The following is a 72,089-nucleotide window of genomic DNA, read 5'->3' on the forward strand; positions in this document are numbered from 1 at the left end:
CCCTACTGCACGACCAGGACGTTCTTCACGAGGCCGGGCAGCACGTTCCTCGCGCTTTCCTCTCGTGCACTGCAGCCGGTCTTTCGTCCTGTCCCGCAGCTGCGCAAGACGACCTCCACAAGGTAAACCACAAAGAAACCTTTTTGCTCTGGCCTATCAATCTCTTCACAACCTTCTGTGATGCTGAACTCATCTGCCCAAGGGCAATAGCGAGCGATCTATTCGGTGTCAGGCTTTAGCTTTTGCTCTGTCTCAAGCGATACGAGGGGTCTTCGGTCTGCAGCTTCCGCGGCTCGAAAGTGACCAACTTTCTACCATTAGTCACGGACTAAGGCTACAAATGATAAAATGCCAGTAATGCTGTGTTTCGCGGCCTTCTTGTAGGCAAAATTTTCTACGACGGAGCTCTTCCGTGTGGTTAGGTGCGACCCGAAGCGGTGACATTTGTCAGTTTCAGATGAGCACACTCAGCTGTACAGGCCTTTAAATTACAGTAACTCTTGGGCAAAGCGGTCAGAAGAAAATTTTCGATACTTTGATCCTTTCGAGTGATAACAGAAGTGGTTGCTCCCCCTCTTGCCCATCAACTCGCAGTTTTTGATAAACTCCGTATACCACAAATAAGAAATCACTCAATGGCCTTTTTGATCGCAGTAGCTTATCCTTAACTATTTATGAAACTAAGGGCATATTCTTTCTATTGTCCACTGTTCGCTGTCTATCCCCGTTTCACAGAACGTGGTCATTTTTCATGCACTCGCCCTGCACAAGGACCTGTGACCCGTGCGTTGCCTAAAATTATGTCCTCTTTGAGCTACTCTATTTTCTAGTAATTTACTATGTGTATTTCAGAGAGCAATTTAAAAGAAGTAAATTTCACAGTGCTTTGCGCACTATTTTTTCTTGCATAAATGTTTTGTTGAAATAGTCAGCCTTAAGATGAGCACATATGCCTCAACTTTTTTCACCACTTTGCATCATCGACGCAACTGTACACGACTTCGTACGTTATGACACTAATGAGTGTGAACACGCCTTCTCGTAACTTCTATAAGATCCTGCTCCATGTGTCAAGATCCCAGTGTAGTCGTATGGAGGCCAGTGCCCGTCACGGAGCGGCCCAGAGTGAAGAGTGACACAAAATTCACCGTATATCAGGGGTCAAGCAAATTGATATACGTGCTGAGTTTGTTAGATATCTGATGACCTTTATCACCGCCAACATTCATTATTACATTTGTGGTATACTCCAAGTGAACAGCTGCAATTTTTTCAAACGACTGCTTGTTTATTCACTCATCCGTCTAATACATTACAGGTCCTGGTACTTAAAAGAGCGTCATCCCGTCCGAGCCACCATCACTCCCTCGTTCTTCGCCAGCAGGTAAAAATCCCAACATCGTCTCTTACGAACTGCTTTCCCTGTTCAGTCTCTCCTACATTCTCCCCTCCCTCTGATCAATCATTCTACTCGCATCTATTCCACAAGTTAGGTATACTATCTAAAAAGTATTCTTAAAGTGTCTATGTGCCTCTAACCTATCAGAACATATTCTCAATTCGCTCCTTTGCGCACACCAAGAACAAGAAGTGTCTGCATTGCTCAACTTGAACCTGCAGTATTTTTCCTTAAAACATCCGGCCTTTTATCCTGAAAGTAAGGAGCCTTATTGTCTCCTTACTTTATATTAAGTAGATTAATTTTCAAATTTCCTCAACTATGCCGCAGAGCTAAATACCTTTGTGTATTGAACTCTTTCTTTTTCTAGTCTATTACCTTTTAATCACGTTTCCTTCATTCTAATCAACAAACAGGACCACAGCTCTCTTCAAGATCAAGGCGCTGCTCTCAACCTCCGATGGCCCTCTGCCTGGCAAAGCCGATTCAACGGCGGTTCACCATGCCTGACGCCACCAACGTTGACGGCGGTGGAGGACAGCAGCCGAGCCTTGATGTCAACGGCGAACCAAGAAATGCGCGGCCTACGTCGATCGAGTCCGTAGCTCCGTGCAGCCACCGCCAGCTTCAAGACGAGCACGTCGTGCTGATCTGTCCCAACCCAAGGCCCAACACTGTCGAAGTCACGACGCAGGTAGGTGAAGCATGGATTGGGCCTCCCTTATTCCCAATTCCGGCGTACTGTAGCATCGTTACCACAACATATTTAAATCTTGCCATTTCTTATACAACATTCAAATACATTTTTAGAAGGATGGGTCCGGGCACAGGTCATAATACGTAACTTTTCAATATTTAGCGAATGAAGTCAAACGACTCTACATAAACTCGCACATATCTCACATACACAAAAGGTGACTAAACACTCTGAAAATTGTAGCATTGCGGTTATAGACTGCACTGGCGCTGATAATATACGTCCGTAACGTCGAATAAGCGCAGCATAGGACAATGAACCACATCTACGTAAGCTGTGCACCACCAAACAGTGTATAACGTGCATGAGCTCGAGCTTGTTCTTTGTTATTCTCTCTCCCAGCGCTCTGCCTCCTCGTCTTCACGTCCCCAGTAATATATAACACAACTTAGGCAATTCTTTAGAGACAACTATCAATACTAGCAACTCAACATTATTCCTTTGAGGACAGATGTGGAGCGCAGACGTGCACACCTGTCTGAGGAACGCAGGCAACCTAAAGAATGGTCATCCGGAAACTAAGCATAAGCAAACATCAGATATTCGTGCTACAACACAAGGAAGGCAAGGTCATTATGAATGTGAGTAAGGAAGTTCATTCGACGAAGAATTCTGCACAAATATATGAATCCCCGAAATGATTAGCACTATTATGACGGAGAAAAGATAGTGATGTGCAGGGATACCCCGGAACTATAATGTTACCATGATCTGATATTCTATTAGAAATGAGCGAGTTAGAGCTGAAGCCATTCCACAGTACTTTCTTGTAATGCGGCTGTGTAATTTTAAGCTGCAAGGCTCAAAGAGATGAGTGGAGGCCGTTTAGCTGTTGAAAACTACTCACAAATTATCCGAAATGACGATACGCCTCCAGTAGAGAATGGACCCACGAACGCGAGTTTTACATGTCCAAAGTATAAAATTTTTCATCTCTGCTGGCCACGTTCAGTGCTCCTTGGCCAAAATCGCCTGTAGCTATATATACTTCGTGCAACGCAGAATTAGATAACAATCCTCATTTCATCGCCATGCTGGCACCCAGCCGTATAGATATGCGCATTTTGTTAGGGAGTGTTCGAGTTATAAAGTGCACCTATAAATTTCAAGAACTTCACCCTAGATGCCAAGAAAATAAGTTTTTCGCTATAGTTCTGTATATTACCCACTTTAACGAGCCCCTCGTTCCATTCCCTTGTCTGCCTACCTTAACAGAGTTAACCAGCGCCAGTCTTAATATGGTGAATCGGAATGGAGTCTGGTCGCTGTCAGAAGTCTCTGTCCCGGTATCTTGAAGTCTTTGCAGTGACCGTACCATTAATGCAAGCGCAGGTCGCTGGGACCGTATGTGCGGCCGTCGAGCCTTCCCCGCGCTCCGCCGCAGAGGAAGACGCAGTCACCGCCGACGCCCAGCAGTGCACCGTCAGTCACCAGCAGCTGCTCTCAATTTACCACCACACCGAGTCGCGCAGGGAGCAAGTCAGCAAACAGCTCAGTGCCGATCCGCCCTGCCGGTGAGTGAACTTTCCCCCGTATGAACCACGAAATAGACAGAACGTAAGACGAAAGAGGCTCAGTGAATGCGCAGTTAATGCTGTGCTGGCCAGAAGTGCCTTAAGTGCATATGTGTATGTGTGTATATTCATCTATATGCTTAACTTAAGTGCAAACGGACATGTATACGCACTTCGGTTCATGTGAATGTAAAAATTATCACAGTAAACAGCAGGCGATGGCTCAACTTTGGGTTTACCCCATTTCTCGTTTTGGCGTTGTAAGAGTATCTACTACGTACCACCATCATTCTGAATACTGCATCTATGGTGAGCCACAATCTCTTTGCACAGCAGCAATGGCACGAAGAGAGAACGCACAGATACGCAGTAACGAGAGCTTTTATGCCGGGTAATTCGGCTCGTTTCCACCACCGGCTCATACGTCCAAATTTATGGCTGCCACAGGAATGTTTTCATCAGCACCTATCTAGGCAGCGTTTGTTTCTATTACAATATAATTGGGTGCGATCAAAGACTGAAAAATTTCGGCTTACGGTCTCAAGAGATGTGTAAATAAAATGCAACTTTTAGCCTTTATACACGTTTTTCTTGATTTCCACAAAAGGTGCAAATAACTCGGGGTGTTGCGGCCGTGTACGGCGAGTGAGCTTGGTGACAAATATTCCGTTTTGTTTTCTTCATCACAAAGAATGAGTTGTCTGTCGAAGTTCAACATTTAGAAGGATATTCGCTTGAAATCCTGGATTTGATGGAAACAAGTTTCATCCGTGTCTGTTGGGCAGCTCTGCTGGTTAACTTTGAGATATCCACTGTCGTGGTTCAGATATACTGTAAACATAAAGAAGTAAAAGGGGGGTAAGCTGACTTCTGACGCTCAAGGAAGTGTGCCAATTTTGACGAATAAACGGGAAAAAATAACATCAGTTAATTACCAAATCAGTAGCATTTACAGGTAATGCTGCCCTGGCCAAGACGAGTGTATTCGCACACGTCGGTTACTCTACTCTGTTAATCCAGGTTCACCATGGATCTGGAATATAAGTATTCAAGCAATATATTCATTTCGGTTTGCAAAAATGCTATGGTAAGCTGCCAGTCCCTTGGCCGCCACAGTTTTCTCATTGCAGGTAATCATAACAGAATCTATGCATAAAAGAAAGGAGGGGGTAACGGGAGCATGCCTGGCTTTCGCTAATTAGCTGCACACTTTATCTGCATACGCAACATTTCTGAGGAAGCAACGTGCATCCCTCCTGCACTATCAATATTCTTCTGTCATAGGACATATGTGTGGACGGTTGCAATATTATTTCTAATAATCGCGCACTTAACTGTCCTTCACAGTGCGACAATGTAATTCCCTGTGATATCGACGCTCTGTTCCAGGACAAAGCCAAACTTCCAAAAGTCATCTATTCGAAACCTGGACGATTATTTTTTCAGCAACGGCTTAGTTTTCGCTGCCACTTTCGTGAACTACTTGTTCACGTGGTTCACTTCTTCTAAGGCCGCTGTGTTCGTTTCACCTGACTTCTATGGAGCTGCAAAAAGCACGTGTTTCGCTCAGATTCGACATTGTACATAGTCATCTTGACAAGGCCAGCATACTTTTTGAAAGCACCTAATTTGCTGATTGGAAACATGAACACATTTTTAATCTTTAACTTTGGCACAAAACTATCAACATTAGACATTGTCGATAAAGGCTCATTTAACCAAGTGTCGTCAAAGTAACATCAGCAGAGTTCCTTTCGGAGTCCTAAATAAATTCCGCTAGAGTACGATTCTGTCATTTGACTACGCGCTTGCACGTCGAGATGCCAGCCCCTTCAAAAGTGGCCCAATGGAAGGAACCCAGTTACACAACTCCGCCGTGAAAAATCAGGCCATGGCTCACAGTGACGATTCCCCGATACGCGGGAGAACTTGGTGTTGTTGCAAACGGGCTGCTCCAGCAAGAGCTTCAAAGCGCCGTCGTCATAGCATAAATGAACATCTTTTCGTCCAACGAAGTCGCACCAATCCTTCAGCATCATGATTCAAGAGAAACTAAGTGTCCACTCTGATCACCTTGCTGTCGCCGTGAACAGTGACCTCTTTATTCACTGCGGCTTTCTTAACCGAGTTACTCGCATGAGGGTGTGTTTGAGGGGGCTAACACCGCGACACTGGAGCGCATAGTCAAGTGACAGTTGTCTAATCTGGCAGGATTTATTTTAAACGAATAAAGAAACTCTGCTGAAGCTTTTTTCATAGAGCCAGTTTAAATAGAAATTCCTCAACATGTTCTACAACTCTGACGCTCAAAATTGCATGCAAATTTTTACTTATAAACGCTAAATTAAATAACACTCCTTAATTACGTATTCACGAGCTTATAAAAGTAATGCTGCCCTGGCCAAGACGAGTGACTACAGTTCTGTAATAGTGAAATCCTAACATAGCGCCAGATAACTTTTTTAAAGCTAGGCAAATGTCAGCTTAGATACCCTGTATTGAGTTTGAGCGTGTTATCAAGGCTCGTCAAAATTCACTCCTCATGTGCCTTGCGATGCATTATTGTAGTGCAAGCCTGAAGGCAGTGACGTTCCTTAGTATTGCTTGCGTTTGCTTTTAGTTCAGTTCGACCGGCCTGTGCACGTAACGCATGCACATGATTTTTAACACCCCGTCCTTCTTTCTGAATGGCTGCCGCTCGTTCCGTTTTACGTCCTCCGCAGCCTCTCGCAAAGCATGTTGGCTTCCGAAGCCACATTTCTTCTCCCATTAAGACTTCGCAGTGTATCAGCAGATGCCACGTTCTAAACGCGCCATTTATTCCCCAGCTTTCATTACGTGATCGTATCGCGCTTTGCTGAAAGTACCTTCTCATATTCCTGTCGAATATTTACTTAGTTTGCGTTAGGAGTTTTTGGGAAGTGTGTGCAAAGGGAGGGGTTGGGGAAGGGTTGGGTGGGGGGGGGAGTGTTTTCAAATGTGTAGACAAATATCTCCCAGTCGTTGTGGCAGCCCTAGATTTCAACCTTAAAATTAAAGAACATGGAATCGTATCAGAGCGACCTTAGCTAGCAACTACACTCGCGTTCACAAGCACAGCTTTGTCATGCTACGCAGTTATTACCACATCTGGGCTGGCCACCTCGAATCCCAGCTCCGTGGCTGCGAGTCCGAGGAGCTGCCCAGTGCCGGAAGTGACATCATCGCTGACACAATGAAAAACAACAGGGCCGCCAGCACAGTCCTCGGCGAGTGGCACACGATCCACCTTCTGAATCGCGAGGCCCGCGGCCATAGTTCGGTGCTGCAACACCAATAGGCGGCCGCTTAGGGGTTGGGGCTGCTGTGTTTCGATACGAGATCACGGACGGCCAGCCCAACCCCGAGAAGCGGGCTCGAGCGCGCGTCGCTGCTCTGACACCGGAGCACGTCGGACAGCGACAGTTCGAACAGGCGCGCTGCCTGGAGATTTTTTCATCATCGATCTCCGTCTGGACTGAGTTCTCCCAGCACTTCTGGCGAAGCCGGAGTGCTTCCTATTTACCTGATCGCAGAGCATAACTGCGATATTCTTGTTTGTTTATCTTGCGTAGCAAACGAGAAATCGTCCAAACTTAATAATCGATTAATTGTTATTATTTATAACAAAAAAATTATTTTGTGGCCGTGTTCAAGAGCACGATCGTATCAACTGTGCATCGACACTTTGGGAACTGTGCCATCGGCAAGATGGTGTGTACGGGGCTACGGATAACGCCAAGGAACCCACTGCCGCTTGGAAGGGGCATGCACCTCTTCAACTGGACCTCATGGCCCGCCACTCTCAGCATGCTATTTATAGCAACCCCGAGGGCGGTGTCTCGTAATACCAGTGGTGTTGACACTTTCTGAACGGGGAGAATTTTTCTTTATTTATAGCCGTGCTCCTCGCGAATGCAGTCGAATGAGCTTGTAATCGAGAAGCAGTTTCACCGGTTGACTCCTATGTGGCACTGGGATGCTTCCAAGCGGGTTCTGCGAGACCCCACTGCTGACGATTCATAGGGTTTGCGCAACACATCCTAACAAGCGCGAGTGCGAAAACCACCGTGAGGCGGAGAGCAGTAAGGCAATGATTTTTTGGGGAACTGACATTGCGGCTATTTCCGCCGGGTCGAAACAAACTACCTGGTTCGCACACAGTAAATGTGAAGCTGCCATGGCCGTTTGTTGTGCCTCTCGACGTCGCTGCTTCTTGATCGCGGACTCTGGGCATATTGCATTCTATCTCGCGGTTGAGCCACAAGTACCACGACTTCAACCGGACAGTGGCAGCCCGCTGTGGAGTCGAGTAATAAACTGCGTGCGAGTAGCGTGCCTGCATTGTACTCTAATGTGTCGCACAATGCCCTTAGAATAAGGCTGCGCGTTATCAATTGCTTCCAGTTACGGCTCTCGAAATATAAAAACTAGTTCTGTGTTGTGTGATGTCAGAGCACGTCTGGGACACAGGAGAGGCCTTACGCTTCCCATGCACTTTCAAAAACTGTTGTGGCCAGTTTTCTCAGGAACTACATTACATAGCCTATTCAGCATTGCTTTTCCTTTCCATTCCGTTCTCTTTTAACATTAGTAGAATTCTGGCTTTTTTTTTTGCAAATATGCACAGCTTTGTAACTTTATGCTTCCTTGCTTTTTTCTTAGGTTAAATGATTTCTGGATAATGAATGCCTACTCAGTAGATGTCTACCGTTGTATTTCAGCATTTTTCCAACTCTCTGCAGATAAAAATGCGATTAAAACAGCTTTAATTTTTTATTTTTCTAATCGATAAAAATAGAAACAATTTCAGGTATTTAAGGCTGAAAACAAAAACATTAATTTCATTTTTAAAGCAATAGGCATTGATGCATGTACTCCGCAAAACCGCAAACTACGGAGCCATCTATTCAATACAACTGTTAATTTACTTCTCTTTGCATGTCTGTTAGCTTGTGTGGCCCCTTTTCAGAACTCTGTAACACCTCTTCCAATGCAGTATTTTAGAAAGCCCTCCATCCACCTTATTCAATTATTTTTATCTCTACTGACTTGTTATGTTACCGCGGCTGCCACAGGACTACGACTCGGGCCATATGCTCTCATCATTAGGTGTGAGACGACAGCTCAGAAATGAGCATTCTAAGCAGGGCAGTGAAATTCGTGTGTGCTCGCTTACGCCGTTGTTCTCTAAATTCCTGCACTTTTTACTGGTATTATTCTGAAATAGTTTCTCTCGTGTGTTGACAAAAGCCATCTATTTCCTATCTTGCCAACCAGGCAACGAATACAAATCATATCAATCGCAGCCAGTGAGTAAAACCTCGCACGCAGCAGCCATCGCCTGAATATGCATGTGAGGCCAAGCTCAACGTTAGAGCTTTCACTGTCTTCTTCTGTCTTGTTCTTGAAGTTGCGAGTACATAGGCTGTACATGGTATTGTTGGTAAGTACACAACCAGGCACCACGCCCCATAGCACTACACCCTCGCTCATGCCCAATACCAGGCCATTGATATAACCTTGCTGTATCAAGTTATGTCGACATCAGAACAGCTGATAAACGTTTTGCAGGCCAGAGGCCAAGAAATAAAAATGACATATCAGGCCAACTTTGTACAGCGACAGCTGTTCAGCGCCCGTTCCTGGGATTTCATTCTTCGTAGTATCCTCCAACCGGAGGATGGCTACCCTGGAAGGAAAACGATATGGCGAGAGCATAAGAAGGCGAAACTTGTAGGCGGTTGCCACAGAAACCACCACCGGGAGGGTAGTTCCTTGGAAAAATTAGCATGGTTTCCATGGTACGATGCATTATGGCAGTATCGTAGGAAACCGTAACCACTGGAAGGTTACATTGATAACCATCCGGAAGGTGCTTATTCGTGGAAGGAGGAGGGTGTGGCTAGAGTGGAGATACACCGGAGATAATTGACCATTGTTTTATCCTGTGCATTGATGCTATGTTCTTCTGGGACATATTAGAAAGAACGAGAAGGGCATTGACATCACATCCTACAGTATTCGTTTTTTGCCTGTGGAGAAAAAATTTGTTGTGCCATATGATCTTTAATAATAATAATAATATTAATAATAATAATAATAATAATAATAATAATTTATGTTGCTAGGATTATTTAGTCTCCGGAAGAGCCGCATGATGGACCACCCCGCCGAATCACCCCGGTCGTCGAAATTCTGTTTCGTGAGCAATGCGCTTTGGTGCGGGGAGTATATGCTGGCCTGGAAGTGCCACCTAGCTGGCTCCCCTATTTGGGTGCATGTGTGTGTCTCCCAGATTTTTGATGTTTTGGGAAGGCAGGGCTGTGCAGGGTTATGGTAGCCTGGTGTTTTGTGGCGTAAGCATGCTTAGATTTTTCTTTTCGGCACTATTTTCATGCAATAAAGAAAAAAAGTAGTGAAAACCCCAAAAGAAGAATGATTGCACCGTGGAAGGAGGAGGGTATGGCGAGAGCTTGAAAAGGTGTGACTTGTACGTGGTGCCCATTGGGAACCAACTGGAGAGTAGTTAACCTAGAAGGAGTAGGAGCCTCTCCGTGAAAGCACGGTGCGGCGAGAGGAGGATGTTGTGGTGAGAGTGTAAGGAGGTGCCACGGTGACCGTCCGAAACGCGTTTTCAGGAGGAGTATGTAGAGAGCGGAGGAACGTAGCACAGTCCATCTGCGGCAGCTGCCGGGAAAGAGGGTCATCGGTGGCGCTGCGCTTCCAGAGCGGCGGACTGGAGAACAGATCTAGAGGAAAAACGGCTATTTGTTGGAAACTAAAACGAGCGCCCTGGAACTACACCGATGCGAGGTCGCTCGCTTATCTTCTACCACAGCATATTTTAAAGCACAAACACTTTAACCGCTATTGTTGAATATCGCGTTGACCAGTGGTACTTGTCCTGTACATTTTTTGAAACGTCTGCCAGCCACGCCAGCTGGTGTTATCTGCGGTCCATCGGCAACTCTTACTCCTATACACGTTGCTCCGAACAAATCATAAGAGAATAAAGTTTTCCTCTTCTCACTTGTCAGCTTATATACGATTACTACTCCTTTTCCCCTTTTAAACGCTCCTGTTTACAGCAATTCGCCGCATGTGTCTTGTCGAATCCCCGTAGTGAGTGTGTGCCATCTTTCCTTGAGGCGCACCAAACAACCACTTGTGCAGAACTAGGTCCATGTTTTTTTATTCTTTTTATTTAAAGAGTGGTATAGCTCCAGCGTAAGCTTATCTTGCCCAGACAGAGACTATCTTTTTAGCCGTAGTCTGGGTTCGCCGGCCGGTACATAAATAACGTCATTCAAACTCAACTGCTTGTACTGACTATTTTGTCAGTCTTAGCTAGCCTTCTTTTTTTACAACAAACATTTACCAGAAATATGGCCACCCCTGCGCAAAAGTAAACAAACCACACGAACTGACAGAACTACGCGTCAGCGCTTTCTCGCTGTGTAGTGCCTGTTTTCAAGATAGGCGTAGTGTGTCTGGCGGAATATGTTAGCCTATCTGCCCACACACTTCAATCAGCCACACCTTTACACGCAGAAAAATCGCTTTTGCAGGTTTCTTCAATCCCTGCATAACAAAGCGACGCAGTAGTAGCAGCCATGTTTTATACTAGCTATTGTCATGTTCGACTGTATGTTTTCTTCGGCTGCACTCTGCAGGTACCTTTCATAATGTCATCACTCCGAAAGCCTTTGGCAGGCAAACATTTTGGAGATCTTTGCGTGACGGGCGCCGCCAATCGCGACAATGGTGACGATTGCGCTAATAACCTCGGCAGTTATTACAAGATAATACTAATAATTTATGCTCTCCATCCTTAGTTGCATTTCCCTCTGCGTAATATGATAATTTCCTGCTCCGTAATCTCCGGAAAATTCACTACAAAACACCAAACGACTCAAACTCTCATCTCGCCAATTTTCAAACGACATTTTCCTACACTCATTCCCGTGCATGCCGCCAACAGCAGCTGTATCAAAGCATGATTTTCCAAGGTAATGAGCGAAGCACATAATTACTTTTTGTTTACAGGCAGGTTTGTTTCCTTACTAGAGTTCCCTCTGCGACCAAAATGAATCTAGGAAACAGAAGAAAAAAGCGTCAAGCACCCGACTTCACTAACTACCTCAATAAAACATTTAACCGCTGCCCTTTTTCTAGCCAATCATTCCCTGAAAAAGCGGGACCGACCTTCAATATAATGCCCGATAAAGAATCCTTTCATAATCAGCATCATGATCGTCATCACCATTATTGACCTAGTGCACGACCAGCACGTTCTTCACGTGGCCGGGCAGCACGTTCCTCGCGCCTTCTTCTCGTGCACGGTAGCCGGTCTTTCGTCCTGTCCCGCATCTGTGCAAGGCGACCTCCACAAGGTAACTGAAGCGTTTTTTCTCTCTGCCCTATCAGTCTCTTCACAACCTTCTCTGATGCAGAACTCCTCTGTCCAAGGGCAGCAGCGGGTGATCTGCTCGGTGTCAGGCTTAGTTTTCGCTCTTTCTGAAGGGTCTTGGGCTGCGCGCCAGTGCGATCAGCTTCCGTGGCTCTAAAGTGACCGACATTCCAGCATAAGTCAGTCCTCAGGCTAGAAACGATAAAATACAAGTAATGTTGTCGTTGGCGCCCCACTTGTAGGAAAAATTGCCTATGGTGGAGCTCTTCCGTACGATTAGGTGGAACCGGAAGCAGTGAACTCTGTCCGTTTGCGATGAGCACATCGAGGCCTACAAACCTTTTAATGACAGCAATTCTTGTGCAAATCGACGAGAAAAAAGTGTTCACGATTTTGATTGTTTCGAGTTACAGCGGAAGCTTATGTTCCTCCCTCATGCGTAACAGGAAATTCCTCGCAGTTCTGATTAAACTGCGAAGAGAACAAATCAGCAACCACTGAATGCTCTTTCTTAGCGCAGTGGTTCGTGTTTAACTAATTTTTGCAACTAAGCGACATGTGCCTTCCACTGTTTGCTGCCGTTTGCATATACACAGATCGAAGTCATGTGCTATATCCTCGCCTAGCAGAAAGACGTGAGCATGGCTCCAAAATCTGTCCTGTTTGTGCTGCTTCAGTGTTCTCGTTATCGTTTACCACGTGTATTTCAGAGAGCACTTCCTGCAAAGTGAATTTCAGATTTTTCTGCGCAGTTAATTCATCTTGCATAACTGTCTCGTTGAAATGGTCAGCCTTAAGATAAACACATATGCCTCAACTTCGCTCACCGCTATGCAATATCTGCGCACTACTTCGTATGTTTTGCCATACTGAGCTTAAGGATGCCTCGCGACGCTTCTGTTAGATCCTGCTACGTGCGTTAAGACCCCAGTGTTGGCGTACGTAGGCTAGTGCCCACCACGCAATGGCACGGAAAGAAGGTTGACACAAAATTCAGCGTACGTCTGGGGCCAAGCAAATTGATATACGTGCTGGGTTGGTTAGATATCCAATGAACTTAACCACCAGCAGCAGACATGAGCGCATCTGCACGATACCCGAAGTGAGCAAGTGCAATGCTTTCCAACGAGTGCAGGTTCATTGTCATCTGCCTAATACCTTACAGCTCCTGGTACTTCAACAAGCGTCGTCCTGTCCGAGCTACTATCTCTCCCTCGTTCCTCGCCAGCAGGTAAAGACCCCAACATCGTCACTTACGAACTGCTTTATCTGTTCAGTGTTCCCTGCCTTCTCTACTTCCCTCCGTCAGTTATCCTCCTTGCAGTAATTCCAGACTGAGTTATACTATCTACGCTTTATTCTTAAAACTTCGAAGTGCTTTACACATCCGTGATTCTCTTTTTTTTATTAAAGGTTGATGGTAATGCACTCTATCAGAACATGCTGTCAGTTCACTCCTTTGCAGAGAGCAAGAACAAATAGTGTCTGCTGTGCTTAACTTTAGCATCAAGTGTTTCCCAGTCAAACATCCGGCCCTTTACCCTGAGATTAGGGATATTTAGAAAAGACTTATTTTGTAATTTCTTCATCTATGTCATGGAGTTGAAAACCTTGGAGTATCAAACTTCATTCTAGTCCATTTCCTCTGAATGACGTTTTCTTCATTTTCATCAACGAATACCACCACAGGCCCTAGTTAAGGCGCTGCCATTAGCCTGCCCTGGCTCACCGTCTGGCAAGGTCGATTCAACGGCCGTTCAGCATGCCTGACGCAACCAACGATGACAACGGCGGAGCACGCCAACCCAACTCTGAGATCACCGGCGAGCCAAGATATGCGCTGCCTACAACGGTCGGATCTGTAGCTTCATGCAGCTACCGCCAGCTTCAAGACGCGCACGTCACGCTGCTCCGTCCCAGCTCACGGCCCAACACTGACGACATCACGACGCAGGTAGGTGAAACACGGGACTGGGCATACCATTTACTCGATGGCAGTGTACTGGTAGCATCGTTACCAGCACATAATTAACGCTTGGTATTTCTAGTGCCATATTCAAATATTGTCTGCAGGTAACAGGTCAAAACACACTTTTTGGCTACTTAGCTAATAAAATCAACGACTGCACATTAATTCTCACATATCTCACTTATGGAAACGCTGACTGAAAATTGTCTGCGTAGTTGGAAAGAAAAATATTGGCATCGTTGTCGTAGGCGTAAGAGTGCGTTGGCGTTGATAGTATACGTCTTCTCTAACGTTGAATTCGAGAGAGTAGGGGACAATGAACCACACCGATCTAAGCTACATGCGACCACACTGGGCCGAATGTGCAGGAGCTCGAGCGTGCTCTTTGTTGTTTTCTCTTTTACATCTCTGCCTCGTCGCTAGCACGTCTGCAAATAATATTCTGCACCATTTATGGATCCCTTGAGAGACGTGTTTATTCGCGACCAAGTATTAGTGCTTCGAGGACAGGTTTGCAGCGCAGGCGTGCGCCCTGATCTGAAGCACGCAGTTAGCCTAAAAACAGTAGTGCGGAAACTAAGCAAAAGCAAACATCAGATGTACGCGCTAAGTGACCAGAAAGGCAATGTCAATATGAATGCCAGTAAGATGAATGAAGTAGCCGAACAATTCTGCACAAATCTCTACAGTACCCCCAACGGTTTGGACTCTAATGACAGACATTCATCTTGAGGAATTCGACACCCTGCCGGTAACTATTATGTTTCCATGATCTAATACTCCTATTAGTATTCCGTGAATTAGAAGTGAAGTCATTGCACTTTATTTCATTGTAATGCAGCTGTATAATTTTTAGCGGCATGGTTCAAGGTGAGGTGTGGAGGTAGTTTTGCAGTTGGAGTACACATAAATTTTGCGAAATGGCTGTACGCCTTCAGCAGAGAACGAACCTACGGACGCGTAAGTTTTACGCGCCCAAATTAGGATTTCAAACCTCTGGTGTACTAATGCGGTACTCCTACGAACTGGCCTAGCTTGACGACAATCCTTTGTAGCTATGTTGACTTACTGACAAAATTTTATGGAACGCGATATTATCAAAGAAAACTGATTGCATTGCTTTATTGGTACGCAGCCTGGAACACACATGAGCAGATTATTACGGGGTGTGCGAGTTACACAGTGCCCTACAAAGTTTCAAGCAATACATCCCAGATACCAATATATTAAATTTTTTCGTTGAAGTCACCTTCCAATATTGCCCTCCTTAAGATAGTTAACCAGCGCCACTTCGAATGGGGTAAAATGAAATGGAGCGGTATCGCGTCAGAAGTTTCTTTTCTAGTAATTTCACACCTTGGGAGTGATCGCATCATCAATTTAAACGCAGCTCACTGGGATCATAAGCGCAGCCACCGAGCCTTCCGCGCACTCCGCCGGAGAGGAAGATGGAGTCAGCGCCAACGCTCAGCTGTGCACCGTCAGCGACGAGCTGCTCTCAATTTACCACCACAGCGAGTCGCGCAGAGAGCAAGTCAGCAAACAGCTCAGTGCTGATCTATGTTCCTGGTGAGTGAATTTTCCTGCATGCGATTCACGAAAGTGGTAGAGGTTAAGAAGAAGCAAGTTCAGTGAATGTGTTAAGTAGGAAATGCCGTGTTCATCCAAACTACCTTAAATGTGTTCACATGTGTGTATGCATGCACATATTTAACTTGCGTGTACACTTATATCTGTACGCACTTTGCTGCTTGTCTGTGTAAAAATTATCTCAGTGCACAGGAAGTAATGGCTCAGCTTGAAACCATTGTTCGGGTTGGCGTTGTAAGAGTACCTCCTACATATCATGAGCATTCTGCGTACTGCATCTGTGGTCAGCCAGAATCTCCCTGCACAGAAGCAATGTCGCGCTGAGAAAACGCACACAGACACAATAACGGGAGCTTTTTTACAAATAATTTGGCTCCCGTTCACCTCCGGCATTTCTATACAAATATATGGGGGCCACAAAAAAGTTTCCAATAGCCTTGCATCGATATAAGTAAGGTTTCTCGTTTAGAAGATTAAGGCGATAGTAAATGCTCAAAAATTTGTCTTTGGGTGTTGACATTCATATAAAAAAACACACACTAAGGATTTTGACAAATTATTATTGACTTTCAGGACCGGTGCAGACAGCACACGTTATTGCGACCATGTAGAACACGAGTTCAAACGTGATGCTTATTATCTAGTTTTGCTACTTCGTCACAAAGAATAACAATATGTTGTAAATCGATCTTCAGATAGTAAAAAAATATTGATTTCAAATCCCTCTTTTGAATAACAGAATTTCGATCGATGTCTGCCATCAACTTTGCTGGATAACATTGATATGCTTAGAAACACTAGGGTTCTCGGTATTTGTACACGTCAGTTTGCAGTATTCGTACACGTCAGTATTTTTAAAGTCAATTGCACTTCATAATTCCTTCCAGGCTCACCATGCGTCTAGGATATAAAGAGTGGAAGACCGGTATTTCGCTCCATTTCACAGAAATGTTATTTTCATAAACTGACATCCCGTTGGCCGATACATTTACCTCGTTCAATGAACACTAGCAGCATCTATGCATGCATTGAGAGGAGGGCGGGAGAGGGGGGTGGGGTGGGGTACGTGTGGCTCGCGCTTAACGGCACGCTCTACTTTTTCCACCGTTCCGAAGCCTCGTTCTTTGCTTCAGCTGCACGAGGTTTTCATGGTAGGAGACATAGATGGCTGTTATTTGAGATAATCGCACACTTAAAGTTCAGAGCCCGACAATGCAATTGGAAGTGAGAGTGACATCGAGTTTATGCGACGCTGTCGAGTCACAATTTCAAACTTGCGAACAGTCTATTCGAGAAACGAATAATTTTTGGCCCTATCCTACGCAATGGTCAAGCTTTCGCTGCCACTTCGGCTTGGAATTACTCGTTCGCACTGCTTACTGCTCCTAGGATCATAATGTTCGTTTCACCTCGCTTGTATCGAGACAAAAAGAAACACAATGCACTCATCCGACTAGTTCAGTGTTACACGTAGTCATATTGACCAGTTCAGCATAATATTTGAGCCTGATTTGCTACTTAACCGTTGTACATTAGCTACTTTTTTGTTATTTATATCCGCGCTAAACTTTCTATAATTTATAGAGCTAGTGGAAGCAAACTTTTCTGATTATAGTTTGTAGAGGTAGTGGGAAAAGGCTCATTTTAGCTGGTTTCTACAAGGTAACTTTCAACGTCAAGGCAGGTAACTTGTAGTTCCTTTTGAAGCCTCAAATAAATCCCCTGATATTTGAAAATTGTCGCTTGACTATGCTCTCCCGCATCGCAATGTTATTCCTTTGAAACGCGCCTCGAAGGAGAAACACTGCTACGCAATTCCACGACGAATAATCAGACACCGAACGCCACTTGTTGGCTGCAAGAAAGGAGTGGTGTACGAGTTCCCGCTTACATGCGGGAAGGTGTACGCTGGACAGACCGGCTGGTGTCTTAATGAGCGCCTGCTTGAACACAAGAATTCATTGAATAAGAAAGGAGCCCATCTTCCAGACCATTGCCAAGCATGCTCGAAAGAGAAACGTATAGTCTGCAAGCCCCGACTGCGTGAATATAAAGTGCTACTGAAAAGCCGAGATAAGACCGAACGTGAGCTCGTGGAAGCCTTTTATATCAAGAAACGAGGTGGCAATTGCATCAGTGATACCTCGGTTATTATCCGGCACAGTGAAATGATGTTTTTTGAGGCATATCTGTGAAAGGTAGATGTTTGTCAAATTGAGATTAAGAGCATGGATAAGGTCAGAGGCTATATATACGCTATTCCCTGAATAAACCCTGTTGAAAGTGTAGCGCTCGTCCTGTTCCCTTCCTCGTCCGTGTTGCCAGTTTGCGCTCTTATGCCTTTCACGAATCAGAACCCCGCCCACTCCGACGATCTCTCGATATGAGCAAGGAATACCTTTGGTTGAATAGTGATGCTGCAGCAGGCGCGTGAAAACTCTGCCGCCGCTTGATGTGATAGCATGGATAATTTCCTGCTATCCAATGGGGTCGCGCGTATGCTTGAGCATCATGATTCTAAAGAAATGGATCGATTTACCATCGCTGTGGCCGGTGGCCTCTTTATTCGCTGCGGCTTTCCGTAACCGAGTTATTTACATCGGGGTGTGTTTCGGGGCACTTAGGCCGCGACACTGGCGCGCATGATCAACTGACTGTTGTTAAATCTCGTGTAACTTATTTTAGGCCAAAAACAGAAACTGTGCTGAAGTTAATGCAACACGTTAAGGAGTTGGTGTTTCATTGTTTATAGAAAGGTAACTGATCGTTACTTATTTCAGAGCAGCAAACACACATACATGACCCGACGGGCGCTGACATGACATGAAAGGCAGGGCTTGTCTTGTCATGTATGTGTGTGTTCGTTCGAAATAAGTAGTTCTCAATTACTCTCCTATAAACAGCGGTAAAGTTGCTTTAACGAAACTAGTTTAAACGGGAATTTCTCAGCGTGGTCTACTGCGCCTGTTTTATCGATTACATGCTAACTAATCTTCTAAGTTAATAAATCAGGCGCAAACGGAAATAATGACGACCTCTTCAAGACGACTGCCTACAACCCTGCACTAGTCGAATTCTAAAACGACGCATGATCATAGTTTTAACGTTAGCTGACACACCCTGTATGAACGTTGAGACTAATTACGAGGCTCATCAAAATTCCCTTCTGGTTTGACATGCAATGCAAAATTAGAATGCTTGCCCCAAGACAGTAGCTTTGCCTAATACTGCCTGCGTTGGCTCTGTTTTTCTGAAGAAGTGGTCGTCAGCTACGAGTTCGTAACGTATGTGATTTTTAACACGTTACACATCTTTTTCAATGGGTTCCGCGTGGCGTGCTTTATCTCTATAGCGATATCACTTAATAGCAAAGCATGCTGGCTTCTAATCACCCCCCCCCCCCCACGCTCCTTCTTCTACCAATATAACTTCTCAAAGCATTATCAGATGTCAGGTTTATAATTGTATATTTATTGTCCTGCATAAATTACGCGCCAACTTGGCGCTTTGCTGAAAGAACCTTTGTTTCATGTGCTTTAAGAGTTATAGGGGAGTGTGTACAAGGGGAAGGGGGCGGGGGGTAGGAGATCAAGCGGGATGCCTGAGACGATAGGTTTAGATTTATCTGTTCACAGTACCGGGGGGCCCTGTTTGCAACCACGCTTCTCTGCTATTTTTCCTTCAATGCGGTAGTCAAATGACATCTTCCTAGGCGTTGTGGGACCCATCTGTTTCGCCCATAAAATTCAATAGCTCAGAAATTGTGCATGAAATCGTGAAAAGCGTGTCCGTGTTAAACACGCTCGTGTTCACAAGCGCACCTTTCCCGTTTTACGCAGGTATGACCACATCCGGGCTGGCCGCTGCCTCCGCCTTGAGTGCGAGTTCCGTGGGTGCGAGTGCGAGCAGCTGTCTACCGGAAGTGACGTAGTCGCCGACACGATGAAAAACAACCGCTCGACCTGCTCGGCCCTTGGCGAGTGGCGCACGCTCTACCATCTGGAGCGCGAAGTGCGCACCCAGGGCTCGACACTGCTGAGCCGATAGGCGGCCGCTTCGGGGTTCGGGCCGCTGTGTTTCGATACGAGATCACGGACGGCCGGCCCAACCCCGAGAAGCGGGCTAGCGCGCGCGTCGCTTCTCCGACACCGGAGCTCGTCGGACAGCGGCAGTTCAAACCAGCGTGCTGCCCGGACATTTTTATTATGACAATCTCCGTCTGGACTGAGTTCTAGCACTTCTGGCGAAGCCGGAGTGCTTCCTAATTACCCGATTGCGGATAGAAACCGAAACTTAACTTGTTCGTTATTGTCGGTAGCAAACGGCGCAGCATACAAACATTATTTATAAAAAAAATCATGCGAAAACCGGGCCATGTTCACGAGCGCGATCGTGTGAACAGCGCATCGACAGTTCGTGAACCGTGTCATCAGCAAATTGGTGTCTACAGATTTACGGATAATGCCAAAGGACGCGCTGCCGCTTGGAACAGACTTCCACCTCTCCGAGTGGGACTCGTGGCCCCGCCACCAGCTCCATCCTATTTACAGCATCCTCGTAGTGCCCCAACACACCGGACACGCGATACGAGTGATGTGCTGGAACTTTATGAACTGTTTAAGGACATGCTCCGCGCAAATGCAGTCCAATGAGCCTGATCCAAGAAGCAGTCGTATTTTTCCCTTGCTCTCGACAACTCCTGCGGTACATAACGCATGCTATCAAGCAGTTCTTAACAGGCCCGACAGCTGACTGCCTCGCCACACAGAGTTCGCGCAAAGAATCCTACCTAGTGAGAGTGCGGCAGTCGCTCAAAGGCGGGGTGCGATAGTGGGAGAACCTTTGTGACCAGTGACATTGGGATCATCACGTCGACGAAATGGACCATGTCCTCTCGTTTGGCTGCAGTAGATGTGCAACCGCCGTGGCCATTTGTGCTTCCCGTCGGCGTCGACACTGCAGTGTTTGCTGGTCGCGAACTTTATGCTGGACGAGTCGCTGCAGCATGTATCCCTTCTAGTAGGAGTTGACCTGTGAGCGCTCATGAATTTACTGGGCCGCCTCACGGTAGCAGCGAACTGTCGCTGTGGAGTGGCGGTCGTGTGTAATAAACGGGTTGTGCGAGGAACGTGTCTGTATTGTGGTCGCTTTATTACAAGCTGCGAACTACGCCTTGCGAATAAGATAGCGCGTTATCGATTGTTCCCAGTTAAAGCCGTTAAAATTCATAAACGTTCTGTGCAATGTCAGCTCACATTATGGGCACAAGAGAAGCCCTACGCTGTTGTCAGCGACACAGGAGAGGCCGTACACGTTGCATGTACAGTTGCGGCCAAAACATTACGGATCATGCTTGGGCGTTTCAAATGTTTCTTACGCTATTTGTGGAGGATATAAGAGTGTCTTCTGTTCATAAGCGAACGCGTCTGTGACGTGCGCTAAGCTGTGTAAGAAGTACCTCCTAATTTGCACCGAAGCTAGATCCGTAATATTATATCCAGGACTGTACTTTCGGCACGTTTAGAGCCAGTTTATTTGTCAGTAAATACAACAATTTTGCCATATTTGAATTGAAAAACACTGGTTTACCTGTACACATTCCCAACCCTAATTTTTTGCTTAATTTCTTCGCTGTTTTAATGGGATAAGTGCCTTATAGGAAAAGACTACACATCATATGCGTACTGTTTTAGCAATGGACGTTGAAAAGGCATATGACAACATCAGTCATGCAGCCATTTTGAACTCCATTGACATGAGAGTGCGTAGTTTTGTCCAATCATTTTTGGAAGGCAGAAAATTTGCAATACGCCTCAGCGGCGAAGCGGTCGGATCATTTGTTCCTCTCTGCGGTGCGCCCCAGGGATCAGTATTGTCGCCGACGTTATATAATATTGCTTTCATCCAGCTGGCTTGGCGCTTACATGACATCCGTGACATAAAATTTCTTCAGTACGCTGACGACATCACTGTGTGGAGTACTCACCAAGATCTCCGTACACAGGAGGCTGCCCTTCAATCTGTCTTGGATGTTACCTGTAATTACGCATCATCCTTTGGACTTCAGCTATCCAGGCATAAAACATACACGTCAGTCGCCAACCGCTGGGGACGCCGTAAACTTGCTGCAAGTCCAATCCGTCTTTGTCTATCAGGCACCCCACTACAGGAAACTGCGAGTTTAAAAATCTTTGGCTTAATGATTCACCAATCAGGGTCAGCGATTGCATGGCTTTCTCAGGAAAAAAAGCAAGCTATTTATACTTTGGGTTTGATTAGAAGAATTGCCCCTAAAACTGGTGGCGCAGGCTCGTTCGTTGCACGGCAATTGTCGAGGGCAGTTATGCAGCCACGTATTGTTTATGAAGCCCAGTTTCAACATCTTACAAGAGCCCAATGGGATCGCCTTGAAGCCGTGAACCGAGAGGCTATGAGGACCATTACGTGCCTTTCAAGCATCACATCGGTCATAGCTTTACAAGGGAATGCGCAGCTCAATACCATTGATGAGCTGGTGCAGCAGCGCCGTGAAGCGCGCAGCCTTAAGGCCAGTCTATCGCACTCCACGCATGCACTGAGGACTTATTCAACGTCACACTCCATTCTTCAGCCGCCAACGCCAGTTCTTCCCCCGTGGAAGTTTGCACAGCTCAGCGACAACAAGCCAACAGATAATCGCTGGCCAACATCTGCTCATTCGGCATCGTTGCTTCGCCAGAAATTTGAGGAACAAGATGCTTGCCTGTCTGAAGGAGACATTGTTGTCTACATAGACGCAAGCACACAAGACTGCAAAGCAACAACAGCTACATGCTGCCCGCGCAGACCAGCCCTGAATCAAACCTCTTGGTTTCACCTTACGGAACCCCCTTCGTCTTTTTGTGCTGAGCTCGTCGCAGTTCAAGAAGCACTCTGCTCCGTGGCCGACATAACTATTCTCCCTGCGGCCCGCGTTGTCATCCGCATTGACGCCCTTCAAGTTGTCCGGTTGCTACGACGTGTTAGCCGCTGTCCAACGATATGTCAGGATATCCACCGGCTCGCGGCACACATCCCGCAGCCAGTAAGTATTGAGTGGGTCCCACGGGATCTGCTGACCTATCAAGCGAGTATGTTTTTGCGACCCGCCTTGCGAATACAAACTCATCACCGCTTCGACTCCTCCGGCGCCGCACACGTGCTCTCATCCCTCCGTGTGCGGTAACCCTCCCCCGCGGTCTTACACCTTGCACAGGAGGTTGCGCTTAGGAGGATTTTATTAATAATAATAATAATTGTTTTTTGGGGGAAAGGAAATGGCGCAGCACGTCTCACATCTCGGCGGACACCTGAACCGCGCCGTAAGAGAAAGGATACCTTTTGAGGGAGTAAAAGAAGAAAGAGGTGCCGTAGTGAAGGGCTCCGGAATAATTTAGACCGCCTGGGAATCTTGCACATGCACTGGTGTCGCACAGCAAACGAATGCCTTAGCGATTCGCCTCCGTCGAAATGCGGCCACCAAGGTCGGGTTCGAACCCAGGTACTCCAGATCAGTACCCGAGCGCCGTAAACACTGAGCTACCATGAGAATAAAAAAATTTTCTCTTTTTGACGGCTCGCGTCTCCCCAAGCAAGTCATCTATTACGGCGGGGAGATGTGGTGCTCCCCATACCGACCCACGAGGCAAGTCTGCTACACCTTCGGACAGCAAGGACATCGAACGGACGTCTGCCCAAGTCCAGATTCCAGATCCTGCCGACAATGCGGAGGACGGAATCTAATCGAGGTGCACGAGTGCATACCCAATTGTCTGCTGTGCGGCGGTGGCCACGTGGCAGGAACCAGGGACTGCAAGCAAAGACTGAAGCCAGCGAGCGAGCTAAGATGGGGGAGACCCCAACAGCAGCAGCAGAGGCAAAGTCGCAGCCGGAGCAAAAGCCGAGGCGGCGGAGCCAGACGCCAGAGGTGGTTATCGAGGGAAGAAGGGGACCAGAGTGGGTGGAGCAGCAGCCGTAGCCGCAGCCGCAGCCGAGCCCGGGACGGATCATGGACACCGCCCCCCAAGGGGCAGCAGCAGCAGGCAGAGAAACAGCAACAGAAGAAAAGCGGCGGCACGAAGGTGAGCTGAGGAGCCGGCCCTCCCATTACAATTCACCCAGATACTCCGCACTCAAACCCAAATGACCACACAAACAATGATAAACAAATTATAAACAAGTTAAGAAAGGAAAATCAACAGCTGAGGAAACAGCTAAATGACATAATCAAGGAACTACAAGAGATCAGGCGACAGGGTCTAACACCGGCAACACCATACTCAGCACCCATAAGGGTGGCCACTCCGCCGCCTAAGTCCCCTAGCCTCGAGCCACAGGCAGCGGAAGGGATTAGCGAAATCAAGAGCATGCTACTAAATCTGCAGTCACAATTTCAGAACATACAGAAGGAAATGCAAACCACACAACAAAAAGTAGCCCTACAAGAACAGGGATTCCGCAATTACATAAAGAACCAGAACGTGCAAAAGATCCACGACTCTAGAGATAGACTATACAACGAGCGCCGCTTCGGCGGGAACGAAGAAACCCCAGGAATAGCTAACGCTAATATTCACAATAATACCAACGCCCCAATATGGCCGGAGGCAACAAATTAGAAATTTGGCAATGGAACTGCAGGGGCTACAGGCATAAACAGGGGCTCCTGCAACAATTCATCAATCACAAAGGTACGATGCCAGACCTAATACTATTACAAGAAACCTTCACCACTCCGACTCTTAGGGGCTACACGTGTTTGGAGAGAGGCAAGGTCGCAACCCTCATAAGCAACAAGATAGTCACCATAGCACGCGACGAGATTAAGGACACAAACATCGAACACACAATAACGGAGATCATTCCGAAGAAGAAGAGGAAAGCGAGAAGCACTTTCGTAATTAATGTATATAGTTCACCAAAATAGAGGAACGGAGAGTTTATAAAGCTCTTCGCCGAAGCTAAAAAACTAGCGGGACAAAACACGCTAGTCGTAGCAGGAGACTTCAATGCCAAGAGTCCACAGTGGGGTTACGCGAAAGACGACAAAAAGGGTAGAGAGATTAGCAGTGCGGCAGAAAACGTAGGATGCGAGCTCCTAACCGATGAAGCCCAACCAACCAGAATAGGAAACAGCGTTAGTGTAGACACCTGCCCTGACCTAACCTTCGTAAAGAATGCCAGAAACGTGGAATGGGAAAATACGCTCGAGAATCTTGGGAGCGATCACTACATTCTACGCCTGCAACTGGAGGCAGAACATACGAAAAGGAAGATTGGCCCAGCCAAGCTAAGGGACTGGGACGCTTTTCGAGAACACTGCAGAGAGATGAGCGGCGACATAACCTCCCCGGAGGAATGGAGCCACCAGCTAAAACAGATCCAAGAGATGTACACCCGAGAAGTGGACAGGACCGAGGAAGCACCGGAGGTAGATAGGCGGCTGCTTAGGCTATGGGAAGCAAGGCGCGGTCTCACCAAACGATGGAAAAAACAGAAACTAAATAATAAACTCAAGAGGAAGATTGCGGAGATCAATAAGAAGACGGAAGAGTACGCTACGCAACTGGCTAGACAGGGGTGGCAACAATTCACAGACTCGCTGAAGGGCACCCTCAGTACAGCCAGAACGTGGCAAATACTCAGAAGTCTGATGGATCCCAGCAAGAGCAAACGGGAAAGCAGCAATTCTATCCAAAGAATAATACACCAGTATCAAGGAACGGACGAGCAGATGCTCGAAGAGGTTCGCAAGAAATGCTACGGAACGGGAGAACCGGAGGGATACCACGGTGAATACCGAGGCGAAAAAAACCCGAACATGGATCGACCCATCTCTAGGGAAGAAGTAATTGAGGCAATTAGATCAGCCACCAAGAACACAGCAGCGGGAGCAGATCGAGTACGGAACTCCCTCATTAGAAACCTCAGCGACGAAGCGATAGACCCGCTAGTCCGCTACATAAACAAATTATGGCAAGAAGGGAGAGTCCCGGTGGCATGGAAACACGCCGTCGTAGTGATGATCCCCAAACCCGGCAAGAAAATCCAAATCGATAATCTGAGGCCGATCTCTCTCACATCGTGCCTGGGCAAACTCTACGAGAAGATAGTCACCAAACGCATCCAACAACACCTGGAGAGCGAAAAGTACTACCCAAACTCAATGTTCGGGTTCAGAGCCAACCTCTCGACGCAAGATGTCCTGCTACAGCTCGAGAAGGAGGTCTTAGAAACTATGCCAAGGAAGGGCGAAAACGTGGTCATGGCGCTCGATGTCAAAGGAGCCTTCGACAACGTAAGCCACGAGGCCATCATGGAAGGTCTCATCAACGCGAACTGCGGGAAGAGAACACACGATTACGTGAAGGACTTCCTTTCAAACAGAACGGCAACAGTAGGCCTAGGAGAACTAAGGAGCGATATCTTTGCAACGCCTAGCAGAGGTACGCCCCAAGGCTCCGTAATCTCGCCCGTATTATTCAACGTGGCGATGATTGGCCTAGCAAGAAAAGTCGAGCAAATCCAGGGAGTCCGACACGCGATGTACGCGGACGACATCACGGTCTGGGCTACCGGAGGGACCTTAGAAGAAAAGCAAGCCGCACTGCAAGAAGCGGCGAGATGCGTAGAAGACTACGTGACAGCTAGAGGCCTCAACTGTTCTACCGAAAAGTCTGAACTCCTGAGAGTGGGCCGACACCAGACTAAGGCGAAACTGGAAGTCACTCTCAAAGGACAACTCATACCAGAATGCAAAATGATCCGCATCCTCGGCATGTGGCTGCAGGGTAGTAGGAAATGCGACCACACGATTTCCCTACTCAAGAAATCAACAGAAAGTGTCAGCAGAATGATAAGCAGAGTCTCTCAAAGAAGACATGGGATGAAAGAAGAAGACACCCTAAGATTGGTCAACAGCCTCATAGTAAGCAGAGTTACGTACTCGCTTCCCTTCCACGTAAGGACCAAAACGTCTAATGAAGAAATCGAAACCATTCTAAGGAAAGCATACAAGACAGCATTACACCTGTCAAGAAACACACCCAACGAAAAGCTCATGCAGCTTGGCGGCAACAACACCTTCCTAGAAATGGTGGAAGCGCAACGAAAATCGCAAATTAAAAGACTAGGAGGGACCTACACTGGAAGAGCACTGCTCGACCGAATAGGCTGGGAATACATCGACACAAAGCGGTACGAAGACATGCCTACCGAAATAAGGAAAACATTTTATGTCAGACCCAATCCAAAGAACATGGACCCCAGGCTCCACGAAGGCAGAAGGAAGGCCAGGGCAGAACACATTGAAAGAACACTAGCGGGGAAGGATAACACCTACACGGACGCAAGCGCTATGGAAGTAGCGAGCGGCAGAAGCAAATACATAGGTACGGCAGTGGTAGTAAACAAAGATGGGGAACTAACCTCCGGGGCATCCACGGAAATCTGGAGTATAACGGACGCCGAGGAGTTAGCCGTAGCGCTGGCGGCAGCAAAAGGATATAGAGAGCACAAATCATTGAATATTCTCACGGACTCAAAAGAGACCTGTCGAAATTATACGAAGCGCAGAATTAGCAAAGCTGCTCTTAAGGTGCTCAGAGAGTGCAACCTCTCAGAGAGCATAACAGTCCAACATAATTTAATCTGGATACCTGCGCACGAGGGCATGAGGGGCAATGAGGCGGCGGATGGTCTAGCTCGAGCTTTTTGTTTCCGAGTCGGACAGCAGCAGGAGAGCCGTGGTCTGAGCGCCATGATCCTCGGGGACAGCTATTCAGAACTACTCCAACATCACAGAGGGGTGAGATATAAATATCCGCCCCCGCATAAAGCACTAACAAAGGAGGAGGCAACAGATTGGCGTAGATTACAAACAGGTTCCTTCCCCAACCTCTTTATATACAACAAGATGTTCCCAACGTAATATAGGGGCACATGCCCGTGGTGCGGGGCCACACCCACACTATTTCACATAACATGGGAATGCGAACGAAACAACGCATTCCGAGAACACAAACCCCCGAGTGCGGAGCACTGGGAGAGCCGGCTCGTCAGCTGCGAGCTCGCCGTCCAAAAGAGGATGGTAGAGCACGCAAGGGATGCAGCCAAACTAAGTGGAGCCCTGGACTGAGGGACCACCCTTTGCTGAAGAAGCCTTCCCTGCAGCGCAGCGTGAAGTCAGCGACACGCGAAGCAAGCAAGAAGACTTCTGATCGCCTAAATACTTATGATTCAATAAAAGTTTTCCTATCCTCTCCTATCCTATCTCCACAACAACCAATTTTTTAAAAGGCGCTTAACAGCCTTCTATAGGTGGATGCTACCGCCAACTCACTGCGCGATAGAGGTGGCCATAGCTGGTGTTTTCCATCGGTTTCTGCGGCGCGTCTCACACGCTTACGTCATCTGTCGTTGATAATTCACCACAAGTAAAGGGCCTTCATTAACACTTCTTTGACGCGCCTCTAGATAAAATTACATTCGCATAATTAGGCCGAATTTTCTTTCATTTTGCCGGGGAAATCTTTCATAACCATTAACATGACCAGCACATCCAGATTTCGGCTGCTCGAGCAGCTCGCACGAGACGCGGCCACTTGCGTCTCGCGCGTTCGATTCAGGGACAGGCACAATCCTTCTGGGTGCTTCCGGCAGTTACGCGACTGGATATTTCAGGTGAGGATGTCTTCTCGTTCATAGCCGTAGTTCCTGCCTTGCATCTGTTGCTGGTGCCAAACTGGCTTTGAGCACCCTAACGTTATTTCGATTTGCAGCCTGAAGCGATACGAAGACATTCGGAGGCACGCCGTTGAAACCAGACTTCCCTTTTACGACGGTGCCTTTGTTTCCGCAAGCGGGAAGGCGCACTACAAGGGTAAGTTTTTGGCCTGCCATTCTGATCGGTTTGAAACCATTTTGGGTTTGAACGTAGCACAAGCTGAAGATATGGTTTAAGCAATCCACTTCGTGTCTCTCTAGACTGCTACACGTGAGAGGGAAATGGCATCCGTTTGTGTCGAGACCATTGTAGTGGGGAGATTTGAAAGTGTCATTCAGTTTCATCAAACCACTTGCTGCCTTTCGTTTTGTCACCGGTTGGCGACTTCCATTCTTCGATACAGATGCCTAGGACGGAATATCCTGCATACTATTAGAAAATGCGTAACATTCGGAGCTGTGACCACGTGGAAGTAGAGGCAGGTATTAGGGATTTCCACTGCAATGAGTACACGTATGAAATTTCGTTCCGCATGTTTTTGCAGTGCCTAGCAAAGCGCCGTAGCAAATGCTTTACGCGACAGCGTGTACAGCTCTTTCGGCCGAAAAGCCGTCGGTGCCGTAGAAGCAGCAGTAGTAGTTGTCCTGACCGTGCGTCGGAAATATTCGGGGGCTGCATGAAAAACAGAGGGCACACGCAATCGGTGAATAAAAAAAAATGGATGCCTAAACTTTGTCTTTAAGAATGAGACGCGGCGGTGTGTTGCAACGCTGCTAAGTCCACGGAACGCCATCGCCCGTTCGGCACGACGCCTTGCGGGCTATCGGGTAGTGGCTTCCTGACCCTGCGGCGCTCGGATCTAAGAACTCTCACCAATGTGGTGAGGGCTCCTTGTCACCGTGTGTACTGTTGCTAAACCGTCGTCGTCGTTTCGGATGACGCGGCTGCTACAGCGGGCGTCTTGTCTTTCAGTCTCGATCTCTTCTAACTAGGTTAGTAAAATTGGTCTTCGGGGAAAGGAAATGGCACAGTATATCTCACATATGGGCGGACACCTGAACCGAGCCGTAAGGGAAGGGATCAAAGAGGGAGTGATAGAAGAAAGGAAGCAAGAGGTGCCGTAGTGGAGGGATCCGGAATAATTTCGACCACCTGGGGATACTTAGCGTGCATTGAGCTCGCACAGTACACGGGCGTCTATGCGTTTCGCTTTCATCGAAACGCTGCCGTCGCGGTCAGGCTAGTCAATGGCGCATTTGGGTTTTGCGTCCCTAGTCGCTACTGTGCATGCGCAACTAGTGCGGTTAGGTGACCACCGAGATATGCAAGACTGGTACTGCGCCATTTCCTTCCCTGAAAAAGCAAACAAGACAATAGAGCCACCGGCGTTCGTTGGGTTCATTGGCGTTGACAACACTGAAGAGGCCGTTAATTTTCACGAAAAGAAAGGCGCTCAACTGGCTCCGTCGTTAAGTGGACACCTCAATCTAGCTTTCATGTAAGTGGCGTCGTTGTCGAACCTGGTCGAACTGCAAGAACCTGCTTTCATTGCGTTCCGCACAATGAATAGGCAGTGCGCCCACCCTGCCATCCTGGCAGGAGGTAGTTACTCGTTGATCGCGAAAGGTTGGTCACGAAATGAACGCTGCGGCCAATTGCGGCAGTGCCGCGTGCCAGCCACAATAATAATAATTGGTTTTTTGGGGGAAAGGAAATGGCGCAGTATCTGTCTCATATATCGTTGGACAACTGAACCGCGCCGTAAGGGAAGGGTAAAGGAGGGAGTGAAAGAAGAAAGCAAGAGAGAGGTGCCGTAGTGGAGGGCTCCGAAATAATTTCGACCACCTGGGGATCTTTAACGTGCACTGACATCGCACATTAAAGATCCCCAGGTGGTCGAAATTATTACGGAGCCCTCCACTATGGCACCAGCCACAACGTCGATCCAGGATTCCCGATGTAGTGGGCGCACACCTTTGCAGAGGTCACGGAAATACCCCGTTTCGACCGTCGGACTTACCGCTTCCCCAGCCCTCTCTTACGCACTCCCAACATATCCTCTTCAGACACGCTCTCTGTCATCCCCTCAGCTGTTATCTCACTATTGTGGCACGTTCCCTACACGCTTCCTATGCGGTGACCCTCACGCCACACTTTCCCACATCCTTTTCGGCTGCCCTGCTGACCCTCCCCCGCAGGGACCGCACGCCATCTCGAGCTGGGAGGACTGGGAGATCCGGCTCACGTCGGCAGACCCGATAGCGCAGCTTGCTGCGGTGACTCCGGCTGCCGACGTCATGTCCCGACATGACCTACATGATGCAGTGTGGGACTGCGAAGTGGCCCACGGACATAGCAGGGTCTAAAACTCACTTGCAGAAATAGTTTTTCTGTCTGTCTGTCAGCGCTAATGTATGCAGCCCACATCTCACCACCGCCACGTACCACAAAGCGTGATTGAGGTGTCCACTGACCCATTTTATGCACTCTTCCTTTCCTGAAAATTATCACAGTATAGAAAGTTGTCAACGCCACCTCCAATAAACGCATTGAACGTCGACAGCTTTCGCTTTGTATATCTTGGATTAGCCGACCTAATCCATATTATTTTTTTATTCATTCAGTGTGCGTGCCCTGTGATTTTTACGCAGCCCCCAAATATCTCCGATGAGCGGCGCCGACGGTTTTTCGACTGAACGAGCTATATATGCTGTCCGGTAAAAACCAGAGGCTAGGAAAGGAATGAAACCAGCGCATTTGGAGTTCTGAACAGGGACGCTTCCACTCCGCCACGACGGTTCGACGTTCCGAACGTGAAAAAAGGCGCGTCTAATGAATGCACGGTTTTCATAGATATCTTTGAAATCTGTACTGAGGCTTGCTTGAGCAATTATGAGCATGTAAATTATTGATTATGGAATCAAGCAAGTACCATGGGTTTCCGGTAAATTTCCTCCGTGTGAAGTCGTAATGCCATCGTGTGGGATCCAATGAACCCCCCCCCCCCCCCCCCCCTTCGCCATACATGGCGCTGGCCCTGCAGATCGCGCGCGTAGGCAACCTTTCTAAGTCGGAGTAGTGTTTTTCGTTTCTGAACAGGTGTCATGGAACCCCAGCCTTCTAAGAGTGGTAGTGTGGAGCAGCGTCTGTGCCTCGAGAGGCCTTCTAGAGACTCCGAGCGTTTTGTCCAACGGGCAAGGCGTAGCGCTGAACTGGCGAGAGGCTGTGCACTCCTTGGCAGCGCTGACGCACGCTGTCGCGTCCCACTCTTAAAGATCAAGCCTACGCGTCCTGCAATTTTCTTTTTTGTCTATCGCAAATACCCACCTTTCGCCCTTATATGATTACATCAGTGGAAAATATCTTTTTATCAATTCTACTCACTTCTAGAACACACAGTTACCGTGTCGACAAATCATGCTAACCTTAACGTTTCGTTTTTCCCTCCTTAAAAGAATTTGTTAACGCGAGAAGGCCGCTTCCGCGTCTCTCTCCTGCATGAGAATCATATGATCTTTTCTGCTTACGCGATTTGCCAACCCCAGTCAGTCATGTTTTGACATTTGAAGCTGAAACCACAATGTCGGGTAGCTTCTCGGAATTTCCAGGCGCAAGTTGGATAGCTGAGGGCGGCGTATTTGCCTTACATGCACGGCAGAGCTTCTCTCTTCTATGAAATTTGACACGTTGGTACGGCACCACCCAGACAGGAAAGGAACACGAGTTTTCGCCCTCAGCTCTCAGGCCCACATTCCTGCCTTCGGCGTCGTAGTCGTCGTGGACGCCGGCGTGTGACAGGTGGCATGTTGGCAGGTGGTACCAGAGAAATGCCGCCTGCCACGGCAAAAGCGGAGCCGTAATGTGGCTGCCATGGGAAGGTCCCGGAAGGTGGTTAGCGGCGAAACATGCCACCTGGAACCGGGTGGCTGGTGGCGTGTAAACAGCTTCGCTCTCTGCATCATGGTACTCCCCCCTCAGGACACCTTTGTAAAGCGCTTTAAAACTCATGACTGTAAACAAAGGCCCGTTGTCAATGCAGGAATCAGTCAAATGTAGCCAAAGTTGTAGAGTTTTGACGAACTATTCATTGGGAACACAGCTATAAAACTTAATCTATATCAGCCTCTTGCGGCGAGGTGATGAGTGAGAAGAATACAACGCCTGTCACTGCGTAGACCACTGATTCTTGCTTAACCTAGTCAGCATTATTTCTGTGGTTTTTGTTTCCGGCCTAACAGCAGCCGCTTATGAAGCCCAATCCTTGTCCACCATTACACATTCATTTGTTGACAGCTTGGAACTTTGCTGCCTATAAAAAGCTGAGGCCTGGCCCTCATTTCCTACCTTTTATGTGGTTTTCCAAAATGCTTGCCTATACTTCTTTCCGAATATTTGTACTCTTTCGGTGCAGATCTACGTCGAAAGACCTAACTCTTCAAATTTCGCATTCTTTTTACCAATGTCCAATTTCCATCATTTTCTTGTCACTTCCTGAGCTTCAGGTGTCATTTGATAGCCTTTCGAACCCTGCCTAGAATGAGTTGGTCGCAATAAAAAATATATCGTGATTAATCAAGCGCTCGGATTGTAATAGCAGCAAACAGGATCTCTTAATTCTTCCCTATAGCGGATCGACCCCGAAGATACATTCCCAGTACTACTAAGACTATCTTCGGTGTTCTAAAGAAACATTGTTTAAAATGGCGCTTCTCCCCACCCATTTCTCTAAAATGTAATTATCCTAATAATCTTTTAATCTCTTGCCATTTGTTCCGGATCCTTCGTCTAAACAGCCGTGGGGATGCAGAGAGACCAAGCTGCTCGCAGCGAGCGTGCCCTGAGAAAGCAGGTGCTCCGTGTCTACGCCCTGCCTGACCCCAACAGCGGAGATGGAAACTACGCTGATATGGTCCGGGACCAAACTATCTTTGGTGCGAACGAAAGGGCGGCAGACGACCTCCTCGCATCGATCGCCACCGTGGATCTTTGCTGGGCCTTCCAGCACGACGACATACGAGCGAAATGCACGGCGCAGGTACGTGATGCACGCCTTTAAGGCCTTCCGCTTGCATGATCGGAATTGACAGCACCATTAAGTATTCTTTTTCCAGTCATCTTAACCCAGAAATATCGGTGTCTTTGCAACTGCATAAAGATGGAGGATGTTTGAAATAAACCTTTCTGCATGGAACTGATACCGAAGATATTAGCAAAGCCAAGAATGACCAGCGACACGAAGAAAACATATTCAACACATTCCTATAACAGGCGTTGTAGCGCAGCGCCGATATTCAAAATTCTCCGAGTTGCGCGAGCGGCACCCTAAGTGGATTTTTATTTTCTTAGTCTATGGTTCTAAACACCCTGATTTCTGATGTTGTCAAACTCATCCGGAGTTCCCGGGTTCGAACCCGACCGCGGCGGCTGCGCTTTTATGGAGGAAAAACGCTAAGACGCCCGTGTGCTGTGCGATGTCAGTGCACGTTAAAGATCCCCAGGTGGTCGAAATTTTTCCGGAGCCCTCCACTACGGCACCAATTTATTCCTTTCTTTCACTCCCTCCTGTATCCCTTCCCTTGCGGCGCGGTTCAGGTGTCCAACGATATATGAGACAGATACTACGCCATTTCCTTTCCCCAAAAACCAATTATTATTATTATTATTCAAACTCGCGTGCTCTGATATGTGCAAGAGAAATGTTGGGATAATAGGAAAGTATGACACCTATGCATCTTCTCTTTTCGAGCGCCTTGGAGACTGTTCTCTACTATAACAAAATGAAGTTCACTTGCGAAATGTTTCGCTTTTTTTTTCTTCAGAATGGAATGGACACATGGCGGGGCGTTGCAACTGCGCTGCAACGGGGAAGAAGGACAAGGAACGGAACACAAGCCACGGCGGCTTTCGTCCGACCTGCGGCGAACACTGCAAGCAAAGAATCCATTATCAGGGGCGCCGTGGTTGGAATAGGCACTGAACACATCGGTGAGCCCCAGATCGATGATCTCGGCAGTAAACATAGCGTGACATTTCTTTGCATCTTATTCGCATGGGTGACATACCGATAAATATTATACCATCACAATCAAAATAGAGATCTGCTCGGATGTGTGCATATGCGGAGATTGCCTTAATACTGTCCGTTTCTGGTAGTAGCACTATGCTAAGCGTGGACGTTTCAAACACAAACAGTGCTTTAGGCGCTTTCCGAAAGGTGTACTGTGAACTTTCAGGATGAGACCCGTGCTCCCAATTTGTGTCAAACTGTCAAATCTCAGTTAAACTTTTCGGCTCGATGTGCAAGGAGCGCAAACTATGAATTATCCTCCCCGAGTGGGCAGGGTTCAATCATTTAGTTTGCGCTCAGGTGGCGCAGTATCTGAATGCATTGACGATCGTCAGCCGATAGGAACGGACCGAGACATTTCGTTGAACCCGATGCCTAGTCCTTTTTTTAACGAGGTCAACCTTTCCCTGCTATCCTAGCAGTGCGCATACTTTTTATGACTTATATGAAACAATCGCTTAAACCTGAGCAGACACCCGTTCTCCCTTGGCGGTTGAGGTGGGCGTCCGTGGCCCTTGTCCGCTGCCCGTAGACGACATGTCCACCAGGCGAAGACACTCGTTCGACGGAAGCAGCTGTGCGAAAATCTGCACGGCACCGCACATTCCCGTCCACCAGCCTAGCCGGTCGGTGTGTGCCAAGACCAGCAGCATTCGCTCCCTTGCAAGGATCGCTCGGGACGGCAGTCGCTGTTGGTAAGCAAAGGGGTGGAGGCTGGCTATGACGGGCTGTATATAATTATATGAACAGGAGGAACGGGGGCGGCGCCCTAACATTGGCATGTGGCCTAGAGTTAGCTATTTGGTTATCAGTATGCAAACAATGTTTTCGCTTCATATACTACACACATGACGATCGATAGAGTGTAAATTGTAAAATAATAACTACAGAAGTTACCGCACAAAATGACGCTTGATAAATGAGGGTGTTAAAAGAATCTTTCAATATTACTTCTAGTTGCTGAGAGAATATGTTAATACTAGTCTCCTAATAAGTGCGGGGCTCCGAAACCTTCCAGTTTTAGCGGTCGTATGCGTTTTCTAGCACTTATAATTTTATTACGAGTGGCAGTATAAAAAAATCTAATTTGGTCTTTAAGTGGGGGCTGCTTCTCTATGGGACCACTCCAGAAGATTGTCGGACGTTATTTTTTTTGCCTTCTTGTTTTAATAGTGGTCAATAGTATTAAGAAATAATGAGGAAAACAATTGAAAACTTTATAAGGAAGAAAAACGAAAAGGGAACTCAGTTTCGACCAAAGAACGATTTCTCGACAAATTTACAAATCCGTTATGTATACTGTCGCAAAAGTTATCGTGTGCGCGTTGCATTGGTTAATTTGCGACCGCGAGTTACGGTAACGCGATCATTATTTGCCATGAATTACCAAAACAAGCTCTTAGTTTTGGAGACAAGCATGCAGCTCGGGACATCACTCATACAAAATTGCCTTAAAATGGGAAAATCTTTGGACTGAAGCAAAGCGCTATTCGGCCAACCAATGTGGCACCGAAAATCAGCAGCCTCCTCAGTGGTACCGAAGCGATAGCCTCATGATGTGTGCATACACAAAGCATGTGGGAGGTGCGAGATTCGGTACCCGTTGCCGTCGGGTACACACTGGTCCTGGCCTGATGTACCGCTTATCTCAGATGAAAATCATAAGAAATGAGGTTTTAGCCCACATTCAGTGATGTCAAACACTTCGTGCCATGGCGCTCTTGGGTCACAGCTGCCCTTATGATACAAAAATTTATTGTCATCATCAAAACTACCACCATGGAAGTTTTTGTGAGATGCATGGGCGTCCAAAAGGCTTACGGTTGCCTTGATATGTTTACAGTCTTTATAATCTCGCCTGGAGTCGAAGATACACAAAACCCCGTTGCAGCGTCAAGTGTTGAAGCTAAATATCCTGAGAGGTAGTCAAATTCGCTGAGCATAACAGCACCGTCCACTGCGATTCTTTACCCCACTAAGAATTGCATAAATACTAGAAGACAGCAATCCAAAATTAATTGCATTGATGTATTAGCCATATCCTCCATTTATACCGTCATCGCTCAAGCTCTCTTTCTCTACACAATATGGGTTCAAAGTCCAATTTTTTAAGCATTTTACCTCAGAACAGCTAAGCATTAGGCCACATTGAAGCTTTAATTCATTTTAACAGCAGTGGGTACCCTGCGGCACTGGTCAATGAACCCCGTACCCCCGACATACGAAACGGGTAATCAAACCAGTAGGTCATTGCTGCGCATTTTTTGTAGAAAGATATGCACGTTTTCAAAACAGGAGCCTCTGCATTGTCTCCAATGTGGCTGTGTGCCGCTGATTCTAAAGTGAAAGTGCCGGATAGCAAAAGGTAAGGATCTGGACGCTAAAAAAGAGCATTCGACGAGATTGCAATAACAGGAGCATCATGCGTCAGCGTGCCGTTCATTTAATTGACGCATAAAGAAATCACATTTCTACGCGCGGCCGTTATAGGTTAGAATTTTAATGCTAACGTCCTGGGGAAATGTTTGTATCACGGTGTGGACGACCCATACGGGGAACTCTGAGAAGCTCCTCGTTTAGCGACTCGCCTCGCCCCGACCGCGGGCGCGTCGCATTGACTGTGGGGATATACAATGTGAGAGGACGCAGACAGCATTGAAATGAGCCAGTTGGGCGATCCACCCGCAGAACTGGGCATTCAGTTGTTCGCTGTACATCGCTCCGTGTTAATTTTTCATGACCTAAATGGCCGCACTGCATCCCCGAAACAGGACTGACAGTTCACCGATGCTGCGCAGGTATAACCACGGCCAGCTGACGGTGCATCGGTGCGGCTGACACGGCTGCTTTGGTCCCGGATAAAGGACGGCCTGGGGCAGGACTTGCGGCTACTCTTTCGCATTCTTCCTGAAGGCCGTCGAACGTCCCCTGCCAGGAACGTCGCCCGTTTTTCTGCGACGTCCGACCAGCAGGTAGCAGCGGGGAAAAGTCAGGCCTTGGAAAAGGCCTACTTTTAACGTTTGCCGTTTTTTGTATTACGCTGTGTGTATTTGATGACCATCATTACGTGAATAAATAACGTACTGAAACGAAGAAATGAGGTTGGATGTGAAGGCGCCGATGGTCTGAAATGAGGCATTGCTTATTCGTTTAGATCTGCGGCTTTCACTAGCTGGCATATGTTTAGTTCTTACAATGTTGCGGCGTCTAATTCTGTCCTTACAGCGCCTATTCAATTCGTTCCATTTGGGCGATAGCGCAGAGTGCCCGATTCTCTGCCACTTTCGGACAAGTGACGCTATTAAGTGTTTAACGACTTCCCTTAAGTTTTGGAATGTTTTTGTGTGCCTTTTAAAGGAGCATTTTTAAACTTCTTATTAAAAATGAACATCAAGTGATCAAACAAGCGCGGCGCCTACGGTGGCGACCTCTTATTGCGTTGACTCTGATCGCAGCGGCGGCGTTTTCGCTATTTCGGAAACATCAACATTTGACACCTTAGGTTGCAAACGACAGCTTTGTGGGAAAAGATGACGTCCATTTAAGTTATTTTAGCTCGGGCAGGGATTATTGCTTTTCCAAGCCAGTGCTATCACCAGATGCCCATCTGTTACTTTCGTTACCGCCGTTGTCGTTGCCGCCGTTGCCGTTTCAGATCCTCTATGAAGTTACCGGTCATGTTCTGAACAGCTGGGTGTTACCAGAAGTGACAGTGTGCTTGGGGGTCCACCTTTGCACGGCACTGCGAAGCAGCCGCGTTCAGACCGTGCGAGCTATTGATTTATTTTTTTTTTGCTTATCGGAAACTTTCACGTGAATGGGTCTGTAACCTTATTAATAATAATTGGTTTTTGAGGAAAGAAAATGGCGCAGTATCTGTCTCATATATCGTTGGAAACCTGAACCACGCCGTAAGGGAAGGGATAAGGGAGGGAATGAAAGAAGAAAGGAAAGTAACCTTAAAAGCTCATTTTTGGCACATTAAGGCACACAACTTATACTCTAGAAAATTTATTTCTCCCATTACACAATCGGGCATGTTTAATATTTCTTTTTGTAATTTCGTGTGTATCAACATCTGAAATTTAAGAACCGTTTTATTTCGTAAGCAACCAAAATCTGTATTTTTCTTTCCATCATTGAAACGAGTATTCTTTTAGCCACACTTTGATGTGGTGCAATAAAGAAATCTTTCAAGTAGTGGGTGAAAAACTTTATGCACACCACACTAATCTTGCCTGTTTTCCCGCCGTACGGAAATAGTTAAACTTATAGTGGTAAGGACGGAAAGACGCGGGTTCGAACTCGGACGCGGCGATCCAGTTTAGATGGAGGCGAAATTCTAAAGGCCCGTGTACTGTGCGACGTCAGCGCATGCTAAAAAGCTCCAGGTGGTCGAAATTTCCGGAGCCCTTCACTAAGGCTTCTCTCATAGAAAAAAAAATGATAATTTGTGTTCGGGAAAGGAAATGGCGCAGTATCTCTCTCGCATATCGGCGGACACCTGAACCGCGCAGTAAGGAAAGAAATAAAGAAGGGAGTGAAAGAAGAAGAAAGGAAGGAAGAGGTGCCGTAGTGGAGGTCAGAATAATTTCGACCACCTGGGGATCTTTAACAGCCCACGGGCGCCTTTGCGTTTCGCCGCCATCGAAACACGACCGCCGCGGTCGGGTTTGAACCCGGAAACTCCGGATCAGTAGCCGAGCGCCCTAACCCTGAGCCACCATGGCGGGGTCGTCCCTCATAGGCTGAGTCGTTTTGGGAGGTAAAACACACATAAACCAATCCATATCATGGTAAGCGAATAACAATCCAAAAGCGCGGTATGGTACATGCAAATAAGATTCGCTTGGTAGTGTTATGCGCGCTGAAAACTTCAGGGCTTAAACATCCCTTTTAATCTGCTTTCGTATTTTCAGTGAGAATTAACACAAAATGTTCTTACAAAAAGGCAAGCATATTACAGCAAAGCTGACGAAGAGCTTCACAATTATCCCCATATCTGTGAAACAGATTTCTTCCCAGATCAGTGTATAGACTTCACTGGCTCGCAGAACACGGATTGGTACTACCGGTGGCCATGGAAGGATGACGCATTCCAACGACCTCTTGTTCCAGACCAGCTAGGCACCAGCTTAAACAGTTTTATAATTACTGAGCACATTCTCTCTGCCATGAGCCATGCCTTCTATAATCACAGCAGTAATGATTTCGGACATCATAAGCATGAATTCGAAGTCTACTGCACGTTATTTCTTGCCAAGTTCCCCCCTGGGCTGCCTCCAATGCCGTATGCATGATCTACTGCGGCAGCAGTAACAGTTGAACTTAGCAGAAATGCCAGCCCTGTCTAAAACGGAACCCTACAACGGAGCAGTGGGAGGAGGAAGCGGTGTCGAGCGAGATCACGGGAGCAGCGACCCAGCCATGATTGCCGATTAACCCAGCCATGATCGCCGCAGCATCCGCGGCGGCTCTGGACTAAGGCCTCTCTCTACCCTCCCGTGACCAAAATTTCCGAGCAAAATAAATGCGCGTCTGCCTGTGAAGCCTCGGTGAGTGGAGTCATTTTGTAAAGCCTTAACCTTCCAGTAGCACCGCCCACCAACCACAACCACTCTAAACATTAGGATGCCCCTCCCCCCCCCCCCCCCCATCGACGCCATCGATCTACATTCGCACTACAGCCACCTCACCTTCTTCCTCCAGAACTGCCATCCACCGTCTACCCGTCCAAATGTGTTAGTTTCACCCGCCACCGATTCTCCTAGACCTCCATCCGCAACCCTACACCCGCTAGAAGCTCACGGACCAGCGCAACGAAAAAACGACATTGAAACCAGACTCAGTAAGGCAGCTGCTCTCCAGAATCACCACCCACTTCCACAGCCAGCTCCCCTAGCTTGGGGGCTACCACTCACACACAGTCATCTTTACCAACCTCCCTACCCCACTTCGCCCTAGAGGAGCAGCACCCATCCACCGCATACGCCTTTACCCCCCCTGAAAAAAGTCTGTCAGGTGAGTGATACTCGGCTTCTGGGTACAAGCATTTAGAGTATCTTGTCGTAATGTGAAGGCCTCTGCACACTACGACGAAAGCGTCGTTGAATTTTAGAGCCAACCTCACCTTCAGTCCAGCTTCAGATAATGAAAAGAACTGAACATCGAAGTCATTCCCGGGACCTCACTGAAAATGTTTCCAGAATATAGATGTTTTAGCTTGCTTGATGGAAAACAATTCACAGGATGACGATGAAGCCTTGCAGTCGAATTCAGCCTCAATCATTAGGTTAGCGCTCATAGTCTGTATACAAAGAGTGCCTTTATTCTTAAGCCGAGGCTTCACACACGCAAATTATATCTCCTTTAATAATCCAGCTTGTAGAACATACTGTTCGGTTTCGTTCGGACACGTGCAAGCTCAGATCTTAATGATTCGGCGTAAAGAACCTTTGATAGATAAATGTTTTTCTTAGTTACCGTTGGGACCAAAATTTGGGTCCGTGCTGTTTTATCTTAATGTGTGGTCTGATACCGGATTGCATCCTAGGGTTCAATTTTTTCAGGTAAATGGATGACTTTACTGATGAATATCAATGGCGATATTCAATTATTCAGAATTTTGCTTGCGTCTTTGCTGATAATAGCTGCAGTGTGCTAGATTTATTTCTAGATATTAATTAGTACTGGCTTTTCGCAGAGTGCTTTAGTTGTTTAGACTCTATTGTTTCTAGTAGGCGTGGATGGAAAAGTTGCTTATTTAAGGCTATAACTAGCGACAACTTTCTTCCCGAATTGCAGCCATTATGGGCAATCTCTTTTTTCTATGTGCAACGTTCTAAGGCTCTGATGTGTCTTACATATTCTTCAAACCGAGCAAGCAGTCATGGACGAGCACATGGAGTGCTTGACCTATGAGCCCAGAGGGGAGAAAGTGCCCATCCCATGCCAATCATTTGTTATACCAGATTTTTTAAATAGCCGCCCTGCCTTTACGACGTTACTAAATCAATAATTTTTGTTAGCAGTCTTCAGAAAAAAGTTGAATGCTTATTTATTGTCACTTTAGGAGAAATTTGACTTCCTAATCATTTCCGCTTGCTTTGAATGCCTGCTGTATATATATATATATATATATATATATATATATATATATATATATATATATATATATATATATATATATATATATATATATATATCTTTTAACCCTACAAGGCCGCTTTTTGTCAGTGCCCGTGTTATCTTTACCATTGTTCTCTGCTCTTTAGTGCATGTAACAGATTAGTTTTTTCTTCACACCCTATGCTGAGGTGTTGAGTGTATTGAGAGGCTGACACTCGTCAGGCATCCGTGCCTTTTTGTCAGCTTCTTAGACAGATGTGTACTTTTTTTATTGTACCTGTCTTCCTGAAATAAACATTCATTCATTCATTCATTCATTCATTCATTCATTCATTCATTCATTCATTCATTCATTCATTCATTCATTCAATCGGCTCACTCAAAGCTGGCCAAGAGCGCTGTTGTGAACTTGTGCCTGACAAATGCTTTAACGAAGTCCTGTGTCCACAAAATGGTGAGCTTTATCGCCAGACAGAATGGCTTGGCAGCTCTGGTTACCCCTCAAACGTGTTGCCAATCAGATCTGTTGTCAAGCAGATGACAAAGTACCTGATGCAGGCTATGCCCGAGCAGCAAGATGAGGCAGGGAAAAAGAAAGAAAGGAGGCCGGTGGTACAAATACCGTATATTCACAACGTTTCCCATCGCCTCAAACGTATTGGTCGAAAAGCTAGCGTGAATATCGTGATGACTGCCGATAATAACTGAAAAGTCTGTGCACACGAGTCAATTCCAACCCGACCAAACAAACACGGGCGCACGATAGAGCAACAAACCCCCTTTGTGGAGTGTACCGAAGGCTTCGTTCATTCCTTCCCAGTGACATGTTGCAAACAATACCCAGGAGAGACTGGCTGGTGCATGAATGAAAGACTACTAGAGCACAAAATAAATTTCGAGCAAGCTTGCAGAAACCTCGAAACGTGTTGCATACTGCCCGTCAAAAACTTGCGCACCTGAGTTTGGCTAGTGTAGGGCACTGGAGAATCACAAAGAGCAGTTAGTCCGCGAAATAATCGAGGCAGCTTCGATAGCAAGGCTGCGCGACGATTATGTACACACGCCGTCTGTTGCGTTAACAAGGAAAGAATTCGACATGTTAAAACTGTGATTACAAATATCTATGAATACAAATCCTAGGTTGTGATTTTTGAACGCTGGAAAGACATGGTTGTGACGCGTGTGTCTTGAGGGTTTGAAGAAGCTATAAGAAACCGTGTTTCTTCGAAATACAAATAAGTTGAAAGTCACCGCTTGTCTCTTCTCCCGTGTGTTCTGTGCCGTTCTATTACAAATGAGCATCCAACATGCTCAAACTGATGTCCTGACATGGAGTCCACTTGCAGGGGAAGTGAAAAATCAGTGCAAATGTTCCGAGAGACCATCAAGAAGATCGCTCCTGAAGGGCGTTCAGTTCCACTAGCAGAAAACACAAAAGGCGGGTCATCTAGTCAACTATAAAAAGCTCTCTGGATTTGAGAGCTGCAAACCTCCAGGAGGGGAGCCCCGCGGGCAAGCCCAGAGTATGTGGAATAGTGTCGCATGTTGACCACATAGTGTACAGGAAGGGGAGTATATCACAGGGTATATGTGGGAATATACCGCGGGGTTGCGGAAGGCATCCGTTTGCAGTTGGCTCCCCTCAACATCTTGGGGTTTGGGGTATTTTTGTGGGGCTCGATATCAGTGCACGATAAATATTCCCAGGTGGTCTAAATTAATCCGGAGGCCTCCGCATTCGACCACTCCCTCGTAACATGCACCCCGACCGAAACAGCGAGCGACGGGAAGCCAGGGCAGCGGCCCTTCATGAACGATACGGCGATGAATAGAACTCCTTATGGGTAGACGCTGCATGCGACCAGCACGGAGCCACAGCGGTTGTGTGCACTCCGCATACCCCTCCGATTATAAGCGAATTACCTCAAAAAACTAACTTAGAGGAAGCAGAAGAAATAGCTATAGCGCTTGCGCTCGGAACCTCCAGTGCTACCTATATACTCAGTGATTCAAAAGCTGCAATGCTAAATTATGCTACGGGCCGAGTCCACCCTGCCACCTACCAAATACTGACCCAGAACCCCCCCTTCTCCTGCAGCACGCAGCTCATCTGGGTGCCCGCGCACTCTGGAAACCCTGGCAATGAGGCCGCCGATTCTTTAGCCCGAGGGTTTAGAAACCGGGCACAGGCGGACCTCATAGGAGGTTTCCATAAGGAGCGTGCGTGTACCTTCGCTCATCTCATTGCGAATGCTCATGCCGAAAGGCAGATATACCAACCTCCCCACCCCCCCGCCTCTTCCCTCACTACCAGGGAGCAACGCATTTGGCGCCGTCTGCAAACGCGGACCATACCTCTCCCACTACCGACCCATCCCACCTTACTACCCTCTGTGCAATTCACAGAAGGCAAGCCTGGCCCATATCCTCGTGGCCTGTCCGGTTTCGCCTCCACCTGGATGGCCGGTGCCACCCCAAACATGGGAGGGCTTGGAGACCTCACTACGCTCCATGGACCTGGCAAGACAAAAGATCGTCGCCTGCCGCGCTGCCAGCGTCATGGACCTTTTAGGCATGAATGTTTGTGTGTGGTGGGGTTGTGCGGGGACCCAGGGGCCTGGGAGGCCTGAATTCCTCTGCAGAATAAAGTTTCTCGCTCTTTCCGCAACGGCACCTCTTCGTCTCTTCTTTCACACCAACCTTCCTCTCTGCCTTTACGGCGCAGTACCGGTGTCCACGGGCATATCTGAGGAAGCTACTGTGCCATTTCCTTCCCTAAAAAAAAATTTTTTAAATTTCAAATGTTCTATCCCTCTGAACCCGCCGCGGTGGCTCAGTGGTTACGGCGCTCGACTACTGATCCGTAGTTTCCGGGTTCGAACCCGACCGCGGCGGCTGCGTTTTTATGGAGGAAAAACGCTGAGGCGCCCGTGTGCTGTGCGATGTCAGTGTCAGCCTGGCCTGCTGCTCAGCTGCTCTGAAACGAAAATTTAATTGGTTTTTGGGGAAAGAAAATGGCGCAGTATCTGTCTCATATATCTTTGGACACCTGAACCACGCTGTAAGGGAAGGGATAAAGGAGGGAGTGAAAGAAGAAAGAAAGATGTGCCGCAGTGGGCGGCTCCGGAATAATTTCGCCCACCTGGGGATCTGCAACGTGTACTGACATCGCGCAGTACATGGGCGCCTTTGCGTTTTGCCTATGTCAAAAACCAATTTTCAAGCTGTGCTCCTTCACTGTGCCGCGTTCGCCGATGCTCGTCGCGATGTGCTCGCGCCCTATAGAACGCAAGGCATACTACCAGACTCCATCAAGATGCTATTGTGTCCGCAGGGCAGTGCGCGCACTCGTGAGCGAACTTTGGTGAGCCTCTGTCCATTCCTCGAACACACGGGCTTGACGTCCCGTCTGTTCTCCGTCAGGCAGTTGGACACAATGACCGAACGCTCCGCAAGTTCTACCTTGAACGATTATTAACTGGACGCCCCACTTCAGTTGTAACCATCACAGTGCTGTGCGCGAGTGTGATTTAATTCCTCTAAAATGAACTAATCACGCGCACAACCTGGACACCTTTCTTATTGTGTAAATAGTTTGTACATATTACTTCTCCCCCTATCCTCTCTTCCTATCCCCTCACCTCTTTCATTTCATTTCTCCATTCTGCATGCTATCCTTTATTTCCGCTGCCCCAGCTCAGGTGCTTCAGTATCGATGGCAGATGCCGGGGCTAGCAAAAATCTTTGCCTTCCTTTTTACTATTATTTTTAATAAAACCACTACCACCACCAAGCTTTTCTACTTTTTCCAAGGGAACGCTTTCATAATCATCATCATGACCAGCACATCCTTCCACTGGCTGCTCGAGCAGCTCGTTCGTCAGCACGCGCGGCCGTATGCGTCTCGAGTGTTCGATTCAGGAATGGGCAGAATCCTTCTGGGTGCTTCCGGAAGAAATAAGGCTACCTCTGCCAGGTGAGAATACTTCTCGTTCATAGCTGTAGTTCCTTCGTCACATATGTTACCGGTGCGGAACTGGTTTTGAGCAGCATACCTTTATTGCATTGTGCAGCCTTAAGTTATGCTAAGGCATTCGAGCCCACGTCTCTGAATCCAGACCTCGCGGTTGCGACGGTGGCTTTATTTCCGCAAAAAGAAAGGTGAACTATAAGGGTAAGATTTTCACAAGCCATTATGGTCTGTTTTAGAGCTTAGGTTCTAACGCAAGACCCACCGAGGAAATGCTTTAAGCAATCCACTTCGAGTCGCTTTAGACGGCGCTGCTCGTCAGACGGATATGGCATCCGTTCGCTTAGAACGCATTTCGTCGCCACGATTTCTTCTTTTGCCACACTTCACCAGGCATGAGCATGCACCGGGACGAAGCTGGTCGCAGCCAGCGTATCCTGAGAAAGCAGGTGCTCCGTCCGCTCTCCTCCGCCGATGCCAGCAACGGCAATGGAGATGGCATTAACGCTGTCTGGCACCACGGCATCTTCGGATTGAACGAAAGTCCCAGAGACGCGCTGCCCACGTCACTCGCCACAGTGGATCCTCCTTGCAGCCACGGCCAGCACGAAGGCATGAACGCCAAGCTGCTTTCTCCAAGTTTGCAGTTAAGCGCTGCTGACACCACGGCGCAGGTATGTGATGAAGACCTTTGAAGCCTGCTGCTTGCATGATTTGATTGCCGAAGCTCATAATATTTACTCCTGACGGCGCAGTTGTGTTCTTTTTTCTATGGACTTAGCCTGAAATACGGGTGTCAATAGAGCTAGGTTATTTGAAATGAGCCTTTCTGCAATGCACTGATGTGGAAGGTTTTAGCAACGCCAAAAGCGACGAGCGATACAATGCAAACATAGTCAACGCATATTTAGTAACAACCGCTTTAGCTCATGCTGCGACATACACACTTCTCTAGGACGTGCGAGTCGCATAAGAAATCTATATTTGTTTTCGTAGTGTATACCCTGATTTCAGGTATTTTAAAACGAAAGCATTAAATGGCCATGTTGACGCCGGATATGTCCGCAGAATGTGTCACCGGAAGTTGGTCCCTTGTGACGTCAAAAGGTATATGACGTCATGATACATTAGAATAATAAATTAGCTGTGGTTTAACTACTGCTGAACCTGATTTGAGAGAGAAAGCTGTGTTGCATCGGGCAACTAGACGCGGCTTGGCGTCTGTTACGTTCAGTGCGTTCCGCACACTAGTTAGGCCGCGCATTCATCCTACAACCGTGGCAGTTAAATTAATAGTTGATCGCGAGAGGATGGTCCTCCAATAAACGCTGCGTCCTACTGCTGCATTGCCGCGTCTCTGCCACAACGTTGTCAGCGCTAATGCATGCCGCCCACACATCGATCTCTCTCCACTGCACCAAGGTCATAGCTTGATTGAGGTGTCCACTGACCCAGAGAGCCGGTTTTGCCCTATTCATTTCTTCAGAATCACGATAGAATGTCGTACCCGTCGAGGTGGCTCATTGGTTAGGGCGCTCGGCTACTGATCCGGAGTTCCCGGATTCGAACTCGACCGCGGCGGCAGCGTTTCGGTGGAGGCGAAACGCTAAGGCGCCCATGTGCTGTGCGATGTCAGTGCATGTAAATGATTCCCTGGTGGTCGAAATTGCTCCGGATCCTTCCACTACCGTACATATTTCTTCCTTTCTTCTTTCACTCTCTCCTTTATCTCTTCCCTTGCGGCGCGGTTCAGGTGTCCAACGATATACGAGACAGATACTGCGCCATTTCCTTTCCCCCAAAACCAATTTTTAATGTTGTCAACGCCAATGAACAAAATGAACCCCGATGGCACCCGCCACCGTGGCTCAGTGGCAAGAGCGCTCGGCTACTGATCCGGAGTACCCGGGTTCGAGCCTGACCACGGCGCCCGCGTTACGATGGAGGCCAAACGCAAAGGCGCCCGTGTACAGTGCGATGTCAGTGCACGTTAAAGATCCTCAGGTGGTCGAAGTTATTCCGGAGCCTTCCACGACCTTTTTTTTTCCTTTTTTCTCTGAGTCCCTCCGTTACCACTTCCCTTACGACGCGGTTCTGGTATCCACCGAGATGTGAGAGATACTGCGCCATTTGGTTCCAAAAAAAAAAGCAATTTTGCAACCCCGATGGCCTATAGCTTGTGGCGCGTTTCTGCGGCAACGCCAACGCATGCAGCGCTCAGATGTCGCTACCGCCACGTAGCTTAAAACGCAGCTGAGGTATCCGATTTCCAATAGAGCCATTTATACACCTTTTGTTTGCTTTCGTAGCTCCCGCTCTTATCGGTTTCGGCGCAACTTCACACGCCACACGCTGAAGGTCGCTAATGGTTAAATGTGCGTGGTCGGCGAAACTCGCGGAACGTGCTTTAGTAAAGCTTTCACTTTAAATTTAAAAAGAATTGGTTGCAGGTCGGAATCGAAACCTGGCCACTGGTGCGAGATGACGTGACAGGAGGACCGAAAATTTACAGTGCGATGACGTCACACCCGAGCTGAGCCACAATCGCTGCCATGTGCTGGCAGGAGAGATTAGTAATGTTAGAAACAGACGCGCGGCGCAAAAACTGCGTCCACCGAAGAGACGACGCTAGTTTGAGCAACAGATATTGCATTTGCAGACGAGATTCTATACCCGCCGCGGTGGCTCAGTGATTAGGGCGCTCGACTACTGAGCCGGAGTACCCGGGTTCAAACCCGACCGCGGCAGGTGCGTTGGAGGAAAACGCTAAGGCGCCCGTGTGCTGTGCGATGTCAGTGCGCGTGAAAGATCCCCAGGTGGTCGAAATTATTCCGCAACCCTCCACTACGGCGCCTCTCCCTTTCTTTTTTCACTCCCTCCTTTATCCGCCGCCGCGGTGGCTGAGTGGTTACGGCGCTCGGCTGCCGGCCCGATAGACGCGGGTTCGATCCCGGCCGCGGCGGTCGAATTTCGATGGAGGCGAAATTCTAGAGGCCCGTGTACTGTGCGATGTCAGTGCACGTTAAAGAACCCCAGGTGGTCGAAATTTCCGGAGCCCTTCACTACGGCGTCTCTCATAGCCTGAGTCGCTTTGGGACGTTAAACCCCCATAAACCAACCAACCCTCCTTTATCCCTTCCCTTACGGCGCGGTTCAGGTGTCCAACGATATATGAGACAGATACTTCGCCATTTCCATTCCCCCAAAACCAATTATTATTATTATTAGACGAAATTCTAGTGATGTGATCACTGGTTGATAGAATTTTAGTGCCAGTATTCCCTAGTATGTTCAGCAAAATTCTGAGCCACTGTTCGTCGTACAGCATTGCGGGTGGTGTCATAGCATTTATCTTTGTACATAGCTTACATTATTTACTCAAGTTAGAGGGCAGCTTGCGACAGGCGTTCGGACCAGTGACATATGCACCTTCAATTGCATGCTTTCTGAAACTACATTGCCCCTGAATGTGTGTTTGAGGTGTCCACCGAGATGTCGAGATGAGAAATTGCAGCCCAGCTTCTGACCCGCCACGGTGGGTCAGTGGTTAAGGGGATCGTACACTGAGCCGGAGCACCCGGGTTCGAACCAAACCGCGACTGCCGTATTTCGATGGAGGCGAACCGCAAAAGGCGCCCGTGTGCTGTGCGATGTCAGTACACGTTAAAGATCCCCAGGTGGCCGAAAAAAATTGCCGTTGGCATAGCTCTGTTAAACAAGGATATACGGAGCGAAAGCGCGGCGACTTCTGAATCGGAACAGTTAATATATGAAACCCGGGCAGTCATTAGATGCGCCTTTATTCATGATAAAACTCAGCCGTCATGGCGGAGTCCTAGCGTCTCCGCCTCAAACTCCAAAGGCCCTGGCTCGATTCCCAGCCTCGACTCAAGCTCTTTTTTATGCAGTGAGTGTGCGGAGGTTTCTGTGGCTCTCATAGATAGCACCACCAAATACGTCGGTTAGTGGTTAAGCGCGCAAGATCGGGTAAGGGAAAAGACGGGTAAGGGCGGCTCCGCGGCGAAGCGCGCGGTGTGACGTCATGCCAGATGGCGCGGCGAGCGCGGAGCGTCCGCCAGCTGCAGCCGCTGCTAGTCAACGGCTCTGTGCCTCATCCTCAGGCCAATGTAGCTCTCAGTACAATATTCCGGAGACCTCCACTACAGCACGCCTTTCTATCTTTTTCTTTCACTCCTTTATTCTTCCCTTGCGGCGCGGTTCGAGTGTCGATCAATATAAGCGAGACAGTTACTGCATCATTTGCTTTCCTAAAAAATCCAATTTTTCCGGTTAGCTTGCGACTGAGATTCGCACCGACGAAATATGAAAAAACGAAAATAAAAGTTTTTAAGGAAAGGAAAGGACGCCTGTCTCACATATCTCGATGGACACCCAAACCAGGCCGTAAGGGAGAAAAATTGAAATGAAAATAAGTTTTAGGGAATGGAAATGATGCCTGTCTCGCAATTCTCGCTGGACACCTATACCGCGCCCACCGTAAGAAAAGGAAAATCGCTTCCCTTACGGCGCGGTTCAGGTGTCCACAAAGATGCGTCATTTTTCGCTCACGCCGGTGACAATGGCTTTTCTGCGACACGAGCTTCTTAACGCTGTCAAGTTAAAAAAAACACCAGCTTTGTCTTTAAACATGGGACGCGACAGCGTGTTGCAGCGCGTTGCATAGATGTGTCGTAGTGGAGAAGATTGATAGTGGTAGTAGTGGTTTTATTAAAAACAATAGCAAAATGGAAGGAAAAGATTTTTGCTAGCCCCGGCAGCTGCCATCGATACTAAAGCACCTGAGCTGGGGCAGCAGAAATAAAGGATAGCTGGCAGAATGGAGAAATGAAATAAAAAAGGTGAGGGGACAGGAAGAGAGGATAGGGGGAGAAGTAATATGTACAAACTATTTACACAATAAGAAATGTGTCCAGGTTGTGCGCGTGATTAATTCATTTTAGAGGAATTAAATCACACTTGCGCACAGCACTGTGTTGGTTACAACTGGAGTGGGGCGTCCAGTTATTAATCGTTCAAGGTAGAATTCGCGGAGCGTTCGGTTACTGCGTGTTCACCTGACGGAGAACAGACGGGACGTCAAGCCCGTGTGTTCGAGGAATGCACAGAGGCACACCAAAGTTCGATCACGATTGCGCGCACTGCCCTGCGGCCACAATAGCGTCTTGATGAAGTCTGGTAGTATGCCCTGCGCCCTATAGGCCGCGAGCATATCGCGACGAGCATCGGCGAACGCGGCACAGTGAAGGAGCAGGTGTTATAGTGTTTCCACTGCACCGCATCCGTCACACACATCACTCGTCGCGATTCCGTGACGCACCCGTCGTTCCCCGGGCCACACGCAGCCAATGCGCGCGCGGAGGATCATTGCACGTTGTGACCGTATAAGTGCGCGACAGCCGGTGACACCGTCGATGCGCTCACCTCCCGCAATGCGTGGGTCGGGGAGCTGCTTTCAGAGATGGTCATGGATGGCCGCACGCACGTCCTCCAGCGCAAGGGGCAGATCGCTGGCAGGTAGTTGGTGTGCAGCGGTCGCGAGGTCGTCAGCTTCTTCGCTGCCTGCGATGCCACAGTGACCGGGCACCCACTGTGCACGCACGGCACAACCTCTCTGCGCGAGGCGCTCGATGCGCAAGCGAATTTCCCGCACTAGTGGGGTACCGCGGTCGTTAGATTGCAGGCGGCTGAGGGCGGCGCGGGAGTCGCACAGCAGAGCATTCCTGGGCGGCGGAGGGCCGAGGGTGAGCAGCAGGTCCAGCCCGAGCCGGATCCCCATCAACTCCGCCGTGGTGGAGGAGCCCAGGAATTCTGCGTGTTGCTGGTTGTGCAGTCGATTGAAAATTAGGTTTTAGGTATAGGATATGGCCCAGATCTCGGCAGACACCTGAACTGCGCCGTAAGGGAAAGGATAAAGGCGGAACTGAGAGAAGAAAGTGGTGCCGTTGTGGAGGGGTCAAGAATAATTTAAGCCACCTAGGGATCTTTAACGTGCACTGATATTGCACAGCACACGGGCGCCTTTGCGTTTCGCCTCCATCGTTTCGCCGCGGTCGGATTCAAACCAGGGTACACCGGCTCAGTAACGAGCGCCCTAACCGCTGAGCCACCGCGGCGGGTAGGTGCGTGGCGGCATCTCACCTTTTCATGACGAAGATACGTGTCTGCAGTGTGAATCTAGGTTATAAACTGTGGTACAGATTAGGCGGAAACGTTGTTGAGCAACAACTACCCGATTTTAATGTATGCAGGCGATATTGTACTGTTATCAGATAGCCAGGAAGATTTGCAAACTCTGCTTATTTGATGTGGAGACGAAGGAGACACTTTAGGCTTCAGTTTAAGCGCAACTAAGTCAGGTGTGATGATTGTCAACGATAGAACTGATTATGTGCTTACAATACAATGCCATGAAATACCCCGAGTTGCCCAATACAAATATTTCGATGAATAGGTACATGAAGGGCAGATGTACACGGAAAAGCACGAACAGACTTGTAGCAAAAGGGCGAAGATTTTCCGGGATAGTGAAACATAGGGCATTATGAGGGTAAAACACACATGAAGTACTGAGAGGTATTTGGAAAGGAATAATGGTGCATGGGCTTACTTTCGGGATTGCGGTTCTGTGCTTAAGGGCCGAAGTTCAGTCTTGATTAGAAGTAAATCAGAGAGCTGTTGGAACATTAGCACTAGGTGCTTACTGGAAAATAAGTGAGGCAGTACATGGGGTTATGGGCTGGGCATCATTCGAAGCACGGGAAGCTCAGAGTAAAATACTATATCAAGAAGGCCTCAAGGAATTGGACGATATTAGGTGGGCAGCTAAGGTATTTAAATGCGTAAACAGAAAGAGCTTTGACTCACAATGGCGGAAAAGAACTAGGAAACTAACCAGTAAGTACGCCGGACACGAGGATGGAGAAAGAAAAGGCATTAAACGACAGGTTAAAAACGCGGAAGGGAAAAATTGGATGAATTCAATGAAACAGAAGCATAGTGTAGAGCAAAATCGATATTGGAAAAGGCAGATCAGGAAGAGTGGGGGTCTCCGGAATATTTCGACCACCTTGGGATCTTTAACATGTGTGTACATTTCTTGATGGACAGCCAAGGTGCGCTGTAAGGGAACGAAAGTTTCCGACGCGCGGTGCCTACAGTTACAACTACGTGTTCCGCTAAACAGGTTTGAAACTGCTTCGCAAGAGTTGGACGTCATTCGAAGCCCTGGTGTGAAGTGCAAACCGCATAATGTATGATAACAGCGCCTGCAAACAATGCGAAGCACGCTCCTTCTCCCCGCGTGTTTCTAGGTAAACATTAAGGTTGCGTTTTCGTGCCGTTGTACGCGAAAAACCCCAGGTTAAAAATTGAATGTAATCAGCATAGCTTCGCTGTCCAACCGCCTTCACGGCTTGGATTGGAGCCACATTTTTCTTCAAACTTGTGAGCTGCGAGGTGTGCATAAGACATGAGGTGATCGTTGGCAGACATGACACCTATGCATCCTCGCCACTTTTCGCGCATCCTGTAGACTGTTCTCTCCTATAATGTAATGAATGCCACTTCCGACATGTTTCGCTTAATTTCTTCAGAAGGAGCAAGAAGTCATCGGTAATGCACTGGACACACGGCGAGGAGGTGGCGCGGCGCTGCAACTGGGAAGAAAATTAAGAACCGGATCCCAGGACACGGTGACTTCCATCCAACTAGAAGCGGACGCTCTGAGCAAGGAATCCACTAACAGCTGCAAGGGCGCCATGGAGGGAAACAGCATTAAGCACATCGGTGAGCCGCAGATAGATCACCTCTTTGACAAACACAACGTGTATTTTGTTGTATGGCCGTAGGTATGGCCATAGGTGAAGCAAACATAAATATTGTACTTCAATAAAATAATACAAATAAAAATGTCCTTTGTTATGGGTACATACGGCGAGTGCATTAATACTGTACGTTTCTCGTAATAGTGTGCTCAGTGACACTGCTGGTTTCAGATAAAAAAATGGCGGTGGTTTAGCTTTGGTTAAACCGGGAACGACGCGATAGCCACAGCTGGCCGAACGGAACTTGGTCACGTGGCCAACCACGTGACGAACCACTTGATCAGCCACGGCGTCGCGCCGCCGGCAGCTGCTGCGCACCACTTGGCCAACCATGTGACAGCGTGGTGGCGCCGCCACAGGGCGGCAGCGCCGCCACGCTGAAGGCTCGAAATGCTACCCTAATGTAAACATCGCAACAAAACAGTGCCTTTGTCGTGAAGCCATAGTTGCACTGTGAAAATTGAAAATAAAGGCTTAACACCAACCACTGAAGCAATGTTCTTCACGTTTCGGTCTCATCACGGGAACTTTCCTAGCAATCTCTTGAGACGGCGAAATTTCTGTCAAACCCTCGACTTCAACTACTGTCCAACTCCGCGCAGAGCACGAATCGTCCTCACTAATTGGACCTGTTTTATTACCTCAGCTTGCGCTCATGTTGCGCATTAATTGAATTTATTGGCGGTCGTAAGCCGACAGGAAGGAGTAGAGGCGGTTCATTAAACCCTATGAGAGGCCTTTGTTTAACGAGCTAAACATTTTACTCCTACGGCTAGCATCGCGCATACTTTAACTGATACAAACAATCGCACCGACTTTTGCAGCCACCCGCTCTCTCGAGTCGGCGAAGGTGATCATCCGTGGCCCTCGTTCGCTGCTCGTAGGCGCCGTGTCCAGCAGGCGAAGGCGGACGTGCTACGGGAGCCGCCTTGCGAAACTCTGCACGGCGCAGCAGGCGCCCAGCAGCCTAGCCGGTCGCTCTGTGCCAATACGTGCAGGATTCGTTCTCCTCCGAGGATACCTCGTGGCGGGAACCGGTGCTGGTAAGAAAACGCGAGTCTGGCGAACTAGGCCAGATGTGTCGAATGGGCAAAAATACACGCAGCTAAGAGTCGTGAGATTCCAGAGCCATTTCTCGCAGCAGCTACGTCCAGTGGTGTAGCTGCACAAGAAATCCGGCCTTTGAATTGGCGTGTATAAGCAGGACAGCGCATTCATCATGGGTGGATTTCTGTAATTGAACTGAACCATTTCGTGCCGGGTTTCACTAAAAAATCAACGAGACCCCAACAGCTTATGTCAGACGCCGAGGCAGAACCATGGGCCATTTCTGGTTAAGATCGCAGATACATAATTTGCTTGCCGTTTTATGAAGTACGTCCCCAACAATGTTAGCTTGTTGATAAATCTGCCTTTCTTGAACAGTCTAATAACACGTGCTCAGAATAGGGTATCACCGAGGCTCCCTCCCATATTGACCGCCGGTGAAGTGTTAAAAGCTGTCCATTGGTTGCGTTCCAGACAATTATTATTACTCCCGCCTCCCTCTGCCTCTGGCGTCCGGAGCTTGCCTGAGCCCGAAGCTGCAAGAAGCCGGGTCAGTTGTGGGATGGGGGAGAGGGGAAGAGGCGTCAATATTCTCCTCGTGAAACTTCCTTCTTTTTACTGCAATTCTTTGAACTATAGCATCTAAGGGAAATTGCTCAGTTGTTCACGGTCACCAGCACATGCATGATCATAGCTTGCGAGACGGTGCAACTGAAACTATACGTTCGGAATGTGGACTCTCATCCACGCTGCTTATATAGTGGAATGAACCTTGTTCTGTACACATTCACATATCCAATACATGTGAAGTGAAACGCAAAGTAAAAGAGATAAAATAAGCTACTGATGCAATGGGTTCCACAGCTGATCCAATGGCTCTCCCCTGGCCTGATTTACCGCGTATCTGAGATTAAATGCTTGGGAAATAGTTCTTTTGCCTGACTTTGAGTAAAACGGAACACCTTCTGCTAAAACGCTCTCTCATCAAAGCTGCCTTTCCGTCATAAACATTTATCATCATGATGAGGACTCCTGCCGAGAAAGTGTCAGTAGAATGCGTGGGTGACAAAAAGGAATGGTGGAGCATGACTTATATATGTACGCCTTTTCACTGTGGTGGGAATGTTGTAAGACTCTTGTAGGAATTCAGCCACTGCCAGAAAACATCAGATGTTGATAGAGGCTTGCTTTTAATGCTGCCATCTTTATAATACAGTGTGCATATTTCACACATCTGAATGTTACCCGGTTTCGAATATAGACAGGTTACACAGTTACAGGGTGAAGTGTTAACATGGAATTGGGCAAATAGTAATCGTACTAGTGAAACATGAGAGCACAGTCTACTGCGATTTAACTTCTAGAAGTAGCGCACACACACGAGGAGAGATAGCCATCCAAAATCATCCGTTGATGTGTTAGACATGATACCATTACCAGCCCAATTAGGCCCACTGCAGGACAAAAGCTTCGCCTATATCTTTCAATTAACCCATTCCTGTGCCAGCTGCAGCCATTCTGTCCCCGAAAACGTCTGTCTCATCCGCCCACCTTACTTCCTGCCACACCCTGCTACGATTGCTTTCCGTTGGAATCCACTCCGTTACCCTTAAGGACCATCAGTTACCCTGCCTTCGCATTAAATGCCCTGCCCAAGCCCATTTCTTCCTCTTGGTTTCGACTAGGATGTAATTAAACCGCGTTTGCTCCCTCACCCACTCTGCCCTCTTCCTGTCTCTTAAAGTTACACCTATCCTTTTTCTTTCCATAGTTCGCTGCGTTGAACCTTTTTCGTTACTCTCGACATTTCCGACCCATTTGTGAGTACCGGTAAGATACAGCGTTATGGGCTATTGGTTAACAGCCATTCATGATCCGAGAGCTAGAACCTGCCAAATGCGTTTCATCCCATTCTTCTAGTTATTTTACTCTCATTGTTAGGATCTGCAGTCACGACCTGCCTACGTAGATGCATTCCCTTACCGGAGGGGGGGGGGGGGGGGGCATTGAGGTTTGTTTAAGATCATTACCCATAAGACTTAACTTTAGCTACTTATTACATATATTCAATGATGATGTTGCATTTCAGTGGAACAATGGAGGCTTTAGGAAAAAAGGGCAATGACACAAGGTATTTTTCCTTGCACGAGGTGGGGCAAAGACCTCTTTTTCAAGCAATTCGCAACAAAGGAGCTGAGCAGGAGGCCAAGGGAATGCTTCACCAATTATATCACCAGAAGCTACACGGTGGTATCGGGGCATCGAACCCTGCACCGCACGCATGTGAAGCGGATGCTCAAATCACGAGGCCATTGTTCTGCTTTTTAGCTTACAATTGGACACGTTTACAACCATGGGATCTGTGCACTGTCACTTGTGCAGCTTCGTGCCATTGTATGCAACTTGCATGGGCCAGTATCAAAACATCAGGACCAGAGAGATCATTCAAGTAGATTTGATTGCCAAAAGAACAGCTCAATTCTTTAGATTACCTTGAGTGTCACTGACACATAACTAATTTACATTTATTTGGGCGGACATCGTAGGTCAGAATTTTAATGTATGACATAATGTAGAAATGTTTGTAATACATTGTGGACGGCACTTACATTGAACACTGGAGCGCCTCGTATAGCGACTAACCCTGCGCCAACTCGGGTGTGTCGCATAGACAGTGTGAGAGGGCCCAGACAACGTTGCCGTGCGACAGGTGCGTTGCTAAACCCACAGAACCAGGACTACAAATCTTCCCCGCGAGGTCTGCTCCACCCTGTACATCGCTCTGTGTCATTGACGGAATATAGAGAAGCCAGGGGTAGGGTCGGCACTAGTTGCGTCTCGGTTTGGCGGCCCTTGTTCGTGGCCCAAATGGTGGCTTGAACAGCACTGACAGTTCGCCCATGCTACGCAGGTACCAGCACCTCCAGGCTGACTGCGCAAATGTCCACTCCGAGGCGCGACCGCTAAAGCAGCTGTGGTCAAGATAAAGGGTCGCCTGGAGGACCTTCAGAACCGGAGCTGCGGCTTTTCTGTCGCATTCTTGCTGTAGGCCGTCGGATAGCGGGACCCTCACCACCCGGCGTCCCGTCTAAGAAACGAGGCCGTTTTTTCGCCGACATGCTATTAACGGAGGGCTGTCGGAAAAGATCAGGCCTTGATAGCGGCCCACTATTAATGCTTGTCGTCTTTCGTAATAGTGTGTATGTTTGATGTCGATTATTACTGGAATAAATCACGTGCGGAAACGAAGAAACGATGTTGGGTGTGAAAAAGAAGACAAGCCGAAGCGGGGACTCGTACCACCGAACTTTCTTTTCCAAGAGCAGTAAGTATAAGCTTTGAGTGTTGCTTTCCTAATTTCCTTCTGTCGCGTCTATGGCGCATCTGCCATGTGTGCACTACTGTCTGAATCGCAGGATAAAAATTAGTGGGCATCACATGCACTACGACGAAAATTATGGTGATGTGAGCAAGAGAAGTGAACCGCATGGAGGCGTTCCACTCTCTGATTCCTTAAGTAGTTACCACAAATGATGTTGATAATGGAGTTGATAAAGCGCCCTTCTCCGGACCAGTGGGAGGCCGTGCTCTGCAGCTCGAACCCCAAGATTAAAGTACGGGCAATCGAGTGGGCCAATGAGGTCGCCGCCAGCCATGGGCTACAGGCCATCTAGTATGTGTGTCCGGCAGCCTGCTCTCGACGCAATAAATGTTTAACAATCCAATCCAATGCAGAATTTTCCTTTCATAGGGTAAATTAGGGCATCCAAATTCTGGAAATATTGTCAAAATTGTTCTCAAGGTGGCGACCTTTTTTTAGATTAACTAATAATCTATTTCGTCAATTACATACCACATAAACTGCATAAAGAACCAAACGATGTTTTGGCGAATAATTTTGCTGAATAGATGGAATGAAATGAATGAATGAATGAATGAATGAATGAATGAATGAATGAATGAATGAATGAAATGAAATGAATGAATGAATGAATGAATGAATGAATGAATGAATGAATGAATGAAATGAAATGGATGAATGAATGAATGAAATGAAATGGATGAATGAATGAAATGAAATGAAATGGATGAATGAATGAAATGAAATGAAATGGATGAATGAATGAAATGAAATGGATGGATGAATGAATGAAATGAAATGGATTGGATGAATGAAATGAAATGGATTGGATGGATGAATGAAATGAAATGAATTGGATGGATGAATGAAATGGATTGGATGGATGGATGAAATGGATTGGATTGGATGGATGGATGGATGGATGGATGGATGGATGGATGGATGGATGGATGGATGGATGGATGGATGGATGGATGGATGGATGGATGGATGGATGGATGGATGGATGGATGGATGGATGGTAAAGGGAGGGGGAAGTTACCATGCGCGTACAACACTTGTTCCCAGATGTGTACATAACTGGGTAAGGGGATGATACCCGTTACCACAACCAACCCAGGGCAAACTTGCCGAGTATTGACTAGTATTGCATGATTGGGAGCACCACTTTGTTAGAATGTACAGAAATAAAGTGGGTCGACCAGCGCCGCAAGAACAGCGCTTCGCCGCCCACTGTTAGTTCTTCCTCTAGAAATTGGTTTAAAATGAGGCGCACCCTCCTCAAGAGCAGAAACATGGCGCGTTACCGTCTTCTGCGCACTTCGGCCAAGCCTCGCTGCTTCCAAAGCGCGTAAAAAACCACTGCTACCACAAGGTGCTCAAAGGATGAGCGCCTTCGCGAGTTGCGCTGACGCGGGCGCACCCTAAACATCCTGTAGATCAGGAGCCACAAAGTACGCGCTACGACGCAGTCTTCCAGGGCGTGCCGCTGTGTCTCAACAGCGCCGCGGTTGGTACAGCGCGCGTTTGGCACGATGCCCCATCTTTCGAGACGCTCTCTCGTCGGCAGTGCTTGCCGACGGCGACGCCATTCGAAGTCTTGTAATTCTTTTGGCAACAGGCTCGATGCAAAGGCCTGCCATTTTCTAGGAGAAGTTTTTTTCTGCCTGATCAATACTGAAATCCAAAACAGGAACCGCCGCACTAACGCGTGCCACTGGTGTTTCGCGTATATCCGTGTCCGGGAACTGGCTTAGCCAGAACCGGAAAAAGTCAGTTGCCACTTTGTAAATGGGCATAGGTTGCTCTGCTTGTGGCCCCGTGTGTCGCTGCGTTAGGAACAGTTGACTCCCAGTACCCAACCAATACAGGACTAGTGATCGACCTCTGTACATTTGGGCCGCTAGTAGGTCGAGAACTGCTTTGGTGGCGAAAGCTCGCGCTGTTGCCTGCCAGGAGGGCAGGTTCAAACCTCCTCTATCGCGTTCCGCGGCCAACATTTGACGGGACACTGGGGCCGGCTTTCCGTTCCACGGGACTTGTCCTGCGAGCGAGTTCAGCTTCCCTGCCACGCGACGCGGCAGTGGAGCAACACGCGCAACGAAGCAAGCGTACGCAGCTGCGCACGTACGGAAGAAAAGTGCCTTGGCGTTCAAAGTTAGTTCTAGGTGTGCAATCGAGTCTATGGCCCGTCGAGCTCGAGTGATAGCGTCGTCCCACGTTCTCGGTGACACACCTGCTGGCGTGAACAGGATTCCTAAAACTCGCACACCATCGACGAACTGGATTCCACCGGCAAGGGGTCCTGAAACGTGCCAAAGCTCAGGGCTTGGCTCTTTGTGGTGTTCAATTGCGCACCTGAGAGGGCTGCATACTCGTTGAAAACTTGCCAGAAAGCAAGGAAACTGTCCGCATCTCGCAAGAAAAGCGAGATGTCGTCCGCATAAGCAGACACAGAAACTCATTCCTGCCCCGGAAGGAGAAAACCTCGGATAGCTGGGTGGTCTTCAACTGCACGGAGCAGAGGGTACAGCGAGAGCACGAAGAGAGCGGGAGAGAGGGGACAACCTTGTCGAACTCGACGCGTCACACAAATTTCCCCGCTCAACGCCCCAATTAAAACCAGCTGACTAGACAGCCCCGAATATAGAGCACCTACTAAGTTAGTAAATTTGTCCAGAAGGCCCAGACATGACAAGACTGTCAACAAGTAGTCATGCTCGACACTATCGAAGGCTTTGCTTTGATCGAGGGAGATGAAACAACCGTTCAGTTTTTTTTGCCTGAGCGTACGCAAAAAGGTCACGTGTGAGAGCCAGTGAAGTGAAGATTGATCTACCCAAGACTCGCGAGCTCTGGAGAGGGCTGACCACATCGCCTAAGCACGGCTTCAAGCGGTCTGTTAAAACCGTAGCGACAACATTGTAGTCTGTGTTGATGAGCGTTATTGGTCTCCACGAACTTGGGTCTGAGAGGGGCTTATCTGGCTTGGGGATGAGAACCACGTGCCCCAATGAAAAGGACGACGGCTTCACACCCTCCAGAAGCACTGAATTCACTATGGCTGTCAAGTGCTCGCCGAGAATCTCGAAGAATGTCGAGTAGAACCCGGCAAGAATTCCGTCTGGGCCGGGAGCTGCGGACGCCCTCATACGAGCTAGCGCCGCTCGCACTTCTTCCATACAGGCTGGGTCGCAGAGCGCTGCTTCATTTATTTCCGGGCACGTGTATCGCCCACACAAGTCCCGAGCCCTGCTCCTTAAATCCGCATTTCTGCTGGCGTGCTCAGAGGAGAACAACGAGGCGTAGTGGGCCGTGAACACTTGATCAATATCTGAATGGGCACTGGAGTGCCGGCCGTCTGGCAAGATCACGCCTTCAATTCGTGAAAGTCCTTTGTTGTCGTGGTCCCCCTCTCGGGCGCGACGGAGTTCTTCTGCCGCTACTCGAGGGGACGTTGTTGGGTCGGGCGAATTACTCGAGCTCCGAGCTAGGAGCCTGTAATATCGCACGCACTGCGATTAAAGGTACTCGCTCATGAAGAGCGTCAGAGTGCCTCCGGCCTCAACGAAGCGAATGCGCCGCAGCAAGTCGTTAAGTTCGGCAGTTATTCTCACGCGCCTGGCTTTGCCTTCCCTTACTAGAATCTCACGCCAACTGGTTTTTAGTTCGTCCCACTCGTCCGGAGTCAGGTCTTCGACCTTTGGGAGGGTCTCTGCTAGTGCTTGGCGAAGGGAGGCCAAACTAACTTCATCGTGCAGAAGCGCGGGGTCCATTCTCCACCTACTCTGGTCGGCAGACCTTCCGGGCGATGCGTTCACGCGTACTGACACAAATGCGTGGTCGCTGATTCCCTGGACGCCTGGCGGTGGGCTTACAGTCTCGCATGCGCGGAGAAGTGGTACGAGGGCAGGAGGGAGATAAACTCGATCAAGACGGCTAGCAGAGCGGCCTCGCTTCCACGTGGCCACAATGTCATCGTCATTAAGGGCAACCCACGCATCTGTTAGCTAAAAGCGTCTCACTAAACCCCCGAGTTCTCTGGCATTGTAGTTTGAGGAACCTTGGCCTGGGCCGCGTAGATCTCGCCAAGAATCTAGTACACAAAGTCGCCGATGAGCACACACTGCACGTTCTGGTCGATATAGGTATTGTTTTAAAAAAATCGTTCGTCAGACTGCGTCTGGCCGGCGCGTATACGTTAATGAAACGAGTTTTCTGATTGTCCATGAATATATCAGTAATTATGGCGCGACCATCAATACCGAAAGTGCAATGTGCGCTCGTCCTGTAGGTGTTTGTAATAAAAACCACACCAACCCCACATGGTTGAGAGGTGGTCAACGAAAAAAAAGCGTCGACATGGAATCGCCAACGAAATGCTGACACATCTGCAGGGGTACGAAAATTGCATTCTTGCAAGAAAAGTAAATCTGCGCCTACTGAGCGAGCGAGGTGCATAACTTCTAGCTGCATGGCTAGAGCTCGAAAACCTCTGACATTAGAGGTAATAAAATGAATCTCAGCCATATTTTGCCAAAGGAACAAAATCATTAACACTTAGGAAATAGTACAACCAACAAAAGAGAAGCGTTGACCGACTCACAAGTCGTGTGGTGCGGCGGTGGTCGCAGAACGGGCGATGGACCTGGAAGCCTCGAGGATACTGCCATAGTATATAGGTAAGTCCCTGTAGACGCTATAGCACAGGCTACGTGGTTGTGGTTCGAGAAGCGTCTTTCCCTGACTGCCGAAAAAGGCGTCCGTGGCACGCATGGTTTGTGTGGAGCGCAGGGCGCTCTGGTTCATGGTGAACACACAACACATACCACTCACACCTGGGCTTGCCGCCACCAACAGTGCTCGCACCAACCGATGAACTTGAGGCGAAAACACATGCAGCAGGGACACATCGACACAGTCGTCTATGGCCCGCCGCGTGACACAGCACCGGCACCTTATCACGTCCATCGTCGAAGGCGCGTGGAATTTCTGCTGGTGTCGACGGGAGCAGGTCGCTATCGGCGCTGGCCGGGTGCGCGGCGCTAATTCGGCCGCCGCGATAAGGGCGGGGCCGAGGAAGGTAGGGCGGCCAAGGCGGCCGGGGAAATTCTTCGGTGAAGCCATGGCCGCTAATCGTCGAAATCGGAGAAATCCATCTCCGCTCCATCCTCTGTCGTCTTTTTTACTTTTTTCTTTGGGGCAGCGGTAACTGTCGCAGAGGGACCGCTGTCCGACGAGGAGCGCTGACGCTTCGGTTCATCGGGCTCTTGCCCCTTATGAGACAGGCAGGCGCTAGTCTTTCGGGGGCTCGGGCGTTGCGTCTTTGGGACACTGGTGCTTACCTGAGCCAGGGCTTCGGGGCTAGCGCTCTGGGGCTCATTGGTTACCCTCGGTATGTCCGCTACCTCAGGAGCCTCCAGCTCGGACTCCGTAGTGCTCTGCTGTCTCTCAGATGGAGTTGGCTGCGCGTGCAACAAGGCAGCTTCCAGTTTTTCCAGGTCAGACAGGCCATCTGACGACGTAGAGTCCTTCGAACCCTCTTCGGTAGAAGTTTGGTCTGTCTCGTCAGTCAATGGAGTGCCAGGCGACCTGGGCTCTCCCGAGTCCTGAGCGAGGGTGGTTGTGGACCTGGTGTCGTCCACTTAGTCCCGGCGAGGAGCCGGGGTTGCCCCGAGCGGGACTTGCGGCGTACTCCTCGGAGCTGCGAGGGCGGCCGCGTAGGAACGCGGCGCGATGCAGTCTGACGTGACGTGACTCCCGCCACACCGCTTGCAGGCTGCTTGGCACGAGTCCGCCTCGTGACCGTACGCAGCACAGCGGCCGCAGCGCGGGGCGGTGCAGGCGGCACCGAGGTGACCTTCCACGCCGCAACGGGCGCACACCTTCCTCATTCCACGGTATTCCAACATAGCACGGTGACCCGCGACGGTGATGAAATTCGGTGGCGCCCGCTGCATGTCGAGCTTCACCAGACGAGCGCCGCTGCGAACTTGGCTCCTTGACTTGAAAACGGGTTCCGTGACTGCCCTGACCTTGCCAAAGGGGCTCAGGGCGGCTGCGAGCGCGTCTTCGCTCACGCTTGGTGGAAGTCGCCGGACCGTTACGAACACCACTGGCGCAGCAAGCTGAACCAGCGGCAATTGATGACCGGCCACGAGCAGAGAGCCCGCGGCCAACATTTTCGTGACTTGCGCCATCGAACTGAGAGCTGCCAGGACCTTAGTTCCGCCGAGGTGCTGCAAATACTGCAGCCCCCCGACACCGACGACCTCCTCGATGGCATCGGTCAGGTCGTCCGCCGGCACGGGTACCGGTACGTTAAAGTTGAAGCATTGCGCCTTTGTGGGGCGCGTCGCAGGCGGCGGAAGGTCCATCTTCACCAAGCCCTGGACACCGCGGCAGCGGCCGGGCGCCGAGGCACGGGCAGCAGGGCCTCAGAAGGCGATGGGCAGCGTAACGGCAAAAATCTGATCCGCGGGTCAAGCGCGTCGGCTATTATATACCAGTCGTCGAATGTTCCAGACTAATCATTGGGACGCGCGTGCCTTCCACAAAGTTCTACACCATTCGCGTCAGGCGATGAAATCAGATAACATGAGGTTCGTCTACAACAGAGAGCGAATAGAAGCATCGATGACTTGCCAGAAACTTCGGATAGATGCAGGCGCGTCCCGCGCTGTGCGATAACACTTGTTAGGCGGCGAAACGTGGTCGCCCACGAAATCTCGAAACGTGATGAGCAGTTGCTGCCACAGATGGCGTTGTGATGTCACGGTGGTCGCAGACCCCACGAAATATCCAAACGTGATGAGGAAGAGCTCACGCTCTTAAAGCTTTCTATTGTGTTATCTATTATCACTTGTTTTCTTCCCTCTGTGACACATGCCCTCACTGCACATGCAGTCAGCTAAGTTTGACAATTCATCTCGTCACTATAGTAACCATGCCTTCTGTAACCTTTCGTCCGGGAAAAACTTTCATAACAATCAACATGACCAACACATCGTTGCACTGGCAGCTCGAGCAGCTAGCTCCTTCGTAACGAGAAGTGGCCATATACGTCTCCTGCGTTCGATACAAGAACAGGCAGAATCCGTGTGGGGGCTTCCGGCAGCTATAGACTATCGCTGCCAGGTGGCAATATCTTCTCGTTCATAGCCGTGGTTCCTGTACCGCATAGGTTCCCGGTGCCGAACTTCGTTATTGAGTTGTGCAGCCTGAAGCCATACGAAGGCATTCGGAAGCACGCCTCTGAAACCAGACTTCCCTGCTGCGACGGTGGCTTTATTTCCGCAAGCGGAAAGGCGCACCACAAGGATTTTTTCACCATCCATTCTGGTCAATCTTAGACCTTCGCTTATAACATCTTAGTATACGCTTTAAGGAATCCACTTCGAGTAGCTTTGCACTAAGCTGCTCGTGAGACAGATACGGCATCCGTTTCCTTCATAGCGAGAAATATCGGCGTCATCGCAACTTGAAGGGACCCAAGTTATTTTAAATAAGCCTCCCAGCAATGCACTGACGAGCGGTACAAAGCAAGCATATTCCACTCATATTCATTAACTGCCGTTTTAGTGCAGTGGCGGTGTACAAACTCCTCCAGGAAGCGCGAGCTACATCAGAAATCGATATTTGTTTTCGCAGTACATATCCTGATTTTGAGTATTGTTTTGAAACTTGCGTACTGCGGGGTGTGCAAGTGAAATAAGGCGATCGTCGGCACACATGAACCAATACATCTTCGCCTCTTTTCGCGTTCCTTGGAGACCGTTCTCTCCTATAATAAAGTGAAATCCACTTCCAGCATGTTTCGCTTGATTTCTTCAGGAGAAGCAGGAATCTCTTAGCAACGCACTGGGCACATGGCGAGAAGGTGGCGCAGTGCTGCAGCTGGGAAGAAAAATAAGGAACGGAACTCAGTACGCGGCGGCTTTCATCCAGCTGGCAGCGAACGTTGTGAGCAAGGAATCCACTAACACTTGCAAGGGCGCCATGGATGGAAATGGCACTAAGCGCATCGGTTAGCGACCAGATGGATCATATCACTACTAAACGCAAAGTGCAATTCGTTCTACAGCCTGTACGTAGAGGTCTACTGTGCAAGCATCAGGACGTAGGTGAAATAACGATAAATATTATGCTATAATAAAATAATACAATAAAAGATGCCCTCGGATATGGGTACGTACAGTCAGTGCATTGATACTGTACGTTTCTCGTAACAGTGTGCTCACACCTGCAGTAAGTCTCAAATACAAACGGTATCTTTTGCTTGAAGCGAGGATTGCACTGTGAAAATTGAAGATCAAAGGCGAAACTCCGACCACTGAAGATATGTTGTTCCTGTTTGGGCTTCATCACGGGAGCTTTGCTGGTAATCTCAATCGAACGGTTAAATTTCTGTCGCACATTCGACATCAACCACTGCCAAGCTGCGCACAGAGCAGCAATCATCCTCACTAAGTTGACCTGTTTTATTTTTTGACCTTCGGCTCATGTGGCATAGTAATTGAATTCTTTAGTGGTCACAATCCGGCAGGAAAGAGTTTAAATTCTTCATTAAACACTATGAGAAGCCTTTCTTTAATGAAGTAAACGTTTTACTGCCCCGGCTAGCCTCGCGCATACTTGAACTTATATGAACAAACGTACTGACTTATGCAGCCACCCGCTCTCTCGAGTCGGCGAAGGTGATCGTCCGCGGCTCTCGTTCGCTGCCCGTAAGCGCCATGTCCACCGGGCGAAGGCTGACGTTCGACGGGCGCCGCCGAGCGAAACTCTGCACGGTACAACAGGCGCCGGGCAAGCATCCTAGCCGGTCACTGTGTTCCAAGACGTGCAGCGTGCTGTGGTCTCCTATGAGGACCACTCAGAATGGCAGCCGATGCTGGTAAAAAGATACCAAGGCGACGAAGTCAGATGTATGAGTCGAATTTGTAAAAATGCACGCAGCTAGCAGCTGTGAGATTCTGAAGCCATTTCTTCCCACATGTTACGTCCAATGGAGCTCCACCACGCATTCGCGGGTACAAACACCGCAACGCACTCATCATTGTGGGATTTAAGTTCTGGATCTCAGCCGCTTCGAGATAGTTTTCACTTGAGAAATCAACGAGAGCGCGAATATTAGAGCCTAAGAACATTGAGCGTTTCCTGCTGGAATCGTCGATACTCTTTTTTCTCGCCGTTTTACGCAATGCAGCGTTAACGATGTTCACTAGGTGAGCAATTTCCCATTTAGAAACTGACAGCGTGCTCAATATAGAATGTTGCCGATGTTTCCGCCCATGGTGACCGCAAGCAAGAATCTCAAGTTTTCCAATTGCACCTTACGAGATAATTTCGCTTCACCCCACATGGCAATATTCGGCTCTGCCGCTGGCGTTCGGCACGTCTGAGTTGCAAATGTCAAGAGACGGCGAGGCGGCTTAGATAAACTTCTCGTGAAATGTCTTTCTTTTTTAGTCCACTTCTCCGAGCTAATAGCTTAGTAAAATTGTAGCGCTTTCTATGGTGAGAAGCGTGCGCCCAATCACAGAGTAGATAACAATAACTAAACATTAATTACGCTGGGAACGGGGCCCTTAGTCAGGTTGTTGGCTCTGTGCTATGACCCTTGTTCTCTACACTTCAGACATGCCACCCACGACAAATGAAACCCAAGCACTAAAACCCGCCGCGGTGGCTCAGTGGTTATGGCGCTCGGCTGCTGACCCGGAAGACGCGGGTTCAGTCCCGGCCGTGGCGCGTGAATTTCGATGGAGGCGAAATTCTAGAGGCCCGTGTACTGTGCGCTCTCAGTGCACGTTAAAGAACCCTAGGTGCTCGAAATTTCCGAAGCCCTTCACTATGGCGTCCCTCATAGCCTGAGTCGCTTTGGGACGTTAAGCCCCCATAACCCCTAACCCAAGCATTAAACGACAAATATCAGTTACCAGAGAGGAAATACCGGCAGGATCAATCATCCTTTCCTAAGACCCGTCTTTGCGTTTTCGAAATGAAAGTCAACGGGGCTAGTTTTCACTGCCTCTCAACTGCGATCTTGTCAATTTGCTTTTAGCGCTGAAATGGCTTCCGCTCCGAATTTGACCCTCTAACTTGCCATTTCTTCCTCTCTGCAACCAAGCCGCCGGTTTACTTTTTTTCCAAGCTGTATTTAACATCTGGACACTTAACGTGTCTTTGTGGATGTTATTGATGGAATAGTGCTGATACAGAATTTTGTGCTTGCGAGACGGCAATGTAAGTTAGAGGCATGTTTAGATACCTATCGCGGCTTAGATTCACTTAAGTCGAGCCGTTTTAAACACTGACGATGTCAATGGTCGAGTTTACGGAAACCCTCGGCGGTGCCAAGGCGTAATTTCGGCAATATCAATGAGACATGAAAAACAAAAGAAAAATACAGGAATTGCACAGCAGCAACTCAGTAAAATCTGCAGACAATGTAATAATGAGCACAATAATAACCACCAAACCAGCACTGCCATCAGTATACCATTCATTACATTTGACGCCAGAAAAGAGTACACGAATACAAAATTACAGTGGACTGCAGCAACTATGTTATCACTATATATAAATACACACATAAGAAACGATTAGAAATTTTACGCTATAGATGTAACCGTACATAAAAAAAATGCCTTTGAACGTTGTGCGGGTTAGCGCTTGACCATGAATATAATACATGTAAGCTTTCATTGTGGTAGGAACATTAATAATGACTAAACACAACCAAGCCGCAGTGGCGTTTGATTGAGAGGAATGACGATGTTAAACAACCATGAATATTACTGCTAATTATGAAGAAATGTGTTAATGCTAGTCTGGCAATATGTGTTGCGCCTCCGAAATTTAGCATTTTACCTGTTGCAAGTTTTCTCAGCAATTTTTACTGCTTCATTTTGAGCGGCAGTAATGAACAAGAGAATTCTGAAGTGGTCTGGAAGTTTGGGTTGCAATATCAGACAATAGTCGAACTTTTTGAGTTTAATAATGTATTACATATATTGTAACTCGTTATTGAACTGGCCCTGTCAGAGAAAAATAACTAAAAACTTAATGAACAAGAAAAATTGAAGCGAAATTGAATTTACACCAAAGCGCAACGTGACGACAAATAAACGGAATGTCATTTTTACTTTGGAAAAGCTCTAGTGTGCGTGTTGAACGCTAAATCATTGACTGCGAGTGACAGTAACTCGATCAATATTTGTCCCGACAAGGCCAAAAAAAAAAACTCGATATTTTACAGGCATGCGTGCATCTCGTGACGTCACACACAATGCTGCCTATAAAAGTCACCTGGATAGAGCCCACGCAACCGGAAAATCGCTTGTGCTGAAGCGAAACGCCGCTCGGCTACCAATGTCCACACAAAGAACTAGAAGCCTGCAGAACAGTATAACAATAGTTACTCCGTGATTAAAGCATCGTCCATGCATGTGGGAAATGTGGGTTTCGATTTCCCAGTGCCACCGGGTACCCACCGGTGATATGCGTAGGAACTCCCCCCTGACCTGATGTTCCGCTTATCTCGCATGAAATGCTTGGCAGATGGTTCTCTGAAGAAGCGTGAAAGTATTACAAATATGCGTGTATGTCAAAAAGGGTCTGGGTTGCCTTTAAACTGACAATAGCTGGAATGCTACATGGCTTAGAAAATTCAGACAAGACATTCAATTAAAGCGTTAAAGTTATAACGCTGAATTGGCTGAGGGGTAATCACATTCGCAGAGCTTAAGGGCGCAGTCCAATGTGACTCTGTTACTTCTCGAAGAAGATCACATATAAGAGGAAAGAAACGGCCAACCAAAAAAAGAAATACTCCACTGATGTATTAACCACACCCATAAACTAATCATAATTACCCAGCGCCTTTGAGGTTCCTTTCGTATAAATGACCAATCGACATAATTTTAGTTGTTTTAATGGAGATTTAATGATGATGATGTTGAATTTCTGTGGTGCAAGAGCAGCTTTGGCAAAACAGCGTCATGGAACAAGGTGTTTTTATTCACACGAGCTGGGGCCTAAGACCGGATCCCCGGAGTTCCCGGGTTCGAACCCGACCGCGGCGGCTGCGTTTTTATGGAGGCAAAACGCTAAGGCGCCCGTGTGCTGTGCGATGCCAGTGCACGTTAAAGATCCCCAGGTGGTCGAAATTATTCCGGAGCCCTCCACTACGGCACCTCTCTCTTCCTTTCTTCTTTCACTCCCTCCTTTATCCCTTCCCTTACGGCGCGGTTCAGGTGTCCAAAGATATATGAGACAGATACTGCGCCATTTCCTTTCCCCAAAAACCAACTAAATTTTTGTTTCAGAGCAGCTGAGCAGCAGGCCAGGCTAAAGCTTATACCCGCACTATCACCGGAGGGTACCCGGCAGCACCGGGCATCGAACCCCGTTCCTCCTGCATGCGAAGAGGATATCCAAATCATTACGCCATCGATGAGGTCGTTTATTGACTTTCGACCCTGGAGTCTGCGCATTGTCCCTAGTGTGGCTGCGTGCCGCTTTTTCCAACGTACATGGTCTGATAGCAAAGCATTGTAATCAGAGAGATGGTTCAAGAATATTTCATTTCAAAAAGGGGCGCGCAAATTGTTAGCGTACTTCCCATGTCAGACACATAAAGAAATCAGATTTATACGGGTGGCCACTCAACTCTGAAATTTTTCAAAAGTTTGTAATACGCGGTGGACGACACATGTTTGGAACCTTGAACGTATCGTTCATCGACTAACTCAGCGCCACCCGCGGATGCGTCGCATCGACAGTATATGATGTCGCAGACAACATTGCAGTGCGACATTTGCACGATTCACTAGGAGAACCACACGCTCAAGGCGGCTGTCTGCTCTCATGCTACAAGCTGTGCATGCTGATCGCCTGCTTGTTGATCGTGTCGCCGCTGTGTAAAATTCACTATGAGAAATAAAGTCAGCGCTCATGTTACAAACACGTAAGTTGAGCTCAGAAGAGTAGCTTTTCCTTCCGAGGAACCTTATTTGTACGCTGTCGGCAGAAGTGATTGTTGAGACGCTATAAAAACCGAATATTCTGCAATACACAGCCGGAGCGTAGCGCCGCGAACAAAATGCTTATTTTTTTCACTTCGATTAAGCTCACGCATAAAACCCTTTCTCGCTCAAGGCAAACTTGATCTCGTTCCAGAAATAGCTGTTGCGTATTGTGCTGAAAGAAACATTATTGCTCTCACCATTTTGCCCGCACAGAAAGCGCTTTAGTAACTCCGGCGGGTCAGTAATTCTACGCGATAAAGAACACACTTTGTTTCGCATATTGCGCGAGTGTCTTAACGAATCCTCTTCGACGAGCAGCCTAGTGAATGCCAAGGAGTACAAAACACAATGAGGAAAAACAGACCAAAAGATTTAGCTATGCGACAACGAAGCTCCTGAGGCATAAGGTGTGAGCTCGAGGCGAAGGACAAGAGTAACTGTAAAGCACTGAGAGAGACCTTTGGCGTACTGCGAATTTGAACTGACGGCGGTAATGATGTATGGGCTTAAAATTAACGTAGAGCTGTACTACATTGGCTATGTCAACCTCCCGACCACAGTGAGTCTATGTATAGTTGGCTTTACGCCGATTTACTCCAGGTGCATTAATTTATCTTGACCAGGAATTCGCGCGTTGTTGTTAAAGTTGACAACTCCGGATTTGCGCGCGTAAGTGCGTTTCGGTAGTTTAAGCTAGTCTGCTTAAAAATCCGGGCTAAAAGGGCCAGCGCGACCACGAAATATCTGCTTGCAGGTGGCATATCTTAAATTGAATACAGGATTGGGATACTACCCATGATAGCGCAGATCACATATTATATCAAAAAGGGCAATCAAAGAAGAATTCTCATCACCTCGGTAGAAACCTAGAGTGATGGAACCGAGTAAATATCGCTACTTTCATGAAGTGCCGAAAAGTCGTCCCGTTCAGCAGTGCTTGTTTTCGTTTTCTGCCAGAGAAAACTTCTCTTTCATTCTTGCAATGCAATACCATAGGGGGGAATCATTTATATATTTTTTTCGTTGATTTTCCAATCGTAATCAAAGCCAAAAATTTGACACCCCGGTCAGCAGTGCAATCTACAGAAAATAAAGGGAGGTTCCGGTGCCAAACAGCTTGAAAACTACTTCTGACGAGAGCGGGTTTCTATCGCTATTGCAGTCGTTCGCTAGCAGAAAAGACTCAGTGGTCAATTTGACAGGGTACAAATTGCTTCTGGTCTGACCTAACGCGTT

At 48.1% G+C, this 72,089-nt stretch overlaps 2 protein-coding genes across 2 annotated transcripts; both read left to right on the forward strand.

The window, feature by feature from the left end:
* Window positions 1-13,863: 13,863 nt before the first annotated feature.
* On the forward strand, window positions 13,864-20,780 carry LOC144124210 (uncharacterized). Its single transcript, XM_077656858.1, has 3 exons — window positions 13,864-14,055; window positions 15,461-15,639; window positions 19,500-20,780. Exons 1-3 carry the CDS (start codon window positions 13,864-13,866, stop codon window positions 19,705-19,707), a joined length of 579 nt encoding a protein of 192 aa, XP_077512984.1. The 3' UTR covers window positions 19,708-20,780.
* Window positions 20,781-45,879: 25,099 nt separating this feature from the next.
* Window positions 45,880-54,382, forward strand: LOC144124211 (uncharacterized). The gene is made up of 4 exons (XM_077656859.1): window positions 45,880-46,241; window positions 53,181-53,373; window positions 54,236-54,334; window positions 54,378-54,382. Exons 1-4 carry the CDS (start codon window positions 45,963-45,965, stop codon window positions 54,380-54,382), a joined length of 576 nt encoding a protein of 191 aa, XP_077512985.1. The 5' UTR covers window positions 45,880-45,962.
* The last annotated feature ends 17,707 nt before the right edge of the window (window positions 54,383-72,089 follow it).

The sequence above is a fragment of the Amblyomma americanum genome, chromosome 3, assembly GCF_052857255.1.
Source record: "Amblyomma americanum isolate KBUSLIRL-KWMA chromosome 3, ASM5285725v1, whole genome shotgun sequence".
NCBI lineage: Eukaryota > Metazoa > Arthropoda > Arachnida > Ixodida > Ixodidae > Amblyomma > Amblyomma americanum.

Coding starts and splice junctions, on each gene's coding strand:
- LOC144124210 (XM_077656858.1), top strand. CDS start 13,864: ATGCCTGACGCAACCAACGATGACAACGGCGGAGCACGCCAACCCAAC. Junction 14,056..15,460: donor CTGACGACATCACGACGCAG/GTAGGTGAAACA, acceptor ATTTAAACGCAG/CTCACTGGGATCATAAGCGC. Junction 15,640..19,499: donor AGTGCTGATCTATGTTCCTG/GTGAGTGAATTT, acceptor CGTTTTACGCAG/GTATGACCACATCCGGGCTG.
- LOC144124211 (XM_077656859.1), top strand. CDS start 45,963: ATGAGCATGCACCGGGACGAAGCTGGTCGCAGCCAGCGTATCCTGAGA. Junction 46,242..53,180: donor CTGCTGACACCACGGCGCAG/GTATGTGATGAA, acceptor TAATTTCTTCAG/AAGGAGCAAGAAGTCATCGG. Junction 53,374..54,235: donor AAACAGCATTAAGCACATCG/GTGAGCCGCAGA, acceptor CGACTTTTGCAG/CCACCCGCTCTCTCGAGTCG.